The sequence below is a fragment of the Abramis brama genome, assembly GCF_963993115.1.
Source record: "Abramis brama genome assembly, chromosome: 19".
Taxonomy (NCBI): Eukaryota; Metazoa; Chordata; class Actinopteri; order Cypriniformes; family Leuciscidae; genus Abramis; species Abramis brama.
The window spans coordinates 32,117,407-32,183,942 of NC_139981.1; the positions used below are offsets into that span (position 1 = coordinate 32,117,407).

Consider the following 66,536-nt stretch of genomic DNA (forward strand, 5'->3'; position numbering starts at 1 on the left):
AAATACAAATAAACTTATGCAAAATAGCAGCCATTAAATAGCATACTTAAAGGGACACCAGGCAAGTCTGAGTGTTTTTTCTCTACGAAGCTCCCCCTAGTGTCTGGTAGTAAATGCTTTCAAAAACGAACTGTTGTCCCTCCCCCCCTCGCCACGAGCAACCCAGCTGAGCAGAGGAACCGGCTATTTCAAAACCAGTTAGGTCTACCGAGGCAAGTAAAGCAATATTTTCTTTCCAACTGATGGCGATTTTTTTATTTTATTTTTTTATTGTGTTGTCATGCATACTATTATTTTTACCGGGAACGAACGATATGAACGAGGCGAACTACTGCTTTGGTGTTTGTTTGTTTTTGGGAGAATGGGCATGAGCATAAATATATATATATATATATATATATATATATATATATATATATATATATATATACACACTGTATATATATATATATATATATATATATATATATATATATATATATATATCGGAGGCTAATATTTGTCTAAAGTTATATTAGTAAGGTCTATAAGTTAATCTGGTAGAATGATGGTTTACCTTTGCTTGTCTAACATCAGAACGTTTTTTCTAGCTCGATCATGATATGTGCAACATGTTTATTGCCTATTATCAGACGCGTTGACTTAGTGACATAAAATAAAAGTTAAGTTACACAAATAAAACCGACAGAGGAACGGCCAAACAACTACAGAAATCAAACGTGTTTGCTAATGACAATGCTAACATCAAAGTTATAGTATCTAGCTTACTAGTAAGCCCGTAACAGACAGCGATCATAATAAAAACCTTTACAGACAATAGCAAACATCCTGAGGTCGCAATTACTTTAAATTTAAATATTAAACAAAGTTTATTCCAAAGATACTTACAAGTGCAACAGCAGGATCAGCATCCGTTTTGCAGGCTTCTGTTTCTCTCAGTTCTCCTCATTCTGAAAAAGCCGGTCCGATATTTACTCGAGTCTGACTTCTTGCTCGGTCAGTCTCCCGTTTCCTCTTTCGTTGGTCCTCCGACAAAGATTTCCTAGCTTTCTGCATCTTTTTTACAGCCTCAGCCATAACTCAATCTATCGTTGCCCTTTGCTTATAGCTAGTCGGTGCTTGAATGGGGGCGTGTACGTGTGCAGTGCCGTCAAGCAATTCGTTACATCGCGAGACCTGATATCACGCGATACTTCCTGACGCCGACTCGCCGGCCCAAAGTTGCAAGTGAGTTTTTTCCGCTCTCGGGCACCAGGGGGGTGCGAAACCACCACCATTCAACCCGAAATAAGTAATATAACCATTCCACTGACTCCAAAGCTGTTCAGTTAAGGTTAAAAAGTGACCTAGAGCACCTTTAATTCTGGTTACAATGTAGTCTATTACTTGTGGTGAACACTATTAAAAATTCATACTGTATGTAAAACTGTGGGAACCTTTTCTGCTATAGCAAAGAATATGGATGGGCGATATGTCCAAAATCTCAATTTTACTTCACAGTAACACTATCATGGTTTCACAATTCTCAATATCAGTTTTGATTTCACAGCATAAAGTGAATTTCAAACTCTTTTGAGTTTTTTGTTTCGTTTTGTTTTGTTGCTGTTGTTGCAGGTAGTCCAATGCTTTTTAAGTAATTTTATGTTTATTTTATGTAAAGTTGTTTCTATAAGTTTATTAAAATTAGAAAGTGTATCTAATTTTTTTTTTTAATGTACAATAAAACTAAAAGCTGAAGATGTTTGTGGAGTATTCATCAGTGTTTGTTTTTCCACTCCAACGTTCCAATAATTCCTGCCCACTAAAAGCTGCACGGATAAATTTGCTTATCCCACAAATAGGCATCTATGTAAACGATTTAGAAAAAGTTCCATCAATTCACACTTTATATCATCGCTATGATAGTGTCATATCACCCTAACGTGCAGTAATGCTTTAAACACATTTGACAAGCTAGTTGATAAAAATCAACTCCCTGTCAAGACTGATCGGCTAACGCTATTTTCCCACTTGTCTGTGCTCTGCTATTCTTTCATGTTAACTGAAGTGAATAATGCACTATTTTAACTTTAATCAACAAGTAGAATTGATCATGACATTCTCACCTTATTCCAAAAGAAATCGCTGATCCATTGCTGAGCTAGTGAATGTCTGAACTAGTTGATGCACAAAATCAATACCCTGATGAAGAGGTTGACTGGCAAAAAAGTATTTTATGTATTTTGAAAATACAAAAATACTCATTTTAAATGCATTTAAATACAAATTACATTTGATTTTTTCCAAAGGCTTTAAAATACAAAATAGTATTTTGTATTTCAAATACGTGTTTTAAATGCATGTATCTGAAATACTGCCCATCCCTGACCCAGATTCCACATATGGTTGATTCTGCTCACTCCCCAAAGATGGCTCATTTATCATAGAGAAAGTGTTGACATATTTAATCTATTCTATAGAAAACAATTGTAGAACCAGTTTGAATATTATAAAAGCCAGACGTGTTTTTAAAGCCTTATTGCCGATGTGACCGTGACTACAAAGGTCAAGATGAGACGTTTGTGCATAGACAGGGATTTTTAAGTAAAGGACAAGTGACGGTGAAAGAATAAGACCATTGAGGTGTCGTGGAAGTTTCTTGCCTCTGAGAAGAGTTGATTGTCCTTGGAGAATGTTACACGTTTGCGTATGAGAGTGTGGGATGACCAGTCTCAGCTTCATTAACATACAGACCCCAGCTGTTACAGCAGGAGCAGCTTCAGCACACTAGAGGTGGTAAACTAACAGGATAAAGGCTTGAGTTTTGGATGTTCAGGGTTTATTCCGACTTAAGGTGTATTATAAAAATTTAAATATTTAAATATGTAAACCAAAAATGTATAAATACTCATAAATAGTATTAGGCTATAACCAGTATTGAGGGTAACATTACAAGTAACGTGAGTAAAGTTATGTAATCAGATTACTTTTTTCAAGTATCTAGTAAAGTAACGCATTACTTTTACGTTTACAACAAAATATAAGTAATGCTATAGTTACTTTGTTTTCACATGTATTGACTGACAGCTCTCTTGTCCACATGTTGAGAGGATCGTGAGTAAGAGTAAGTAAATATAACTTTTTTTGTTATTAAAACACAATCAAGCTCAGCTCAGAAAAAGTAATGCAAAAGTAACGTACCTCATTACTTTCCTTAAAAAGTAACTAAGTAACGCAATTAGTTACTTTTTTAGGGAGTTATGAATATTAAAAATGTAGGACGGGACATGATTTTGTACATGGAGAATTGATTGGATTTTGTGGTTTGCTATTGGTCGAAAGTGTCCCGCCCTTGCACCAGTAAACATGTCATCAGAGAAGAGAAGACATCTTGCAGCAACAAGAGGAGAAGTTATTTTGAGTAGGGATTATGAGGACAAATTAAAAAAAGATGTGCACGTATACATAATTTAATAAAAAATAAAAATAAATGAAAATAAAATAAAATATAATTAATAATAATTCAAGAATTGTCCATTTTGGTGACTAAATACAATCAAATAAATGAAATGGCTTTTATTTTGAAAAGGGTGTTTTTGGGGGGCGACCGAGCGATCTCGCAGTGTGGTCTCCCGCTTCACGCGTGACTGTTGCTGCGGTCAACAGATGAGACACACACACACACACACACGCAAAACACGTCAAGACGCTCCGCTATATCTGTTCTCATCTGTATCTGTTGACATTTGCTTCCTCAGAGCTCGTTTGATATCGGATCATCCAGGCTGAGTCGGGAGACAGAGAGAGAGAGAGAGAGAGAGAGAGAGAGAGAGAGAGAGAGAGCAGTAAAGGAGGAGAAGGAGGAGGCCACTCCTTTGATAAACTGCGGATTAAAAAGCTCTCTTCATGCAGCTGTGTTATATTTACATCCAGCAGATGTGTGTGTGTTCATAAATCACTAGAGCTGTGTGTGTGCGCGTGGATCTTCCTGAACAGCTCGCGTTTATTATTATCCTCGTGTCGGATCTTCAGAGACGAAATAATGTAATGTAACCTGGTAACACGAATGCAGGTAAGACACCGCGTTCCCTTCCTCACTAACACAATGTACCATGAAATTATTTTAAATACCATCCAAATACTTATTAATAATCGTTCAGTGCGTCTACATAACAAAGTATCATGCCATCAGACACATCACTGCACCATCCCAGCCAACACATCCTACGTCCTAACGTTCCCATTAAGTTATTCAAACGTTTTGTCCTGAAAGTTCTCTGAATGTTCGAAACGTTCTGAGTTTTTTGTTGTGCGACCGTTAAAGGAACATTCCATTTGTTCTTTCTGCAAACATTATTGGAACGTTAAGTTACTCCTAAAGGTTCTCTGAACGTTCTAAAAAATTTAAAAATAACATTTGATCAACTGAAACATTTAAGGAAACACGTTTTGCGAACGACGTAGGCTATAAATGATCATGCTAACGTTTAGAGAACATCATTAAAGACCAAATAACATTGAACAAACGTTCTGTTAACGTTACTTAAAGAATGTTTTGCTCATCACTTTTAGCTAAAAGTTCTGAGAACGTTCCTCCACAGTACTGTTGGTAACACTTTATCTCGCAGTGTCCTTGTTACATGTACTTACTATAGTAATAACAGCACACTATACATAATCACAAGCAGCTTAACCTAACCCTATGTACAGTTAGTTTGTTGTTAATTAATATTACTCATTAATATCTCACAAGGATGTGTTCTGCACTACTAAAAATATGGGGGATCTTTGCAATTCTTGTGATTTGGAGTAGTATCTTATACCATGTTAAATGAATATGGTAAAAACATGGTGATGGATACAAATGGTTACATATGAGCCGTTTCCTCCAATGTTTTTGCCACTTTTTGTTTGCATAATAAGCAAAGTACTGTTTAGATCTCTAACTGCATCAAATCCTGTGTAAGACGTTTTCGATGTGTGTAACTGGACCACTAACAGCTGCTTCAAACAGGCATATGGATCTCTTGAAGTTTAGGTGCTCATAGAGTGTCATACATTTATATTTTAGGGTTCAGCGTGTTTTTCCACCTGCCATATACATCCACGCCGAGTGAGTGAGAGCAACACACACACACACACACACACACACACACTTCCCTGGTTACGTGGATCTCAGTGTAACACAGTCCTTCAGAAACACCTGTAGGAACAACACTGATTCATCTCTTGTCTCTAAAGTCTCTATTCATCTCTAAAAGCCGAACCAAACGAAAGCAAGAAATCTAATCTTGTCTATCAAAATGCATTTAAAACACATTTATAAAATAGTTGTTTAGGATCTGTAAATGTATATTGGTAACATTTTACAATATCTTAACTAACATGAACTAACAATGCGCAATACATTAGTTACAGTATTTATTAATCTTTAACGTTAATCCAGCTGTTCATTGTTTGCTCATGTTAGTTCACAGTGCATTAACTAATGCTAACAGGATTTTAATAAAGTATTAGTAAATGTAGAAGTTAACATTAATAAATGCTGCATATGTGCAGTTCATTATTAGTTCATGTTAACTAATGAACCTTATTGTAAAGTGTTACCAATGTATTGTATTGTAGAAATCCAACTAAATGTAAAACAGTACATAACAAAAAGAACATTAATATACAGATGTAGATTTTTAGGTTTTGCGAGTGTGTTTGATGGGAGAGTGTCCCGTGGAGACGAGGTCTGGCGTGAGACTCATGGATGTGGTTATTGTTGTGTCAGGTTAGCTGGTGTATTTAGTTACTCAGGAGAAACGCGGGAGGCCTTGCTAGCGTAACGTAATATGTAAGCGCTAGTGTCGCTGCTATCTTTACAGCATTCAAGACTCGAGACTCCTGCTGTACTAGACACAGCTATTGTGTGTGTCCCAAGTCTCCAACACTGATGAAAAAGATTTTGTGGTGAAGTAAATACTAGAGGAAAAAACAATGTAATTTACATGAAAAAGTTAGTTTAGGTGAAAAAAAAAAAAAACTAAGTAATTTCTATATTCTATATCTATATTGTAGAAAGGAAAAAGTAAATATCAACCTAATAAAATTAAGTAAAATTACTCAACTTTTCTGATACTGGTGTTCCCATCATGCACTGGGCCTTGAATAATTAATGAGGTTGATTATGCACTGTTTTCCAGCTGCTTTACACTGTTTTATCATTGCTTTTGTTGTCAGGATTAGTAACTTGCCCATTTTGTGACATTTGGAGTTCATTTTCTACTCAAAATGACTTTCAAACACAAAACGATCCATCAAATGTTACCATCATTGTGTATTGTCTACCCAGTATTGATGTCTCTGCATTCACATGATGTGTGACTCCTTATATGTAGAATATCTAATGTATTAACAACTTAGTAAAGCATATAATTTAAAACTGTGGTTTAAATCAATGTTATGTTGTTCGAGTTAAGGAAACTTCAACTAAATAGATATTACTCAACATTTGTTAAAATTACTTAGTTTCTTTGTTACTTTCACTTAACTTAGTTAAGTAGAGTTTACTTAATTCCATATGTGAAATTTACTTAAACAATATGCGTGCAAAAACTTGTCAAAGAAAAATTAGGTAAACTTTACTTATTGTTTTTTTCAGTGTACTTGTTATACTATGACCTAAAGTACTGTTTTTGTGAAGAAAAGTACATACTTTTGAGTGTGTCGCAGAAGAGTAGTGCATAATTTGTAAAAAAAAAATAGGATTCATTTCATAAGCAAAGAGGAATTTTATTTATTTATTTTGGTTTTGGGGTGAAATATGACTAGACGTGATTTTGACAAGTTTCATAAGATTCAACAACTATAATCAATGAAAACTGGCTGTTTTCTACAGTACAGGTCAAAAGTTTGGAAACATTACGTTTTTTTATATTTTTGAAAGAAGTCTCTAATGCTGCGTTTATTTGATCAAAAATACAGAAAAAAAACTAATATTGTGAAATATTATTACAACTTAAAATAATAGTTTTCTATTTGAATATACTTTAAAAAATTATTTATTCCTGTGATGCAAAGCTGAATATTCAGCATCATTACTCCAGTCTTCAGTGTCACATGATCCTTTAGAAATCATTCTAATATTCTGATTTATTATGAGTGTTGGAAACAGTTCTGCTGCCTAATATATTTGATGAATAAGAACTGCATTTATTCAAAATAAAAAAATATTTTCTAATAATATAAATCTTCTTTACTATCACTTTTTATCAATTTAACACATCCTTGCTGAATAAAAGTATTGATTTATTTCAAAAAAAGAAAGAAAAAAAATTACTGACCCCAAATTACTGACCAGTAGTGTATATTGTTGTTACAAAAGATTTCTATTTTTAAAACATTTTATTTTTATTTTTATTTTTTTACTTTTTATTCATCAAAGTATCCTAAAAAAGTATCACAGGTTATGAAAAAATATTAAGCAGCAGAACTGTTTCCAACTTTGATAATGAATCATCATATTAGAATGATTTCTGAAGGATCATGTGATAGACTGGAGTAATGATCCTGAAAATTCAGCTTTCCATCACAGAAATAAATGATCATTTAAAGTATAATAAATTGAAAACCAATTATTTTAAATTGTAATAATATATCACAATATTATTTTTTTTCTGTATTTTGGATCAAATAAATGCAGGCTTTATGAGCAGAACAAACTTAATTCAAAAACATTAAAAATAGTAATGTTTCCAAACTTTTGACCTGTACTGTACAGAAAAGTAGAAATTATTGTTGTCACGATACTGGAATTTCTCATTTTGATACGATACCTAGAAGAATATAGATATTCTATATATCATTTTTGATACCATGTGGAAAAAGCTTCGGGATAAACTACTTAAACGCCGCTTAGTTAAATGGATCCTGTCACTGTTAAAACTGCCCTGCTAATCTCAGTTAAATTCCCTCATTTAATTTAATTTCAGTTTTGTCTTCTGTCAATCATCTAGTCTCAGTTAAATTCCCTCATTTAATGTAATTTAATTAAATGAGGGAATTTAATTTCAATTTTGTCTTTATAGCTGAATCAAATTCATTTCCAACCTAATGAACTCATCAATGATTTGAGCTGAATGATGACGCTTGTCTTCTGTAGAGCTGCTTATAGACATCTTTTCATAATTTATTAATTTTGGCTGGTTCAGCCTGAAAAAAAACATTTTTTGGTCACGTTTTGAGAGATTAGAAACAAAATTGACGAGGCAGTTGTCAGATTTCATTGGTGATTTCAAATGTGAACGTGATCTCGTCTCTTCAGAAGACTTTACTGTGGATTACTGTGTGTTACTTTTTATAGCTTAAATATATTGATTACACTTTCAAAGGATGGGCAAAGAATTATGAGATAATATTAAAAATATCTATTTGGAAGTTTTTCCACATGGTATCAAAAATGGTATATAGAATATCTATATTCTTCTCGGCATCGTATCAAAAATGAGAAATTCCCAGTATTGTGACAATAATTTCTACCTTTCTGTAGATTCAAGGCCTGGAAAACAGCCAGTTCTCATTGATTATAGTTGTTAAATCAATGCAGTGTTGATTTGCAACCAAGTTATTTTGGCGGTGAAAGCTCGGCCTTAATGAGAGAATCTTATGAAACCTGTCAAAATCATGTCTAGTCATATTTCACCCCCAAACCAAAAAAAATTTATAAAAAAAAATCCTATTTTTTAGAAATTATTCTCGTGACAATTAAGTACACGTTCCCACAATTTCTGAAATATACCGGTAACACTTTACAATAAAAGGTTCATTAGTCAACATTAATGTATTAACTAACAGGAACTAACCATGAGCAATACATTTGTTACAGGATTTATTAATCTTTGTTAATGTTAGTTAATAAAAGTACAGCTGTTCATTGTTTGTTCATGTTAGTTCACAGTGCATTAACTAATGCTAACAATATTTTAATAAAGTATTAGTAAATGTTGAAATTAACATTAGCAAAGATTAGTTAATGCTGTATAAGTGCAGTTCATTGTTAGACTAGTTCATGCTAGCTAATCTTGTAAATGCCAAGTGTGAACGCAGCCTTAATGCGTGTGATTGTGCCTGATCTGTCACTTGCGCTCCTGACACAGGCTAGCGTTGAGCAGATCCCACAGCAGAAGCTCTAAAGCGAAGCGAACCCCACACTGACCCAGCCATGCTGGAGGAGGACATGGAAGTGGCCATCAAGGTGGTGGTGGTGGGCAACGGAGCGGTCGGCAAGTCCAGCATGATTCAGCGATACTGCAAGGGCATCTTCACCAAGGACTACAAGAAGACCATCGGGGTCGACTTTCTGGAGAGACAGATAATGTAAGCGTGCTTTAGTTTGACGCTTCAGTCGGGTTGCTTTGAAATGCTTTCATGAGTTCTCACACACAGCCTTTGGGTTCTGTGTTTGAACTAGGGCTGTGCAATTCATTGAATTTTGATTTCGATGTTGGCTCCCAACTAGGGCTGTCACTTTACGTTCGAAAATCGATTGCACAGTCGATCCGACCAACCAACACAAGTTTCGAAAATGAAAATAGGGAATCGATTTTATCGGTCTTTTCTCGGATTGCGTCCAACTCGTCACGATACGCCCGCAGCGAACGCGCGTCACACAGCGACTGTTCTGACAAACACACATAACAGCAAATTATACTTCTGCATAATGTGTCTCTATTTACAACAAACATGTGAATTCTTCCGGTATTCAGACAGTCTCGTGCATACAGACACAGATTCAGGCTACGTCTACAATCGCCTATGTAGGCGAAATTCGTTTGACATTTCTAATGGTAAACTCAGCCATGTTGAAGCCTGCAGTGATGTTGTTCATTGATGTTATGGCAGTCCACTCTGCTTTTTATTTATTTATTTATTTTTTTGTAATTTTTTATTTTTCATTTTTCAAGGAGAAATACAGAAAGCAGGCCTTCAATATATTCCTAAATCAAAGACACTTGAAAGTTTATGCAATTACATATATATCAAAACAGCATTAATAATAATAAAAAATAAACATATACATATACTGTACATACATACTCATATACACATAAAAACAATTATCAATACAGAGTGTATTCTCTCAGGCCTGGAAAGAAGTTTTTACAAGTGTCACCAATGCTTTGTTTCCTCCTCTTAACAGTAACTATATACAATAGAACATGGGGAGCTATTACTTACAGAAGATTCCAAAAATTGCCATATTCCAATAGTTAAAAAAAAAATTAAAAAAATTAACCTTTCAAAAGAGGTCTGGGCGTACTGGTTTAATGTAATCAATCCATTTACTCCATATTTGGAGGAAGTCTTCCCTTAATGCTCTTAAGGAGAAAGATCATTTTTCCATCACGTGTATATTATGTGTTATATCAATCCACTCCTTCACCGTGGGTGACTCTGGTTTTAACCATTTTCTGGTAATTACTTTTTTACTAGCTGCTAAGAGAATTGGCAGTCCGCTCTGCTTATTGTTCTTCGAGAGTGTTGCACTCCTGTTTGTCATTGTGCACGAAACTTCACGCCAATAAATCATCAGGAATATTGCTGACTTGTGCGCGTCTCAAGTGCGGCGAGCCCTCTTTACGTTCGTCCTAATGCCTGTTATTTGTCCGTGGATTTGCCTATATTTGGCGTTTAAAATGGAAACGTCTTTAGACATGGAAAATCGATTTTACAGTCGATTCAATGAACACTTATGTCTCAAAAATCAAACAGGATTTCTTCACAAAAAGTGACAGCCCTACTCCCAACGATCACCAAAATAGTACAATCGAGTAAAAACGATTATTTTGTTACAAATTATTTATTATTACTCTTATTTTGTCTTGTGTTCTGAATGACACGTGCACATCCGCCCCTCCCGAAGCTCTCTCACAGTGGGGATTTCCTTAAGACTGCAAGCTCGGCTTCCCCTATAATGTCAAAAAATTAATCGTCAAATATGTACTATTGTGTTAACATTTTATTGACTAAAATGCGTTAGAAAACGTTCATCTCAAAGACGAGTTGGTTCAGAATCAGCTACATATAGCAGGCCGGCTGACTCGATTTCCTTCTCATTCATTCCCGTAGCGTGTCAGTGCATTTCCCTGTTGAAGCCCAGCGTCAGTGACTTCAGTGGAGCTGCTCTGAACAGTTCTTTTCAGCGCTTCGAAACTAGACGGTCATTGGATAAATGCTGCGGACGCTCAGCGTCTCTGGAGTGAATGAGGAGTGGGCTGGCCTGGACTCTGGCTTCTGCGTGATGATTGGAGGGTCTGTCGAAAGGCTGCGTCTCCTTTTGATTGACAGCGATTTCATACAGTGAAGCTGTTCGAGCTGTTCGAGCTGTTCGAGCTGTTCGAGCTCGGTCCCGTCGCGGACTTTACAAACGTAGTCGAAAGACAAACTGCTGCAACCTATTTCTTGGTATTTGCTTGTCGAAATTGCAAGCCAATTTTCATAATACATTTCACACAATTATACATTTATTATATTATTACTTATATTATTATTAGTAATAATTAAAAAATAATTATTAAAATAAATAAAAAAATATTAGTAGTAGTTGTATTATTATACTTTATTATATTATTATGTATACCTTTATTATATTATTACATTTATATAATTATACCTAGCTCTGCTGGCCATTGAGAGGACACTGGTCAAGTCACTGGAAAAGACGGCTAGTTGGTACGACATTTTATTGAAAAGGAACGTAGAATTTACTTATAAATAAATGGATAATTTTTATGATTTAGGCCGAAAATGAGCCTTTGAAAGACCAGCAGCCGCCGCTGATATACAGTGAGAGAGGCAGTCGTGTGCGTTTCATCCGCTGGAATTTAAAAACTCAGCGAGTGAAGGAGAGGAGAAACCTGTAAGTGTCAGGCGGTGTTATATGGCTGGGCTGTTATTATTGTGACATTTTGAGTTTTGTTTTTAACCCCATACTCACACACTATGAAGCTGATTTTGCACCGATGTAAGACTCATCATTCCTTTGTTATGAATAATCTGATCATTTCGTTTGCAGCCATCACATTCTAAATAAGTATTTTTTCATTGTTTCTAATTTCCCAGATGATCCATTAATAGGCATTGTTATATAAATCAGTTTGAGTTAATCCATCTCAAGTGGACCATTGTAGTTTAAGCACATAATAAAATAGGCTTTTCCCCTGAATTCTTCTAGCCGTAGCTTTGCAACCAGTGCAATCTGAAAACCAGTGTTACAGCACATTGTAAAGCTGCACTTTTTTCACACTTTCTCGTTTAAAGCCAGGGCAGAGTAGCAAATTATTTTTTTATAAACACGTTTTGTTATACTGGTTGAAACTCTCTTCACATCCTGAGGAGTCAATTATATAAGTGGTCTAAATATTGAAAAATGTAATTGAAAAGTCAGGATAGGGCTGCACGATGTTGGTAAAAACTGACATTGCGATATTTAGTTTTTCTGCAATCTTTATTGCGATATGAAAAAAAAATTCACCAGATTACTTGAAAAGCTCTATTTGGAAAGAATGAATCATTCAGGGATTCTGTAGGGGAGAGAATCTGTGTAGAAAATAATAAACAAAACAAATTACAAACATATGTAAATACAATAGAACAAAGATGCAAATTAAATAAACTATTCGGGTACGTAATCCGGGTACGTGATTGAGTAATCAACTGTAAAATAACACTGCATAGTCTTCACTGTATAATTTAAATATAATTAATCTTTGTTACAGCTACAAAAGTGAGTTACTCTTTGTATTTTGTTGTTTGATTAACATTAATGACGAATATTAGCAGCAGGAATATTAGGCTACTGTCACTTTAAGAGCGAATGCACGGATCCAATATAATGATACGCATCCATTTTCTTTCTCAGTTGTTTGTTCACGTAAGCCATAAGCGGCGGTTTACGAGGATGTTCCCCATTTTAGCAGATTTATGTGTCCTATGTACTTTTGTCTCACAGTTTGAGTTTGGTAACACTTTAGTTTAGGGTACAATTCTCACTATTAACTAGTTGTTTATAAGCTTGCATATTACTAGGATATTGGCTGTTTATTAGTTACTCATAAAGCACATATTAATGCCTTATTCTGCATGATCATATTCTACATCCCTTAATCCACCCAATACATAAACTTAACAACTACCTTATTAACTATTAATAAGCAGTCATTAGGAGTTTACTGAGGCAAAAGTCATAGTTAATAGTGAGAATTGGACACTAATCTAATCTAATCTAAAGTGTGACTGAGTTTATATCTCGTAATTCTGATTTTTTGCAGAATTATATTTCATATACATATTTAATATATGTATTAAATACACATGAAATATATATATATATATATATGTATATGTATATGTATATGTATATATATGTATGTATATGTGTATAGCAAATGATAAAAACCTGAATCCATGGCAATTCCAGCCTTTTATAGGCGGATTCCCCCTGGAATTTCCCTGGGGATTCTCTTGCCTCAGTTCAGCAGGCTTCGCACTGATTGGTTCGTGCAGTTCCCACTGACCAGCCAATAGCGTGCGAGTAAGCCTCGGCACTGAATGGCTGTGCAGTAGCACTGTGTTATTTTATAAAGGCTTCAGTATTTCGGATTTAAAGCGGTTTACCGCTATACCGCGGGAATTTCTTGCTTTTCTACCGCGGTAAGAAAAAATCCATACCGTCCCATCCCTACCGTTGAGCTTATATCTCGCAATTCTGACTGTTTTCTCGCAGTTCTGATTTTAGACTGTATCTCCTAATTCTTCAGACTTAATATTTCACAATTGCAAGTTTATGTCTTGTAATTCTGACTATAAAAAAAAAACACAAAACATTTTTTTTTTCTTTAAATTCCGTGGTGGAAACAAGCGTCCATTATAATCACTCAAAAGAAATGAAGAAAATCAAAAATGATCAAGCAACCTTTACATTTTTTTTAACCCCAGTTATTGTGATATTGAATTTTCATGCTGAGATATATTTTGCCAGTACTGTCCATCTGTGTTTCATATGCATATAGTATATACTACAGTATGTTCAGTATTCCACTCATACGTACTGTAAACACCTCTCACACAGCCTAAAGTGGGTCACATAAGCAGAAATAAATGCCAGTAATCATGGCTCACGCTTGACCCGAGAGAGATGATTTAACACTTCTGGACAAGCACGTTTCCTGTTTCCATTTAAATATGGGAAATGACAAATAACACGCGGTGATGCTCAGGCAAACCCTTGGGAAAAGAAGATCCTCTTGCCTTTGTTCGCAGTGACGACACAAAGGTGTAGTTCCTGGATCTCAGGCTCTTTCCAGCTATTATAATGTGAGATGTGACATCGGCAGGGAACGCCAGAGAAAATCTGTGTGGTTTACTGGCTGTACACGTAAAACGAAATGAGGAACAAATGAGGTGTCAGTGGCTTCGTCGGTTTCAAAGCTTAGTCAACCTGAGAGCGAAAGCAGGGACCAGTTGCATAAACATAGCCACTAACTTAAAGGGTTATTTCACCCAAAATTTCTGTCAGTAATTACTCTCCCTCATGTTGTTCCAACCCCGTAAGACTTTCGTTCATCTTCAGAACACAAATGAAGATATTTCTGATTAAATCTGAGAGCTGTCTCACTCCTCCATAGGCTTCTCTGTTATTGAAACTTGCCGGCCCAGAAAGTTAGTAAAGTAGTCTAAACGTAGGCTCACTATTGGCCAGCATCACACACATGACCAGCGTCGGCCAATAGTGAGCCTCCGTTCTGACGTACAACCCAGAAGCGCTGCGCTGTTACACTACGTGAACTCACTCAGAGACACACAGAAGAAAATGAAGAGTTGAATAAAGTCGGTATTTTGGGGTTTTTTTGCACACAAAAAGTATTCTCATCGCTTGATAAACTTAAGGTTGAGTCACTGTAGACACTTGGACTATTTTAAACATTGTCTTTACTAACTTTCTGGGCCGGCAAGTTTCAATAACAGAGAAGCCTATGGAGGAGTGAGCCAGCTCTCAGATTTAATCAGAAATATCTTCATTTGTGTTCTGAAGATGAACGAAAGTCTGACGGGGTTGAACAACATGAGGGAGAGTGATTACTGACAGAGTTTTCATTTTTGGGTGAAATAACCCTTTTAAAGGGTTATTTCACCCAAAATTGAAAATGATCCCATGATTTACTCACCCTTAAGTCATTCTAGCTGTATATGACTTACTTCTTTTAGCCAAACACTATCAGAGTTATATTAAAAAGAAGCCAGTGATTATGGGTTATAAAGTTATAAATATGGATATGTTTCTCACAAAACGCATCGTTTCGCTTCAGAAGGCCTAATAATAATAATAATAATAATAATAATAATGGATTACTTATTTAATTAATTTATATATGCGCTTTTTTGGGCTTCAAAAACTCAGGTACCATTCACTCCCATTATAAAGACAGGATATTGTTTAATATAACTCTGATTGTGTTTGGCTGAAAGAAGAAAATCATATACAGCTAGAATGGCTTGAACAAACCCTTTAAGATAAGTCTTAAGAATTAGTCTGACCAACAAGCAGTTCATTAGGGCTAATCAGTCTCACTTCATGGATTCAAATTAGACCAATCTTTCTTTTTATGTAACTGACTTAAAGTTATGACTAGTCTAAGCAGTTTATGACCCAATTATTTGATGTAACTGTTGCGTTTTAAAGACTTGTTCAACAGTCTATTGCACTCTTAAAAATAAAGGTTCTTTTATTGACAATGAAGAGTCTTTAACATCTATAGAACCTTTCCATTCCACAAAGGTTCTTAATACTGGAAAAAAGCTTCTTTATATTTAGGGGTGTAACGATACCCTCAGGTCACGATTCGATACATATCACGATATTGAACTCACAATACGATATTATTGCGATTCTCGAAGACATATGTGACCCTGGATCACAAAACCAGTCACATGTCGCACAGGTATATCTGTGGCAATAGCCACTGAGTGGGTCAAAATTATAGATTTTTCTTTTATGCCAAAAATCATTAGGATATTAAGTAAAGATCATGTTCCATGAAGATATTTAGTAAATTTGCTACCGTAAATATATAAAACATTTATTTTTGTGAGTGAATGCAGCACAATCGTGAACATAAATGCACAACTTTAAAGGAGATTTTCTCAATGTTTCGATTTCTTTGCACCCTCAGATTCCAGATTTACAATAGTTGTATCTTGACCAAATATTGTCTATTGCCTATTCAGTTTTCAGAGGATGTATACATCTCAAAAAAAAAAAAAAAAAAAAGACCCATGTGACTGGTTTTGTGGTGACAATGATAACAAAAAATGTACTGTTGATAAAAATGCTAAATTTAATATTACATTGTGTGTGTAAATGGCTTGGACTCGGTGCTGAAACCCAAAGCACAGGACAATAGAGACGCCAGAATAAACATATTCATGACTCTGAAGCTGAAAACAGAATTATTTTAGATGAATATGCTTGCACTGTTTCACTGACTAGATATAATTAAAATAATGTAGGACACTTTTTACTGGTAACATCAGATATTTGGCATTATCAGGACCCACAAATATTCCCCCATTGCATTATTATACATTATATTAAACATATATAGTAGTTTAATGTAGTACTGACACTAAAACTCTAAAAACGTAAAAAAAATTCTCACACACTACAGTAATTTTTATTTTGGGTGAATTATACACAATACATAGTCACTATCCTCGATACATATTATTGCATTTTTGTATTTCGATATATTGTTACACCTCTATTTATATTAGAACAAAATGGTTATTTTCTAATAACTGTTCACTGAAAGGTTCTTTTGGGAGTTTTTCTATGGCATCGCTGTGAAAACCCTTTTTAAACCCTATTTTTAAGAGTGTAGCTGTTAGACCTGTGCATGTATGCATTTTGAGGTTGTTTGCATGTGTTCCAGAGTGAACGACGAGGACGTGAGATTGATGTTGTGGGACACGGCAGGACAGGAGGAGTTTGACGCCATCACCAAGGCCTATTACAGAGGTGCGAGTGTGTTCACATGCTGTGTGTGTGTGTGTGTGTGTGTGTGTGTGTGTATGTGTGTGTGTGTGTGTGAGACGTGTAGGGCTGCACGATAGTGAAGAAAAATGCGATATGCGATAACTCATTAAATAATGCGATATGCGATACAATAATGCTTAAAGTGTGTAAAATAAATTTAAATTATCTTTCTAATATATTTATATAAATATATTTTTGTGACTAGAAAACATCCCTACAGCTTCTGACAGTGAACATCAGTGTTTTACTGTAAGAAGTGTTATTTTAACATCAGTGTAAACCACAGGGTTTAGGGTTCAGGTTATCCTACATTAGAGTTATTTAACAACAGAAACTGAATAATCAAATGTAGAAATAAAACACTGCTTAGTTTTCACTGTATGAATTAAATATATACTGATTCTTATTAAAGCTACAGAAGTTATTCAGCCGAGAGCAGCGAGTGATTTTCTCTTTGTCTTTTCTTCATGACCCCAGTTATTGCAAGCCGTTGCGATATGCATATCGCGATATATACATTTGTGATATTTGGATATATTGTGCAGCCCTAATGACGTGTGATCGGTCCCGCAGGAGCTCAGGCGTGTGTGCTGGTGTTCTCCACCACCGACAGAGACTCGTTCGAGGCCATCGGCAGCTGGAGGGAGAAGGTGGAGATGGAGGTGGGCGACATTCCCACGGTCCTGGTGCAGAACAAGATCGATCTGCTGGACGACACGGTGATCAAGAAGTAAGAGTCAGTGATGCTCTGTAAAGGTGCACTGTGTCATTTTTAGCGGCATCTAGTGGTGAGGTTGTGAATTGCACCCAACGGAAGTTATGGTGGCCGGCAGGAAGTGATGTCGTTGTCTGAGACAGCAGAGAGTAGCCAGTTAAAGGGGTGGTGGATTATGATTTCACTTTTCTAACTTTAGTTAGTGTGTAATGTTGCTGTTTGAGCATAAACAACATCTGCAAAGTTACGACGCTCAAAGTTCAAAGCAAAGGGAGATATTTTTTAAAGAAATCGCTTTTTAAGGACTACAACAAACGGCTGATAGAGACTACACAACATTCATCCCGGGTTAGTGACATCATTAACCCTAAAATTTACATAAACCCCGCCCCCGGAACACGATTTATAGATTATCATGAGATTCATGACAGAATATGCTAATCAATGAGCTTTTGTTCACCAATTTCTGCTCATATGTTAAATATATAGTATGGGATGTTTAGTCAAAAATAAAGTAGGTATATTGAATTATCAACTAAGATGTTATTATAGTGTTTGTTCCAATATTCAAACTAATGAATCCTTAACTTTGAAATACGTATGATAAAATGTATGCTTTTTACAAAGAAAGATTACACTTGAAATATTGTTAAAATTGTAATTGTTGTTGTAATTGTAACCTTAAAAAAAAAAAAGAGTGGCTGGTTAAAAAATATAAGTGGCTGGTAAAATTGGGCATCCACCAGCCACTGTGGGAAAAGTTAATTTCCCACCCTGATCATGACAGAATAATGCTAATCAATGACTAGAAGATAACTACACATAAGCTACATAAATTCATCAACTAACCATTCTGTTGTCTACATGTTGTCACTTCTTGAGTCTCTCCATCTTTGTCTGACTCCAGTTTGAAAATAAAAGGCAAAATTTTCAGTGCATGTCAGTGTGAGGTAAAAGGACACAAGCTCTTGAAGCTCCGCCCCCTGTGCTGGGAGCAGCAGCTCATTTGCATTTAAAGGAACACACACAAAACGAGGAGTTTTTGCTCACCCTCAAAAAATGACAATTTTAACATGCTATATAAAAATATCTGTGGGGTATTTTGAGCTAAAACTTCACAAACACACTCTGGGGACATCAGAGACTTATTTTACATCTTGTGAAAAGGGCATTATACCACCCCTTTAACAATGAGGTTTTTTTTTCAAAGATAAATTAAGAAATTATGTTTACTTAATTATTCAGTAAAATGATGTTATTGCGAATATTATTTGTTACTTGTTCATCACTGTGTCAGTGTTTTATTCGTTTTAGCTCGCTTCTCTGCACGAAGAACAACATAGTGACGAAACGCGTTTGTCCGTTCAGGGCCACCGTAGAAACATGTCGATGTAAGGGGACCCGCGGTGTGTGTAGATAGAAATGCTCATTCTAAGATAATAAAAACATAACGGTTCATTAAGTAAGATCTTTATACACCACTGAAAACATAGTTATGGATATGATATTGCATTTCTGTCAACAGATCCTCCTAAATATTACACAGTGCACCTTTAATGCTCTGGTACTCTTCACGTGGCGGTCAAAAATTACAGAATTTTTTGTTAATTTCAATGAAAGGAATGTACTATATTTAATTTAGATTTTATGTTTTTTTATTTAATATTTTGTATTTTTAGGGGATTTTATGGTTTTACATTATATTTACGCAGTATTTATAATCCATTTATTCACGTTTTGAGCATAGACCTGAAAATTAAATTTCCAACTTAAATTGTCATAAATCTTGAATGTTTTAAAGCACAGACTTAAGTTTGATCTCTGTTTAAAGTCGACACTTGGCAAATTATTTTGTAAAAAGTTACAGAACTTAAAAAATAGTTACAGAATTTTGTTTATTGTTATGAAAAATACTATTTCATTTTTTTTATATGAAATCTATATTTTCAAAAACACGTCTTACTCTAAAACTGCAAGAAAATCAAAGCCATTAATCTAAATAAGTTGTGTTCCAAATTTGAGCTTGATATACCGCAGTACCAAACGCTTCCACTAGAGGAAATTCGTCTCCCATTCATTTCCAATCCGCTCATTTTAGACCGTGAACAATTATACAAGTGTGACTATTTTTTTCAGGACCATTTAAACTTTTCGAATCATGTCCAGGATATTTTTGTGTGTTCACACAGCAAGTGCCAAAACCTTTACCAAGTTTCGTACCATTCCGATGAAGAAAAATAAAATAAATAAATAAAAATGACCGAAGAGCACCAGAGGCTTTCTCTAGCTTTCCAGGGATTGATGTGTGTGTGTGTGTGTGTGTGTGTGTGTGTTGTTGCTTCAGTGAAGAGGCCGAAGGTCTTGCTAAGAGGCTGAAGCTGAGATTCTATCGCACATCAGTGAAGGAAGATCTCAACGTCAATGAAGGTGAGTGACGAAGCTTTTCCGCTCACAAAACTGATTATGCTTTATTATTTATTATAAAATAACACAATTTATTTGTTGTAGTTTTTAAGTATCTAGCTGACAAATATCTGCATCGACTCAAGCAACAGTCAGCGGAGGAGAGCGAGGTTGTTCACACATCCAGCAATAAAATAGGTAAGACTGAACTTTTGTGTGACATTACTTTACATACGGTACTGTTCAAATTTAGCATTCTCAATTTAAAAAGATTTTTTTTTTTAAAAGAAATTCATAATTTTATTAATTTATGAAATGTTTCTTTTTCAAATAAATGTTGTTCTTTTGAACTTTCTATTCATCAAAGAATCCTGAAAACAAAGTATCCCGGTTTCCACAGAGATATGAAGCAGAAGCACAACTGTTTTCAACACTGATAATAATCATAAATGTTTCTTGAGCATCAAATCATCATATATTAGAATGATTTCAGAAGGATCATGTGACACTGAAGACTGGAGTAACATAGAAAACACTTATTTTTAATTGTAATAATATTTCACAATAATACTGTTTGTACAGAATTTTTCATCAAATAAATACATCCTTGGTGAGCAGAAGATATATATATATATATAATATACAGTACTGGTCAAAAGTTTTAGATCGGTAAGCTTTTTTATATTTTTAAAAGAAGTCTCTTCTGCTCACCAAGGCTGCATTTATTTGATACAAAAAAAAAAAAACAGTAATATTGTGAAATATTATGACAATTTAAAATGACTGTTTTCTATTTTAATATATTTTAAAATGTAATTTATTCCTCAGATGAAAGCTGAATTTTCAGCATCATTACTCCAGTCTTCAGTGTCACATGATCCTTCAGAAATCACTCTAATATGATGATTTGATGCTCAAGAAACATTCATTATTAATATCAATGTTGAAAACAGTTGTGTACCATTTTTTTTTTTCAAAATTCTTTGATGAATAGAAAGTTCAAAAGAACAGCATTTATTTAAAATAGAATATTTTCTAACATTATAAATGTCTTTACTGTAACTTTTGATCAGTTTAACTCATCCTTGATGAATAAAAGTATTGATTTATTTTATTTCTTTCCCCCAAAAATAAAATTAAAATTCTTACTGACCCCAAACTTTTGAAGGGTAGTGTTTAATGTTACAAAAGCTTTAGATTTCAGATAAATGCTGTTCTTTTGATCTTTCTATTCGTCATAGCATCATGAAATAAAAATGTAAAAAAATGTTTTCAACATAATGATAATAATCATAAATGTTTCTTGAGCATCAAATCATCATATTATACTGATTTCTGAAGGATCATGTGACACTGAAGACTGGAGTAATGATGCTGAAAATTCAGCTTTGATCACAGGAATAAATTACACTTTACTGTATATTCACAAAGAAAACAGCTGATTTACATTGTAATAATATTTCACAATATTACTTTTTGTTTGTATTTTTAATCAAACAAATTCAGCCTTGGTGAGCAGAAGAGACTTCTTTTAAAAACATTAAAAATCTTACCAATCTAAACCTTTTGACCAGTAGTGTATATATATATATATATATATATAATTATACAGGGTGGGCCATTTATATGGATACACCGTAATAACATGGGAATGGTTGGTGATATTAAAGTCCTGTTTGTGGCACATTAGTATATGTGAGGGGGCAAACTCCTCAAGATGGGTGGTGTGTACTAATATATACTAATGTGCCACAAACAGGACTTTAATATCACCAACCATTCCCATGTTATTACGGTGTATCCATATAAATGGCCCACCCTGTATATTTATTTATTTATTTATTTTATGACTAGGGTCAAAACTAACCAACTAAACCTTGACACCTACTTTCATTAATATAGGTTTTATTTTATTATGATTATTTTGTGCATATTTAAACAACAGTGCCTTGCTCTTCTTTTTCCCAGGTGTTTTTAACACTTCCGGCGGCACTCATCCGAACCAGAACACCAGCGACCTGAACGGCCGTGATGTCATCAACCTGCGACCAAACAAGCAGCGGACGAAGAAAACGAAAAACCCGTTCGGCGGCTGCAGACTCCTGTAGAGCGGCTCGTGATTGGCTGCAGGACAGAAACCCATCGTGTTCTGTGTTTCATACGTCACGGACTCCTGTGGATGAGTGTGAGCCTTCTTCACACACTCGTTTTTACATCACATGCTGAACTTCTGCGCCAGTAGCAGCATCAATCAGAATCACAGAGGAAATATGACACACAATGTGCTCTACTGGCGCAGAAGTGACTCGAGCGTGTCCTAAAAGTCAAACCCTCAGTAAATATGAGGTCTGTTAAGATATTTTTGTACGCGTATTAAAATCTTTCGGACACCGCCCCGTCCTCTCGTTTTAACAATGATTGTGGCTCAAAATTGAAATGAAAAGCGAATCTATTTTCTCACAGATGTGCATTATTTGACGTGGTACACACACATCAGGGTAATATTCAGATGTTCTCTAATGAGATTAATTACAAAAGAAACACACCATTTGTGCATTTGGACTGTTCATCGTTTGTGCAATATGTGCGTATGGATGGAGATGCATCGTTTGCAATCTTCCCTTAAAGTAATGTTCATTTGTTTCTTATATGAACAGTGTCATGAAGTTCAACCCATATGTTCTTATAGGTATTTTTTTATGAAAAATGTAGTAAAAGTAACGACTTACTTAAATCCATGACATTTAACAGTGCCAAAATGTTTCTACTTGTACGAAATGTAAATAGCGTTAGTAAACGGTTGAACGAGTCAGATTTATAGATATTATTTCAAATGAAATCAACATCCTTGATATGCATCAATATGCTCTTCTGAGACTCTGTCATAATCTAACTCAATACCAAATGCAAGAGATGGAATTATATAAACATATTCTTTAGGAATTATTATTATTATTATTCATTTGCTGACAGCTGGCAATGCTTCAGATATTAAAGCATCCGACATCACACACTTACTGCTAGGGCTGGGCGATATACCTACTAAAAATATATATTGATATTATTATTATTTTGCCTCTATGGAGATATTCCACATTCATCTTAATATATATGCATTTACTTTGAAGTGGCATAAAACAGTTTTTCTGTTCAATCAGTCGTTTTGACCAAAAAGCCATTCATGCATCAGAATGTGCACGGTAATGTTCACGGTAAAGTAAAGTGCACGGTAACGTTCACGGTAAAGTAAAGTGCACGGTAACGTTCACGGTAAAGTAAAGTGCACGGTAACAAGTGCACGGTAACGTTCACGGTAAAGTAAAGTGCACGGTAACAAGTGCACGGTAATGTTCACGGTAAAGTAAAGTGCACGGTAACGTTCACGGTAAAGTAAAGTGCACGGTAACAAGTGCACGGTAACGTTCACGGTAAAGTAAAGTGCACGGTAACGTTCACAGTAAAGTAAAGTGCACGGTAACGTTCACCGTAAAGTAAAGTGCACGGTAATGTTCACGGTAAAGTAAAGTGCACGGTAATGTTCACGGTAAAGTAAAGTGCACGGTAACGTTCACGGTAAAGTAAAGTGCACGGTAACAAGTGCACGGTAACGTTCACGGTAAAGTAAAGTGCACGGTAACGTTCACAGTAAAGTAAAGTGCACGGTAATGTTCACGGTAAAGTAAAGTGCACGGTAATGTTCACGGTAAAGTGCACGGTAACATTCACATTTAGTTTTACCGAGATACCCAGTACTTGTATTGCAAAAGTATTGCTTTTGTTTTCAATTTTACGGTTTATATATCTCATTAAAATAACTTGTGAAATATATAAAGGTTTACCTTGAGCTCAGTGACCTCTTTAATGAGCCGCTTTAAGCTTGACGTCGACGAGTCGTGATCTTGCAGGATAAGAAATCTCTGCCGTTCACTTTTACTCCGTTTCCATCAGTTAAAGGCGTACCCGAGAGTGCTCCACTACATGTGTGTGATCACACCGTCTGGATGCTGACATTGATCGGGTGAATGCACATTTTAAACAGCTTATTGTACACATGCGTTTTTGCATATAATATCTTAGTAACTAAAACCCACAGCTTCACTATTAGAGAGACTCTGCCAGACAGAATTAATCATTCTCTCACTCATGCATTCATATTAATGTAATCTTTACTGTGCTACTACATCTGTATCTGATTTAGATCGAGCAGAAAGAGAAATATAACGACCCAAAATAATCTGTAATGCAGTAGCAATATTACACTAACCCTAACCCTAACTAACTCTAACTCTAACCCTAACTAACCCTAACCCTAACTAACTCTAACCCTAACTAACTCTAACTCTAACCCTAACTAACCCTAACCCTAACTAACTCTAACCCTAACCCTGATTACAAAACAGTCAACGTCCAGATGCCATCGCTGAGCGAGTCTCAGCTCGAGGCTCAGGCTAATTCGTTCATTAATGACGTCATCAGCAACTAGTCAACGACGACTTTAATCACATAAACGTCGACTTAAAAAAATGCGCAGTCGTTCAACCACACACACTAATGGTGTTCTTGCAGCTGAACTGTAAATGACACTGATCATTCATTATATCGCCCAGCCCTTCTCACGCATGATATCGCTTATTCTTGAGACTGCCGTCTGTCATTTACCGGAATCCATATTCTTCGTTATTAAAGTAAATGCACATATTTTAAGTGAGTTTCTGTCAACATCCTCTCCCAGAACCACGAGATTTACAATAATCGTATAAAACTCGCTTTAAAGTTCCTAGAATACGGTTATCCAGATTAGCACTGACTCCTCGTGTTTAATCCTGGGCTAAACTGCACTGATACAGTATTCAGGCTTTATATATGTACAGGAGACCATTCCAGAAGTTTATTATGTTTCATGTTAAGTGAAACTATAATTCATATTTCTAGAGGATCCATGACTAAAACTAGCCTCCCAAAGCCTTAATAACCACTAAAGCCATTCACACGCACAAGAGTGAGAAGAAGCGTTTAGTGCACAAGTGTTGAATGGATGTTAATGAATATTATGTGCTAAATGTTTTACTTAATTTGGGTCCGTCAATCAAGCCAACATTCCCGCTCTGAGTTACGCTTTAAACGTGAGTGAATCACAGGATCAATCCCTGATGGATTGAACGCACATGGATCAGTTTTCCGCAGGATTCCTCCTCTGTTCCCTTGTTCCATGTGGCTTAACATTTGATTGATTGTATTTATTCATGAAACGCATGTCTTGCATTTATGTCTGAATGTGGAAACATGGTACTCGGCCTTCATGTTTACAGCTGATCATTACTGACGTTCATATGACGACACTACAGTGGACTAAAGGCACTTTATTTCTCTGATGTAATTTCTGATCATGTTATTAATAGGTCATCTTAAATATTCAATATTGTTTTTTTTCTAATATGAAAACTGCTTTGGAAATAATGTTTTCTCTCCTGTTTTAGTCTTCTTTACACTGATGTATTCATGACTTTCCAGTCGATGTTAAGAGTATGCCAGCACCCATCATCACTCCTGCAGTTTCAGTGCTAGTTTTCACAGTGTGATCTAAAGCTCAGTTGGGATCATTCCCGGACTGATCCCGGGCTTTATCCGCTGTGCCACACGACTCCACACTTGATCCTTCGCTCCGTTCTGTTTCTGGGTTGTTGGGTGGTTGTTAAAAATGGACAAAATAAAGAATCTATTGTAGTCCTTGGACTTCATTGTACTTTTTTGTGTCTGTGAGAACCTTATATGTGCATGATTACACAACAATGTTGTGAATATTTAACTATATACAGTGAGGAAAATAAGTATTTGAACACCCTGCTATTTTGCAAGTTCTCCCACTTGGAAATCATGGAGGGGTCTGAAATTGTCATCGTAGGTGCATGTCCACTGTGAGAGACATAATCTAAAAAAAAAAATCCAGAAATCACAATATATGATTTTTTAACTATTTATTTGTATGATACAGCTGCAAATAAGTATTTGAACACCTGTCTATCAGCTAGAATTCTGACCCTCAAAGACCTGTTAGTCTGCCTTTAAAATGTCCACCTCCACTCCATTTATTATCCTAAATTAGATGCACCTGTTTGAGGTCGTTAGCTGCATAAAGACACCTGTCCACCCCATACAATCAGTAAGAATCCAACTACTAACATGGCCAAGACCAAAGAGCTGTCCAAAGACACTAGAGACAAAATTGTACACCTCCACAAGGCTGGAAAGGGCTACGGGGAAATTGCCAAGCAGCTTGGTGAAAAAAGGTCCACTGTTGGAGCAATCATTAGAAAATGGAAGAAGCTAAACATGACTGTCAATCTCCCTCGGACTGGGGCTCCATGCAAGATCTCACCTCGTGGGGTCTCAATGATCCTAAGAAAGGTGAGAAATCAGCCCAGAACTACACGGGAGGAGCTGGTCAATGACCTGAAAAGAGCTGGGACCACCGTTTCCAAGGTTACTGTTGGTAATACACTAAGACGTCATGGTTTGAAATCATGCATGGCACGGAAGGTTCCCCTGCTTAAACCAGCACATGTCAAGGCCCGTCTTAAGTTTGCCAATGACCATTTGGATGATCCAGAGGAGTCATGGGAGAAAGTCATGTGGTCAGATGAGACCAAAATAGAACTTTTTGGTCATAATTCCACTAAACGTGTTTGGAGGAAGAAGAATGATGAGTACCATCCCAAGAACACCATCCCTACTGTGAAGCATGGGGGTGGTAGCATCATGCTTTGGGGGTGTTTTTCTGCACACGGGACAGGGCGACTGCACTGTATTAAGGAGAGGATGACCGGGGCCATGTATTGCGAGATTTTGGGGAACAACCTCCTTCCCTCAGTTAGAGCATTGAAGATGGGTCGAGGCTGGGTCTTCCAACATGACAATGACCCGAAGCACACAGCCAGGATAACCAAGGAGTGGCTCTGTAAGAAGCATATCAAGGTTCTGGCGTGGCCTAGCCAGTCTCCAGACCTAAACCCAATAGAGAATCTTTGGAGGGAGCTCAAACTCCGTGTTTCTCAGCGACAGCCCAGAAACCTGACTGATCTAGAGAAGATCTGTGTGGAGGAGTGGGCCAAAATCCCTCCTGCAGTGTGTGCAAACCTGGTGAAAAACTACAGGAAACGTTTGACCTCTGTAATTGCAAACAAAGGCTACTGTACCAAATATTAACATTGATTTTCTCAGGTGTTCAAATACTTATTTGCAGCTGTATCATACAAATAAATAGTTAAAAAATCATACATTGTGATTTCTGGATTTTTTTTAATAGATTATATCTCTCACAGTGGACATGCACCTACGATGACAATTTCAGACCCCTCCATGATTTCTAAGTGGGAGAACTTGCAAAATAGCAGGGTGTTAGAGTTAGAGTTACAGTAAAGACATTTATAATGTTATAAAAGTTTTCTATTTTAAACAAATGCTGTTCTTTAAAAAAAGTATGGTTTCCACAAAAAGCATCACAAGTTTCAATATTGATAATAATAATATTTTTTTCCTGAGCATCAAATCCTCATATTATCCTGATTTCTGAAGGATCATGTGACACTGAAGACTGGAGTAATGATGCTTTGATCACAGGAATAACTTACACTTTACTATATATTCACATAGAAAACCGTTATTTTAAATCATACTAATACTTCACATTATTTCTGTGTTTGCTGTGTTTTTGATCACATAAATGGAGTCTTGGTGAGCAGAAGAGACTTCTTCAAAAACAACAAAAATCCCCAAACTTTTGAACACTAGTGTAACTTTGGATATTTCTGATTGTAAACTCTGTTTGCTTGATTTGCTACACTGATCGGCAGCTGTGAACAGCCTATTCAGATGAATAAACCATGTTTTATTTGAGTTATTAAAGTTTTATTGATATGAACATGGGTATTTTATCATAAATCTGTTGCAGCCTTGTGCTGTGTCTTAAACTTTTAACTGTATCGCAAGGCATTAATAAACAAATAAAAGAATATTGTTTTAGTAAATTGTTAATTGGCTGAGAATTTTAGAATTGTGATTTCTTACACAAATCATGGAAATAGTGTAGTTATGAGTGGATTTAAATATTTACTGTAATCAGACAGAAACTGCTGTTTGTGAATCTAATTCACTGATCTATATCCTCCTGGGACCCAAGAATAGACTTTTGTCCACTGTAGTGGACATTATATTTTAGTGAATTTCTCTGACATCATACATGTCACATGACACAACCTGGGTGTCCTGTAAAGAGCACATTCAGGACTTTCCAGAGATATGAAATGTTTGGAGGTTTCACCATGAAAACAACTTTTCCTTGGTCTTTAAAAATGTCTGACATTAATTTAGTGATCAAATGTATCATTCTTATGGAAATATGATAATATATTGTAATTATAATTTAAATTGGACTACTTTTCAAATTGTATTTCATAAAACAACATCTCAGGAAAATGTTAAGGGGTTTCAAATAAAAAAAATATTTTCTGTTACAGAACAGGGCGTTGATTTCAAACGTGTGCACTGTAGAGGACACCAGGACTTAAATCATGTTTATCAGGCATTTTGTGAGACAACAAGTGAATATGGAAATAAATTATACATCAATATTCCTATGAAATATTAGATATTATTATTAAAATGTTGCCAATTATTACTCCAATTATTACACTTCTTTTTTCATTAAATGTTGCTCCAAGAACACATTAAGGTGCAAATTAGATACAGTTTATAGATACATTGCATTGAATGGGAATATTAATTTATGGACATTTTACCCACATATTGCATAAAGTAAAATGGTGTATCAATTCATTCCGTTATTTCTTTCATAACATAGTTGAGAATCATCTTAATACAAATTTTGGTTGAAAAAATCCTGAAACCCCCAAATTTATTGGTGATTGAAAAAAAAATCCCATTGTTTTGCCTATACATATAATTTCATGTCATTTTATTTTTTAAACAACTTAGTCCTGGCGTCCACTACAGAGGACATAGCATAACGTATGAATAAAATATTATTTTTCAAAAATGTTTTTTTACCATTTGTTTATTGTGCTCTAAACAGTGTGATGACATGGAAAAAAACTAAATTCAAAAAACTTATTTTTTCTGGGTCCCAGGAGGATAAAATGTCATTCTACATAGATCAGTGATCTAATCTCTTATCCACACATTTCCTACGTCCCATGAGGCATTGCGTCAAAAGTGGGCGCGACTTCCGGTTCGAAGTAAACAAGCGGGAGTTGACACTCATTCAATCATTAGTTGACCGTCATTCAAGATTTAGCGATCCAAACTTAATGATGTGGGAACACAACCTCAACGAAATTAAAAGGGGTGATATAACAGTACCTTTACCATCCGCGGTAGATGGTTGGGAGGATTGTTTAAAAAAGAAACAACTGAAAATGTCATTGCAATGCATTGGTCAAAAGGTGTGAACCATGGTTAAATCTGTTAAAAGATTATTATTTTACATTTTTTAGGGTTGTTTAAACGATGTACTAAAAACGGAAACGTTTTTCCTTCGCTTTGTCCTTGTACAGAAGACAATGCTGTCAAAACAATCCCAGTTCACAGTCAAATCTGTGTATTCTGCTGTCAGGCCAGTAGATGGCGACGAAACACTAAGCGCGTGAACACATAATGTGCATGTGATAACAGTATCGTTTTCAAAAAGCTGCACTTTAAAACCCGTTTTCAAAAGTTCGCGTTTTCATGCCCCCTAAACACCGTTGTTGTGTAAACGAATGTCAGAAAGTTTCCCATTTTAAGTTGAAAGTTTCCCATTTTAAGTTGAAAATGCTGTCGTGACTCGTGTAGGCTAAACGCTCCCTGATAGCCATTAAAAAGCGATTACAAATCTAAAATCAAGAAGCATCTCAGGCAGTTTGACTCTAGCTGTAATGTTTCCTCCAGCTGTACACACACACACACACACTGCACTGCGCTGGAGAGAATCAAACCTGACGCTCAAATGTGAGATTCCAGCGAGCCGAACGTTCTAATTAGAATGTAGAGAACGAGCAGGAACACCACGTGCAGCTGCGCTAAACACACACACACACACGCGCGCGCGCGCCAGAGAAATAGCTAATATTCATGAGGCTTTCGATGGAATGTTACAACTGAATCACTTCTGAACACTGACTGAATTCACATTGATTCTTATTAATTAATAAACCAAAAACATAAGGAAAAAACTGTCAGGGGTCAATATCAAACATATAATTTAGTATAACTAATTATGTGTATAACAAAGGGTTTATGAAGGTAAATGCATAGAAGTGAAAAATAAATAAATATGCATGTGACCAAGAGGTCAACAGTGGTAAATAATGTAATGACACCTTTACATATCCGTGTGTGTGTGTGTGTGTGTGTGTGTGTGAGCTCTATAGAGAGCAAAAGTCGGGTTCCGGAAGTAAAATCTCCATTCATTTTCTCCATAACTGATTTTTAACGATCACTTATCATCACAGTTATGATGGTGTTAATTGACGGTATGTGCTCTTGTTAAAGCCATCGGCCTGTATTATTTCAACTTATTTTTTAAACAACCGTGTTTTTAACAGCTGAATTTGTGGTTAAAAAAACTACATTACCCATGATGCTGTACAGAAAATTCCACCAATCAGTCGCAGCGATCAAAGAGTGTTCAACTTTCCACACTTTGTTATCATCTGGGTATTTTAGAATTTCAGAATCAAAGCAGCAATACTACGAATACTACTACACTACGACAACTTGCACTATTGACAGATGTGACTGACCAACGGTTAAATAGAGGTTTAATTAAAGGGGTTAATGTGACTAATAATCAACATTTAACATGATAAAAAAAGATATATTTATGTAATGTTATCCGTGTTATATTATATCTGCAACAACAATGTGAATTTATAAAGACCCGTTTGGCCATCTACTTAATGCGTCGTTATTGGAACGCACCTGAAGATTATTGGAACGTATCCGTTATTTGAACGCATTCATTATTGAAACGCACCTGAACGCTTTTTTAAATGCAATGGGAAAAATGAATGGGAAAAATATTTGGAACGCATCCATTATTGGGACGCATATATTATTGGGACGGACGGTGTGGAACGTATCCATTATTGGAACGCATATATTATTGGGACGGACGGTGTGGAATCGTATATCCATTACGTATCCATTATTGGAACACACCTAAACACCTTCTTTTTTTTTACACAATGGGAAACGCACCTGAACACTTTTTTTTCTTTTTTTTTTACCTATGGGGAAAATGAATGGGAAAAATAGTTGGAACATATCCATTATTGGAACACATCTATTATTGGGACGTATCCATTATTGGAACACATCTATTATTGGGACGTATCCATTATTGGAACACATCTATTATTGGGACGTATCCATTATTGGAACGCACCTGAACACTTTTTTTTCTTTTTTTTTTCCTATGGGGAAAATGAATGGGAAAAATAGTTGGAACACATCCATTATTGGAACACATCCATTATTGGAACACATCTATTATTGGGACATATCCATTATTGGAACACATACATTATTGGAACGCACCTGAACGCCTTTTTTTAACACAATGGGAAACATTTACGCACCTGAACACTTTTTTCCCCAGTTTTTTTCTTTTTTTTTCCTATGGGGAAAATGAATGGGAAAAATAGTTGGAACATATCCATTATTGGAACACATCTATTATTGGGACATATCCATTATTGGAACGCACCTGAACACTTTTTTTTCTTTTTTTTTTACCTATGGGGAAAATGAATGGGGAAAATAGTTCCGGAACAAGACCATTGAAAAAAGTGGGCAGGCACTAATGCACTTTATTTGCCGTTGGCAAGTCTAGAATGATCAACTGTCTGGTTATCCATAACTTTGATGGTTTTCTCGGCATTGTCCACGTTCCTGATGAGGGTCTCGAGACGCCTCTTGATCTTCTTCTGGTCCTCCAGAGCGCAGCTGATCACGACGGTCTGAAACTTCTGGTCCACCGGCACGGGTGGAGCGTCCGTCACACACGCGGCGTGAAGAGCCTGAAGCCTTCTTCTAGACGCCTCCATGTCCTCCAGCAGTTTTCCAGCGATCTCATCAATCATGGCTATGGCCTTCTTCAAGGCCTCCTCCTGCTGGCCACTCCTGATGGTGTCCACAGACACATGCACTGTTAACGCCCTGCCCATGAGTCTGCTGGCGGTCAGAGAGAGCTCTTCCCGTTCCCCTGAAACACACGGTCAAATGAGCTTCGATACGTCATCCATTAGAAGCCGCTGAAGCACTCTAGCACTTTACCGTCACAGATGTTCCTCATCTCCTGGCTGTTCTGTATGGACTGGATCATCTCGATCAAGCTCTCTCTCTCCTGCTCCATAGCAGTGGCTTCCTCGCGGAAAGCCTCCACCCTGAGACACACACACACACAACTCTCTCAATTACCAAACACAAACTGAAAAACATGCACATATAAACATCATTCCTGGGATTCGGTGGCTTTATGTTCCCAAGTAAATCAAGATCTATGGGATTTACTGAGGAACATAAAACATATTACTAACCCTAACCCTTAAAATGTTGAACCATTTCAATTTTAAAGCTGTCTTTGTCATAAATAACACAATTTGACCTCTAAGCATATTGAAGTTGATTAAAAAAAAATAATTGTAAATAATTGAGACATTTTACGGCATTTTGAACCACCATTATGTAGCATCCCATTTTCATGATAAATACAACACTTACTATACGTGTTTTTGCCCCAAATGTTCACATTGTTGTGTATATCAGTCATGATTCTCTCTAATGCATAGAGTTTTTTCAGTTATTACATTATTTTAACAATTATAATAAAGGTTTTAAGCGTGTCCCACGAGTTATTGTCCACTCTCTTATTTTTGACTCCTGGTGAAAGTTGGAAAAGCTAAATGACATTATATAATAAAGCAGTCATCACTGCAAGTGTGTGAGATCCTCGATTATCTGAACTATTTTGACAAATATTATGTCAGATTTCATTGTGGTTAACCTCACCACTTCCACTCTGTTAACATTTAACCAATAGACATTTTTAAAATTACAATTTAAAAACCATGATATTGTTTCTGTGATAAATCTTCTATGTTAGCTTGTTTTTGCTCAGACAGTGGCTGACTTTAGGTCAGAATGTACACCCTGTTAAATCCGTTTATGTTTAAGAGTTGTTTAAGTTGAAGAGGTAGTGTATTTAATGTTATTTGGTAATGTTTAACATATTGTTTCCTATCAAAATCCAATTCAAACAAAAGTAATATTGTAACTGGGTGTGTGAGAAACAGAAAATCATCCATCCACCCATTTGTTTTATACCACTTGTCCACCCTGTTACTATTTTGTCCAATCTATCACTTTATCCACCCTGTTGAGCAGTTTTTTAAACAATAATTTCATAAAAATACAAATAATTCAGTGACAGAGAAAATGTATTGGAGTATAAATAATGTATGTTAAAAAGTGAACAAGAAAATCATTTTAGGCATTTGTATCTGAAAAGGAAAAAAATCTGATATGCTTTTAAAGGGACAAAAGGACATGAGTTTTTTAAGAAAATGTACAGTGCCCATAAATCAGAATCAGTGTTCATTTGTCCCTCACAGAGTAGACATTTCTGATCAACAATTTCATTGATTTTGTTTAATAAATGGTTAGATTTATTTACCTGAGCTTGACCAAAATATATATATATTTTTATGTTTTATATCACTATATCATGATTACGCAATTCATAAACAATTTTTATTTAAGGTTTTTGAACTCAATACAACATCACTGATAGAAAAAAAAATATATGTTTGTTGAATCTAATTCTTATAAATCTGCAGCCCTTGACAACAGTCACACTTTAGATGTGTCAATTGACATGCAGGTATTTTAAAATAGCTATAAGTAACGTTACAATGTGAAAACATGAGTGCATTGTCAAATATGTATTTAAATGTTAGCACATACTAGTAAAGACATTTAATTGAAAGTTGGGATCTTATAGTTTACAGACGGACTCGATATTGTTTTGAAACAGAAATGTTTGTACGATAAAAGTTGCATTTGCAATGTTGTTACAACACTGTTGTTTGAGAAAATCCTTGTGGATCATTTTAGATCTCGTCTGAAACGATCCCAAAAGTCAATATCCACTAATCTCACCTCATTTCAATTTGATCCAGATTTTCCAGTAAGCGTCCGGACCGGTCCGCCATTGACATGGTTCGGGTGAACTTGCCTTTATCGTTCATTTTAGCGTTAATTTTAGCTTGTGCCATATCTGCTGCTCGTCGCGTTACTGAATGTTTAACGGGTGCAGTGACCTATAGGACATATATATATACCAGAGGAACACACCCGACCCGAGCAATATAGCGATGTCCGGTCAGCGAGTGAATCGTTCACTTAGACGGATTCAGTAGAGTCGATTCGCACAGCGTTTGCAAATCACTGTGCAACTGTAAAGTGACATTTAACAGTCTTTTCTCGAGCAGGTAAAACATTACTCTGGCACAAAACATGTAAATTAGAGAGTAACAGCGCCGAAATGTAACACTTTTGCAGAAGACAAAGTGGCGCTCCTTAATTTCTATAAATTAAAAGTAATGCAGGACATCTTTAAATAACGCTTAAACAGCAGTAAAATACAAAATACAACATTTTAAACATCAACTCAAATGAAATGACTCGCGCGGAAAACGTTTTTTGATGATTCAAAAGAGTCGCTTCATTAAATTCGAAACCGTTTGTTGGAATCGCCCAAAAGAATCGATTCTCTGAACTGAATCAACTCCTCAGCGCTGTCGACCACCTTCTAGCTGTTTCCAGCGCTCTTGAGTAACATCTCCAAACATGGGCTGGAAATGCCCTTGGTAATTCACTCCTTCAGACAAGAGTGTAGGAGTTCAACTCTGAGATTTCAGAGGAGGGTGGGATCCGTTTTAGGGTCAAGGGTCAAGATGACATCAGAGAAAAGATAATAACCAGAACACAATGAGATATTGCTCAGGCAGGAACAGGCAAACGCCATTTTAATTACTTTCCTTTATTTGAACTTAAAAGAAAAACAGAAAGAAATGAAATACATAATGGCTACAGTGCATGGACGACATGGGAAAACAAATCCGTTTCTCTCTCCTTATCAAAACTCCTGTAAGCTTCTTTTCAACGCTTCTTCCATCTCTGCAAAATGAGAAAATGGAGAGAAAAAAATCAGTTATATTGTTTTTGTATATTGTTGCAATCTATCGATCAAATTGTACGCAGATTTATAATTCATCCAGCCAGTGATTACTCATACTAACATGATGACAGATGCAGTGACACAATGTTCAACATCTGTGTGGTTACACCCAAACCCAGCACTATATATGTGCTCCCGAGACCCTCCTAAAATCCCATCTATTACTGTAAATATCACAGAGTTCCAGAAAAATGAAACATACCCACAATGATAATACTCTTCATGCATGCAAAGCTGGGCAAAATAAACATCTGATTAATGCATGAACAGTGAACTCTCAACACTACAGAAATACAGTACCGCCTCCACACGGTTCACAAACAGCGCATCTTTAGTACCAGAAAGATGCGTCAAGACTCATGATCATCATGATGACCCACCAATATCCAGCTCTTTTGATTTCATGGCCTCTTCCGCACTCAAGGCCATAGCCAGTTTCATGTCATGATCAAATGTATCTAAGGAGAAATAAACATTGGTCATGTGTTCCATGTAACAGTACTAAGATCAAATGAACATTGCAAATCTAAAATGAAATATTAATATTCTCTGAAAAACCAGAGAAGAGAAAGGTGAAGACCTTCATCTTCAAAATCCTGCGAAACGACCACTTCTTTTTTAACATCAAGAGCACTTGAGGTAACGGCATTCTTCACATCTTCAAACTCCTCCACTGAAAAACAACAACAAAAACAAACACTTTATTTTACTGTGATTGCACATAACAGTTCTTCATGAGGAAGCGTTCTTTTACAAATCATGAAACACAGTCAAATTTGTCCAGACTGGTAAAACTGATCTATAACTCAATACTGTGCTGCAGGGATGATGTATTTTTGTAGCTCAAAACCCAGAAACTTCCGGCTCCATCATCCTGAAGTCAATGGATTTATGGGGTGTTTGCCTGAAATAAGGTCTGTGGTGAACACAAGCTCAAGATATTATCATAATTATGACCCTGGATCACAAAACCAGTCACATGTCGCACGGGTATATTTGTGGATATAGCCAACAATACACTGTATGGGTCAAAATTATCTATTTTTCTTTTATGCCAAAAATCATTAGGATATTAAGTAAAGATCATGTTCCATTAAGATATTTTGTAAATTTCCTACCGTAAAGATATAAAATATTTTAGTGAGTGAATGCAGCACAAATCGCGAACAGAAATGGACAATTTTAAAGGAGATTTTCTCAACGTTTTGATTTTTTTGCATCCTCTGATTCCAGATGTTCAAATATTGTCCTATCCTAACAAACTATTCATCAGTGGAAAGCTTATTTATTCAGCTTTCAGATGATGTATAAATCTCAATTTCAAAAAAATGGACCCATGTGACTGGTTTTGTGGTCCAGGGTCACATATAAAATACATCAGTAATGGCTAACAAGTGAAGATGAACTCATCACTCACTCGCTTTCACAGCTTTGTTGTGTTCATAATCACACTTTTGCACACTATTCCAACTAAATTTTCAGGAAAATTGTTTTTTTTTTAAAAGGCTGAAAGAGCTTAGTAATGGTGATGTTGAAGTCATGTGACAGCAAGTGTTGTTCGTTTACTAAACTTAAGCCTAAGTTTAGTTTTTTCTTCTACATTCAAAAGTTGTGTTTGTGAAGATTATCACGAAGAGAAAACGTGCAAGGATCATAAGCTTTTGTTGTATTTTCTGCAATAATCCAAAAGCCAATGGAAAATCCAATTGAGTTTTTGTCGAGGGAGTCAGGGTGATGCGAACCTACGGGTTGGCCTAAAAAATGTCATCACTACAGCGCTCTATTGGCTTAGCTCACTTCAGAATTACAATTTCCTGATGATTTACTCTCCCCACGTCATCTAAGATGTTCATGTCTTTCTTTCTTCAGTCGAAAAGAAATGAAGGTTTTTGAGGAAAACATTCCAGGATTTTTCTCCATATAGTTGTTGAATGGGTTGAAGGTAGGCATGTGCCGGTATCACATTTTCATGCTGCGATTAATTGCGTGATCTTTTATCACGGTATACGGTATTATCACGATATTTTAATTGCACATGAGAAACAGATGGATTGGGGGGGGGATGTAAAAATAAAATAAAACTTGCATCACAAGGTGTAATTGTGATTGTCAAAACATTTGGTAACTAAACTGAATTTTATTAAGTTTAGTGAAAACGTTACAATGATTACATGATACATACAATGACTGGTAGGCTACTGTTTGCATTGCTTAACACAAATTTAACGATTTCAATTCAATACTTGGGATTTGATTTAAATCTTGATTCAATATTGACTAATTTTGGATAAATATTAGGAAGGCTACAGATAGCCCACGTTATTTTTTTTCTCATGAAAAAAAAAAATCTCACATAATGCTATACCATATAGAGCCATATCAGCTGGTATTATTAAAGGTTACAAATAACTAATTAAATCAAATATAATGTGGTTTTCATTATAATAACAATTATGTAATGACACAAGTAAAAATATAATAAATATGTAAAAAAGTGCAGTGCACATATTCCGCAAAATACTCCTCTTTATCTATTTGTTTTAGTCATCTAACATGCTGCTGGTCATTAAATGGTTTAAATGTAACGTTCTGTGACACAATTGTTCTGTTTCATATCAAAAGTAACCTGCTCTGTCTTGATTGACGGTCTTCGTGTCCTCTTTGCTCCGCGATTTTTCTCTGCGTGAGAAAACGGATGTGTGGCGTGAGCGTGTGAAGAGTCTCGCGCTGAATGCGTCGAGTTGGCAGCTCTGCTTTTAGAAGCGGGATGGATCCGGATAGATCGGCGGCGGCCATAGACTGTAGGCGGCGGCGTTCCTCCTTCCACCATGCTGCTTCTCCATGTGAGGACTGTTTACATTAGACTAGAAGTGCGCACCGGCCGCATGCTTATACACGTGGCGATTGTTTACATCAGAGTGCACACGTGTTTCGCGCAGCATATACGCAGTGTTTGTTTAAGCGGTTGATGGAAAATAAGCTATAATGCGCGTTCTAAAAATCTAAATTCAGATCTATTATTTTTCACGGTATTTTGAAGTGCCCGCGATAACAATATCGTGCATATTCATCACCGCGATTTATCGCATTACCGAATACCGCACATGTCTAGTTGAAGGTCCAAATGTGAGTTTCAGTGCAGGTTCAAAGTCTCGACACGATCCAGCCGAGGAATAAGAGTCTTATCTAGACAAACCAGCGGACATTTTATAAAATAAAAAAAAAGAGTAATATTTATATACTTTAACCACAAATGCTCGACTTGAACATCCACGACTTCACGCATTACGTAATCAGGTTGAAAGGTCACGCGGTAACCTGACGTGGCCAGAAAAGTGTCCCATTTTCTCCTCCAACTTCAAAATCGTCAAGCAACATTGTTTTCCGTTTTATTAAAAAAAACAAAAAAAAAACATACATGCCGTTTGACTTAGTCTTTGCAGGTTCACTTTGTAAACACTGGGTCGGTACTTCCGCCTACATCACGCTTGACCTTTCAACGTGATTACGTAATGCGTGAAGTCGTGGACGTGCAAGACGAACATTTGTGGTTAAAAACTATATATTTTGTTATAAATAGACTGATGGTTTGTCTAGATAAGACTCTTATTCCTCTGCTGGGATCGTGTCGAGACTTTGAAGCTGCACTGAAACTCACATTTGGACCTTCAACCCGTTGGACCCCATTGAAGACACTATATGGAGAAAAATCCTGGAATGTTTTCCTCAAAAACCTTAATTTCTTTTCAACTGAAGAAAGAAAGACATGAACATCTTAGATGACGTGGGGGAGAGTAAATCATCAGGAAATTTTAATTCTGAAGTGAGCTAATCCTTTAAGCCAGTAACTCGATACTCCATAAATCTCACCATTACTCAGAGGGAAGATCTCCTCAGCGTTTATAACACTGCCGGCGGAGGCGGGCTTATCGTCTGTGGCGTTGGGTCGGGAACAAGCGCAAGGCTCTGACTGGCAGTGCTGCTCATGGTAGTGTGAATGGAAACTGGGCACATCTTTGTGGCTCTGTGAGCAAGCGGTGCACAGAACATCAAACCGCTTCTCGCTGCCCTGGCTCTTGTGTTGCAGGAGGATGTGAGTCTTCATCTCTGCGTAGGCCGGCGTGTTTTTGTCACACTGGCGGCAGCAGTATCTGCATTTATTTTCGACGGCCAACTGCTTCATGCACTTTGTGAAAATCTCTTTCCTTTCCTCTTTGCTTTTCTCAGAGCCCATGCAAGGACAAAGTTGGGAAGGACTCGTACCCGCTGTGGGACTCTCAACAGCGTTGGCCTGCGGGTTATTCCCAGCGGTTTCCAAGCGGTAGTAATCGTGGCTGTGCAGGCTGTCGTAGTGCTCCTGAAACTCGCTCTCGGTGTCATACAGCATGCTTTCGCAGAGTCCACAGAAGTAGCGGAGGACGATGTCACCGCCGTGTTCGTTGGCGCAATGGCGTCGCAAAGTGGACTCTTTAAAAAACTTCTGCGGACAGTGGCCACAAGCGAACCGTTGGAAACTATGGCTGCTCAAATCCCCGCAGTGTGTTCGCACCGACGCCTCAGAGTCGAAGAGATCCTCGCACATTCGACAGAGCCAAGACTCGACTTTCGGAGGAGAGACGCGAGAGGAACTTGCTGGCCTGAGGATTTTGGTTTCCGCACTTGTCGACGGTTTGGGGGACATGCTAGACGAGACACGGTCGTCTAACGCGTCTTCTCTTTCTTGGTAATAGTTGTGTCCTCTATGGCTCACACCAATATGAGCCATGATGTCTTCCATCCTTGGCATTTCCACTTTGCACTTTCTGCAGTGGAAAAGAAAGTTGGATAAGTGAGCGCCACCGTGGAACCGGCTCATATGCAAGCGCGCTATAGACGACTCTCCCATTAACTTTCCACACACGGCGCATTTGTGGAAGATCTGATTTGCCGCTTGGATGTGTTTTCTTGCAGTTTCCTCCTCTGTGAAGCGCAGACCGCATTCACAGAACCAGGCGAGCTGTAACCGTTTTCCCGGTTTGGCTTGGGAATCTAAGCTAGCCGGCCTTTTTCGCTTGGCTAAAGGCCCATTTGAATCGTTTTCTGTGGCTCCGCATGCCGTGCCCTTCTGAGCGTTCCTGATTTCGCAGTAGTTGCTGTAGTAAAGAAGGGCTCTGGTCATGTTGCCGACTCTCTCCACCTCGTGTTTCATGAGCTCTTTGTGCTCCTCCATCTGAGCCACGCTAAGAAAAGGTTTGAGGCATGAGGAGCATTGACCCATCACCGCCATCTTCCTCATGATGTCAGCCACGCTTTGATCGGCAGTGGCAATAGCGCAGCCATGTCTGCATTGCACACTGGGAAACAAAACAAGAAGCATAGAGCTGTTAGTGCACAACAAAACCTGGATCTCAATGATGCAAAGGTGCACTTAAAGGATTAGTTCACTTCAGAGTTAAAATTTCCTGATGATTTACTCTCACCCACGTCATCCAAGGTGTTCATGTCTGTCTTTCTTCAGTCAAGAAGAAATTAAGGTTTTTGAGGAAAGCATTCCAGGATTTTTCTCCATATAGTGACTTCAATGGGGTCCAACGGGTTGAAGGTCCAAATGTGAGTTTCAGTGCAGCTTCAAAGTCTAGAAGAGTCTTATCTAGACAAACCATTGCTCATTTTCTAAAAAAAATTAACATTTATATACTTTTTAAACACAAATGCTCATCTTGCACGTCCACGACTTCACGCATTACGTAACCACGTTGAAAGGTCATGCGTCACGACGTAGGCGGAAAATGTAGTGTAGGGAGAAAAACTCCATCTCATTTTCTCCTTCAAATTCAAAATCGCCCCCGACATCGATGTTTTACCTTTTATTTTTTTGTAAATGGCATTTGACTTCGTCTTTGCACGTTTGCTTTGTAAACACTAGGTCGGTACTTTCGCCTACGTCAAGCCAGACCTTTCAACGTGATTACATAATGCGTGAAGTCGTGGACGTGCAAGACGAGCATTTGTGGTTAAAAGGTATATAAATGTTACAAAATTTTAGAAAATGAGCAATGGTTTGTCTAGATAAGACTCTTATTCCTCGGCTGGATCGTGTCGAGACTTTGAAGCTGCACTGAAACTCACATTTGGACCTTCAACCCGTTCAACAACAATATGGAGAAAAATCCTGGAATGTTTTCCTCAAAAACCTAAATTTCTTTTCAACTGAAGAAAGAAAGACATGAACATCCTGGATGACGAGAGTAAATCATCAGGAAATTTTAATTCTGAAGTGAACTAATCCTTTAAGCACAATTAACAACGGGATATACAGTATTCTTCATAGTCTGCTCTGCTGGATACGGTTTGTTTTGTAATGGAATAGGTCATCTGGAAAATATGCATTTAATTTTGCATAGTAAAATGTGCATAGTGTGCACAGTATGGATCCTACAGAAACTGTAAAAGTAGTATGCTAGGAAAAAGTCCTGATTTATTCATTCAATTTATATTCTTGACTCTACCATTAAGTTTGTCCTGAATAGACTTCTCAGTCTCTTTTTCACTTGAATTTGTTTTTCATTACTTTTTTGACACTGACGTTGATATTCCCCCTTAAATTCTGAGATGAAATGCATTGCAAGAAAGACACATCCAGCGTCTCAATGTCCATACTATCCACCCTAAACAGTGTGTGAGATTAAAATAAGTGTGTCCCAATTAAAGCGTAGTATGTTGAAGAGAGTATGCCAGAAGTCCCTGGATGGTCTAGTATTTCCGGTAGCCTTTCCAAGAGTGGATCCGTGCACACTATAACAGCTAACAGCTTTTTGACCTTGGATGCATGTAAACCTATTGTAGGAGAATAAAATAGCATAACATGGCACTTTCAATCCAAGAAAACACCAATATAAACTCACTTGAAGTGTGCTCTGGCCTCCATGTGCGAGGTGAGCACCTTAGAGCAGACTGTGCACTTGACGTTGAAGCTGATATCCTTACATAGAGCGATTAAACGGTTCTTGGCGTACCGAGGAACTGGCACGGGCACGGCTGACGGTTTTGCTTCTGGAAGACAAAAACATGAAATGCAAAATGTTCAAAATAAATTAATTAAAACTTGATCAGAAAGCTGAATGCTGATATTTCTGAACAAACAGGAACTGATCAAAGATACAGGACAAAAATGTCAAGATTTATTTTTTTAGCTGTGTCTAGTCCAGTTTATTGTTTACAGTCCTGGAAAGATCATGATGCATGTGCAGTTTTGACTTGATTGTTGAAGAGCACACACACCACAGAGAAAGATGGACTGAGTGAAGTGGTTTTTTGCAGACATGTGCTGAAGGCATTCGTCCCTGATGTTGAAGAGGAGGTAACAGGCAGGACATGCAAAGCACACGATCAGCTGAAAGGTCTGGGAACGGCTGTGGCCATTAGCGTCAGAGGAGGACACCTACAGATGACATCAAGCACAAGAGACACAGCAGACTTTATGCCACTTCTTCCTCATCATTTCCACTATTAAGACAACTAGATGTACCACATGGCGGTACAAAATATGACCGCCGCTCAGGCCTGCACTGGCTTTCCACAAAAACAAATGACGTGGAGCAATTTGGCTGTATTGCGTGTTTATGTATATACCTAAAAAAAGTAGTAGTATGTGCATGTCTGTCTGTGTGTGTGTGTGTGTGTATGTGTGTGTGTTTGTGTATGTGTGTGTATGTGTGTGTGTTTGTGTATGTGTGTGTCTGTGTGTGTGTGTGTCTGTGCGTGTATGTATGCGTGCGTACATGTGTGTGCGCGTGTGTGTGTCTGTGCATGTGGATTTGTATGTGTGTGTATGGGTGTGTGTCTGTGCGTGTGGATGTCAGTGTGTGTGCATGCTTGCGTTTGTTTGTATTCCTGCATGTGTGTGTGTGACAGTTAGGGTTGCCAACTTCAGAAAAGGAAAATGCGGGACAATCGTGGTTATTTATAGGAAAATGAGGGACACTCAAAATATTTGTACTGTATCACACAGTGTACGTCATTTCAGTGTCTGCAGTTAAGTTTGTTTTTAAAAGGTTATCAGTCATAAACACATTTGTATTGCTTAACCTATTTATGTATTTCATTCTAAAAATAATTTTAATGTCATACATGAAAAAAGTCACATTACAAACAAACCATAGTTCAAAATAACAGCATTTATCTAAAATAGAAAGCTTTTTTAACATTATACACTAGGCTTACAGTTCAAAAGTTTGGGGTTAGTAAGATTATTTTTTGGGGAAAAAAATAAAGAAAGTAATTGCCTACTTTTATTCAGCAAGGATGCATTACATTAATCAAAAGTGACAGTTAAGATAATGTTACAAAAGCTTTCTATGTACTTTCTAAAAGCTTTAAAACATTAATAATAATCAGAAATGTTTTTTGAGCATATTATTCCCTCAGGTAGATTACATGTTTTCTTGCGTGGCTGGATGTTAGACTCATGAACAATAATCACGTTGTTTGCATTCGCCAAAATTGATTAGCCGAAATCAAAACGTGGACAGTGAGAATTACCGTTAGCGCGAGACGAGTCCGGCTTGAAGCGGAAGCGACCAGACGGCAGAGGATGTTCGCAAATCAAACAATGATTTGTCTCAAAACAGTGATTAAAAAAAGCTGTGATTGGATGATGACAGGTGTCGGTGATCATTCTCAAGTGTCGTGGTCAGCACTGCTGCTGTTGCTGTTGTATCAGTCAGTGGTTTATCAGCTTGTCAAAAAACGGGACACGGGAGGTCACGCAAGGGACAAATAAATTAGGCCCAAAATGCGGGACGTCCCGCCTAATTCGGGACAGTTGGCAACCTTAGTGACAGTATCATCCTAAACCAGCAACCCTTCGCTCAACACCACCATCTACAGGCCGATGAGTGTACAGTCACTAAATGTGCACATAAATGAATTTATTTTATACCCCCCCATGGATGAAATTCTACGAAACTTAGCATACCCCCAGAGGATGTCAAGTTAATCATACACATGAAATATGGTGCAGTTCTGAACATCTCAACTGAAGATAGGGGCGATTAAAGCAGAATAATATTGCATTTTCATTTTTTATGGGAGGGGCGCAAATCACAAATGAGTGATTATGGGCTAGGTTGATGTGGGCCCTTAAGAGCAACATACCATAAAAAATGTCTTCATCCTCGGTGCCACGGTTCAGGTAGTTATTTAGGAAAAACTGCATTTTTTGGGTTTGGGGGGGCCCAGCGCGGGGGGGGAGTGGCCCCCGGGGACCAAACGAAATTTTTCCGTAAAAGTCTAGTGGGGCTACATGCCCACCAAATTTCATGTTCCCCGGTGTTTCGGTGTCCCTGGTATCGTTGACGAAAAATTCAGTAGATGACGAAAAAAAAAAAAAAAAAAAAACTTTGACAATCCCTATATGACCGCTTTCGCAGCTACGCTAGCGGCGGTCATAATTAAGTAAAAATATTAAACAGGTAATATTGCACAACACATTTGTGACCCTGGACCTCAAAACCAGTCACATGGGTCAATATTTTGAAATTGAGATTTATGCATCATATGAAAGCTGAATAAATAAGCTTTTTTGTTAGGATAGGACAATATTTGGTCGAGATTCAACTATTTGAAAATCTGGAATCTGAGGGTGCAAAAAAATCTAAACATTGAGAAAATCTCCTTTAAAGTTGTCCATTTATGTTGGCGATTGTGCTGCATTCACTCACAAAATTAAATGTTTTATATATTTACGGTAGGAAATTTATAAAATATCTTCATGGAACATGATCTTTACTTAATATCCTAATGATTTTTGGCATAAAAGAAAAATCGATAATTTTGACCCATACAATGTATTGTTGGCTATTGCCACAAATATACCCGTGCGACATGTGACTGGTTTTGTGAACTAGGGTCACATTTGTCCATCATTTCTGTTCTTAGCGATTTTTATTTTATTTTTTTGCGGCTATGCATTTTTTGATTTTCTCAAGCATGGAAACAACAGCTGGCCCATTTAATTGTACGGGCCAAAGAGGGTGGAAAATGTAATGCTCATCTCACGTGCACAAACACAGCTTTAAACTCTAAACTCTAAACTCAACGTTCACTGTTTAAATCATGGGTGATATTTAACTTGTAGTGCTAACATGATACAAACAAAAGTCGCCATGAAATCAATTTTTTATGGAATATTGCAGTATTTACTATAAATGATTTATCCGTGCACATCATTTTGTTAAATTCATGTGCTTCGTAATCTTGAATTAAAATATCTTCCCCTCCCTCTTGCAGCATCTCTTCTCATCTATGATCATGAGGGCGGGGCAACCTGTCACTCACATGAGATACACCAATAGCAAACCACAACCATCCAATCAATTCCCCATGGACAAAATCAAGCCCCGCCCAGATTTTTTTTCTCATTCAAAAAAAAAGTTTATCACTCGGATATACGTCACAATAGGGAAGAAAAGACTAGCAAAACTTCCCTTTCATGCCAACTTTAACGGTACACTACGTAACTTTTTTGTTCAAAAAAGCAGCGTGTCTGGTGTGGGAGGTTAGGTGTTAGTTGAGTGTGTGTGTGCGCGTGTCAGAGGTTAGCTGTCACAACGAGAGAGAAAGGATGACATTAAGCTGCTAAATCTCCAACCTTGTTTTAAACAAGCGCTAAACAGAGGAGAAAAGAGGAGTCTGCTGGAGAAAAGAACGAGGCAGAGCTCGTGATAAAACAAGAATCAACATCGGCTCGGCTTCTCAGAGATGGCAAGATGATTGAAATGTTGTATGATTGCATTTTTATTACTCAACAGGAGAGTAAGGGATTTTACTGCGCAGATAAACGGCCATATGAAGCTCTCTAACAGAGTTCACTGTAAAGCATTATCTATTGTGAAGATCATTTCAATATGGTTGTTGATAATTAAATTATCCATACAGAATGTCAGTTTTCAGAAATCACACAGAGCAAAATGAAACGGTTATGATGTCATCACTGAATAAATGGCGTTAACAATGTTTAAAAAAAGAACACTATTAAACATATTTAGTTTAAGTTAGAGCCCGACCTATATATCGGCGGGCCGATATTATCGGCCGATATAAGGCATTTTCCTAACTATCGGTATCGGCATTTATAATGGCCGATAAATTAATATTTAAAAAAATGCAGCGATGCAGTGATTTATGTAAGGATGGCGCTGGCGCTGCTAATAAAGCACCTAAAAGCTGTCACAAAGAACTGGCAAAAGTGGCAAAAAAATAACGGCCGCGTCCGGTGTAGACACAGTGTTAAAGCTCATTCTGCTACGTTACAACATCAAGGAATATTCCAATAATTTATGTAATTATAACACTTTATATAGTGCCATTTTGCATTAAGAGTAGCCAGATGGACATGCGAGACGCGACATGTTCAGAATTAATACACTTTTAGTAAACTACAGAACAGCGCGAGCGGGAAGCGGCGCACCTCACGCGGGCAGAGAACGCGTCCGAGAATGGACACTGCATTAGTGATATAAAACGCACACACACAGGTCTGTTAAATTAAGCAATACTTTTAAGGTAGTCTAATATTTTTCTGACTAACAAAATTACTGACACAGTAAAGGGTAGATTTAAATAAAGAAAAACGAAATTTAAATAAAGAAATTAAACGAAATTTAAATAAAGAAAAACTAAATTTAAATAAAGAAAAACGAAATTTAAAAAAAAAAATTAAACGAAATTTAAATAAAGAAAAACGAAATTTAAATAAAGAAAAACGAAATTTAAATAAAGAAAAAACGAAATTTAAATAAAGAAAAACTAAATTTAAATAAAGAAAAAACGAAATTTAAATAAAGAAATTAAACGAAATTTAAATAAAGAAAAACGAAATTTAAATAAAGAAAAACGAAATTTAAATAAAGAAAAACGAAATTAAGTTAAATTAAAAACGAGATTAATTTAGATTGATAATAACGGGTAAAAAGGCTAATACATTTTGTTTCTATTATTCTATTTTCCACAATGTCAAAGCAACACAGCTTAATCCAAAACACAAGCTCAGACATGCACTTCGTCCATACAAACTCCGCTGTTCTGCGCTCTAGCCAGAGAACACTCCAGTTGCTGGAACACTTGCGCGTCGGTTCTATTTCTAGCTTGCATGCGTTTTCTGCGTGGCTCGAGCCGCGCCTGAGAGACGCGTGTCACACGCAGGCAGTGTGCAAACTCCAACCTGTTAACATGGGAGCCGAAATAAAAATGGCCATGCCACGCAGTCAGTGTGTCGCCGGCCTTATTCAAGCGCGAATGAGAACCGTTTCGCGGGGGATCCCAGATGTGAAAAAAAACCTAATATTCGAATGTCAAATTTTCAAATCGAATACCAACCCACCGAACGAATATTCTAATATTCGGGTCCAGCCCTATAGCCTACTTTCACGTTTAATACATTTTGCTTACTACTTATTTAAAATAGTATAAAACTACTGTACATATGTAATTATAAACGTTTTCATTATGATATTATTAATTTTACTTTACTAAAAAGATCTGAGTTCTTCCTCCACTGGTAGATATTAGAGAAATTAAGATAAAAATAGAAGATAAGGTTTTGTCAGTGACACTTTTGATATATTTATTGATACAAGTTATGTTTTAAATAACGTGACTAAATTAAAAGACAAAGTCGTTAGTGAAGATTATGCAACAGTATTTAGAATATAATATAATATAAAATGCAATGCAAACTAGTTTGGTTACAGCTCAAATTCTCATTCTATCATTCACCCTGCCTCCATTACATATCTTTGTCACACAAGTGTTTGATCACCACATTTGAGTGATCATTGCAAACCATTTATGTATTTATTCTGTTTATACTGTGTATTCTATATACAGTACCCATCAAAAGTTTGTACACACCAATTGGAAAGTGTGTCCAAACTTACTGTACTATAATACACATAAATAATATTGCTACTGTATTATAATATACACATAAATAATATCGGCCGATATATCGGTATCTGGCTTTTTTTTTATCGGTATCGGCATCGGCGCCCAAAAATCCATATCGGTCGGGCTCTAGTTTAAGTAGATGTGAAGACTAAAATTTTACTGTTTAATGTTATTTATTAGTATTTTCTTTATTCATTTTCATAATAATTTCATAATGTATTTTGTGAAGTCAGAGTATGTTGTACATGTGTGCAGAGAGCTGGGAGAGATATATGTGGAAGTTGTAAGTCGCTCAGTGGTGTATATAAGCTCAATCCTTACTGTACCACCTCAGAGAAAAATAGAGGCATGACGGGGTGAGAGGATAGAGAAATGGGGAACACAGAAATCTGGAATGAAGACTACCTCTCATATAGCCTGTTTCTCTCTGTCTGATACATGTATAAAATAATAAATAGAGATCTCTTGGCAAAATATCTGGTGTAGCTTCGGTGATTCAACAATAATGGGGGAAAGCATGATTTTCAAATCTACAGATGCATTAAAATTAAATGACCACTTTAACATCAATAAAATCAAGAAAGCTGAAAATATTAATGAAAATGAAAACCTTCGACTCCAGGTGTTCCGTCCACGACTCTTTAGAGCTGAAGTGGCGTCCACAGGCCACACATGCGTAGACAGAAGACGGGCTGCCTTTCAGGGTGATCGTGGGGTCACAGGGTGAATGATCAAAGCTGCCAACAAAAGTATCAATTAACATTTATGCATTTCACAGACACTTTTATCCAAAGCGACTTCCACTGCATTTCAAGTAGGGATGTTAACCGATGACCGTTTGACCGATGACCGTTTGACCGATGGTTGACCGTATCAACGTTAACCGATCAAAGTTGTCGGTAGTCGGTAAAAAAAAAAAAAGTGATCTCTAAATTAGGCTATTATAGACAGTGGACTAAACGCTACTACAGTTCGCCATCTCATTCCAAGATCTTTTTGTGTGAAGTGAACAAATACCTCACACTCAATTTTTCATAACTCGCCTGTTTGTACTTAATAAACCAATAAAAACATTTGGCGCGAGGTCACAGCGTTTGGGTTTGCGAAAAGAAAAGGCTACAGGCTAAAACACTCGAGGTTAGAGCCAGGGCAGACGGCAGGATGAAGAAAAGTAGTGTGTAGGACCATTTCACCAAAAAGAATGACACAGATGTAAGTTGCAACTTGTGTGATACAGTGCTTAAATACAGTAGTAGCACATCATCTATGATGTATCACCTGAAAACGCGACACCTGATGATCATCATCTTTCTTTATTATTGTTAGCACTAGGCTAGTGCTACCTCAAACTAAAGCGGCGTCTCTTCGGAGCTGTCATTTTCTTAAATGAGCCGCGGCAATGTTTCAAATGAGCTTCTAACGCTAGACAAACGCCTTTATTTTCAACGCGATCACCTTGTACCCAAACCATTTCGAAACTAAGGAGCCATTTCTCCTCCGATTACATACAAGCTCCTCGGCGCCGCGTTTGCGGGACTCATGTTTCGCGCTGTAGGGGATTTAAAAAAAGTGACGTGAGTGCAAGGGCGGCAGAGAGATGCGACAGAGATGCGAAATTGTAGGCGCGGCTCGAAATGGCTGTTATTTCAAATAGCATAGCATATTTTAAACTAATCGGTTAACCGGTTTCAACCGGCTAATGAGGCTCGGTGGTCGGTCAATAAATTTTTTAGTTTTTGCCATCCCTAATTTCAAGATACACATTTTACATTCTTATCCGTTCTTGCTTTCCCTGGGAATCGAACCCATGACCTTGGCCATGACTGTTTGAGCTACAGGAAAGCTGGGTGAAAGTTGTAAATGTGCATTTTTTTTTAATTCAACTGTAAATATAAGAAATCTGAGTAACCGTTTCAGATGCCCCTCCAGCAAAGGCACGTTGTCGTAGACTCTGCCGCAGTTGATGACCGGGCAGGTTTGAGGAGAAACCCTCGCTGGACCAGGAGCCGATCTGCGTCTCCACAGGGAGCAGGAGTTAATGCTGCCGGGCTGTAATCCTGAGCAACACGGACAACATGAGCACCAGAACCAAACACACACACACTCGTATCAGTTGGAGTTACAGAACATTACAGACCTGGCATTTTTAGCCATATGTCCACACAGCGCTTGGCATTATCCCTGTCATTATTGCTCCGGCTGACCGCCAGCTCGTGTCGTCCATGTGCTTGCTGTGAAATTATCTTCTCCTGCAGAACAAATCACAAAACACTTGTAAGAATGTCGTTCGTGGTCTGGGTTCCAGAGGTACTTTTCCCAGATTCACAAAAAGAGTTACAAGCCATAAAACAAATAGATGTATCATTTTACTGTATATTACAAACTTTAATTTGAGGCAAAGTAGTATTTGAAAATGATACAAACGATGTTTTGTTAAACATTTCACCCTTTTCAACCTGGTTTTGATATATATGTATCATTCATAAGTCACTTATTAGAAATCACTCAGAACAGAATTTAAAGGTTTTAATGGCATTACTGAATAAGTGCATTAAAAAGTTTTAAAAAAGATCACCGTTAAACATATTTAAATCACACATGGCTACACGTTAACCTCGAACATTGAAAATTCAGGGAGAAAAGATTACACAATCCTCTTAAATTAAATATTTTTCACAATTCACTGTCTTCACAGGCATTAAATATAATTATTCAAAGCTTGCTTTCTAAGTAACAAACCAAACCTGCTCTAAGAAGAATCACAACATTATAAACTGATTTAAAGTTGATGAAAATGAATTCCTCCCATGAAGCATTGCAAATGAAATATAAATATTTATTAAATTGTATATTAAAATGTTTAAATTTCACTGCATTCTTTTCTAAAGAACTTAGTGTTTTATACTTTAACACATTTAATAAATAAAAACTTATACCTGTTGATAAATACAAACAATATACCTATAGATTATTATTAAAAAAACAATTTATATGTTAATATGCAAATAAGTACTTTGAGAAAGTAAGACAGTTGTGGCTTCTACAAGCATATATGCTCCCTCAATCTCAAGTGATAGTATCCACAACAACTGCATTTTTTGGAAAGAGAAGAGGCAAACCTTGAAGGCTTTGCACTTGTCAGCCCTCTCCTGTTTCTCCACAGCAACCTGTCGAGCCAGTCGGTCCAGCGTGGACACGGCGTGAGCGCGCTGGCGGTCCACCTGATCCTCAATCTGAGCACGACACACACAAACACACTTCTTTAAAAGAAGTACAGTCTAACCAAACATTATTCAGACACCAGAAATCATGTTTGATATTGTTTTACTAGTGTGTGCAGGACACTATAGTTCATTTATGTGAGTGAGGAGAGCAGAATAAAGTAAACTGTGACATATTATACCCAATAATTCTTCATACAGTGACTACCAGTGACATTTATAACAATTTGGGAGCAAAAATGATTCAGACACTTTGAGCTGATCATGTTTTGCTGAAGTGTTTTTTCTTTAATTGCTAATGCTCTTTTTACACACAGACTGAACAAAATGAAGCATTGCTTGGTGATTGGTTGAGCTAAACTGGTATTATCTAATTGTGTAGTTAAATTTAACAGCTGACAGATATTCAACATAATTCATGTGTGAGACAGTCTAACAGAAGGACGGACAAAACCAGTCAAATATCAACTGAGTTCTGGTCAAATTTTATTAACATTTTCTAAACTATAGCGAATAAACTGTGATAATGTGAGAAATGTTGAAGGTGTCTGAATACATTTTGGTTTGACTGTAAATTCAACGAGGATGCATAACACAGTAAATACATTATTTTAATAAATTCTATTTCAAATAAATACTGTTCTTTGGAACTTCCCATTCATCAAAGTATCAAAATGTTCACTGTTTTCACTGATAATAATCTGAAATTAGCATATTAGAATGATAGATAATAGAATTTTTCATAATTCTTCATAATAGAAATAGAAGGATCACGTAACTCTGAAGACTGGAGTAATCTATGTTTTCCTAGACTTAGTTTACATTTGCAGGGTCTGCTTCATCGGAATTATCCGCGACACACACACACACACACACAAAATGGATTCAGCACAGGTTTAAAGCCGGATGCCCTTCCTGACACACACACAGACAGACAGACACACACATAATGGATTCAGCACAGGTTTGATGCCGGATGCCCTTCCTGACACACACACACACACACACAAAATGGATTCAGCACAGGTTTGACGCCGGATGCCCTTCCTGACACACACACACAAAAAATGGATTCAGCACAGGTTTGATGCTGGATGCCCTTCCTGACACACACACACACACACTCCTATGGCCAATTTGGCATGTCCAATCCACCTAACCTGCATGTCTTTGGTGTCTTTAGTGTGGGAGAAACCGGAGCACCTGGAGGAAAGCCACGCTGACACGGGGAGAACATGCAAACTCCACACAGAGAGGCTCGAGTCGAACCCCCCCGAGCCACCGTCCCGCCCCTGAAGACTGCAGTAATGATGCTGCAAATTCAGCTTTGATCACAGGAATAAATTACATTTTACAATATAAAAAAACAGCCATTTAAACAGTCATTTATTACAGTTTTTGGAAGGCTTTTGTCTTACAGACACATTAAAATGTACAAATTCACGTTATTTCATATTTACATGCAATGCAGGGATTCCCCAACTTTTTTATCAGCTGAAAATCTTTGACCTAATATATTTATTTAAAGTACGCCCTGAGATTTTAAAGTCTGACGTCACAAACTACCTTGTAACCAATCAGACCAACGTGTGATCGTCAACCAGTGGATCTCTGAGCTGAGTGAGTGAGTGGAGGCGGGCTCATTTGCATATTCATAGAACCGTGCATACTAAATGAGGCAAGGGTGTCGAGTTACTTTCAAGATATTTTAAGGCATGAGGAAATTGTTTCAAGGAAAAAACGTTTAAATATGTCATTTTGGTGATCAAATATGAGTTAAGGGATACAATTGACAACAGGGGGACTTAAGTAATTAAGTTAGGTCATTAATAAAATTAAGTCCATGATAATAATAAAAAATAAAATTAAGTTCACTGTTCTCTGATGTCGATTAATGGTCACATGACATGATGCAGGTAAACAAATACATTTTTTTTAATCTTTTTATTAAGCGTTTTATTTTTGTTTTTAATTTTAAAATGACTTATTTTCATTTAAAATGTTCATGATTTAATTACTTAAAAGCTTTTCATTAAACTCACGAAACCCTGACGTAACGTAATATTTAATGCACTTCATTTTTTTTAATAACAAAAAACTAAAATTTTCTTTCCCTTTGTATTTTTTTCAATATGGTACGAGATCTTGTGTAGTACCGCAATTAAGTGCACTGTTATTATGTTTAATACTTTTTGTTGCTGTGTTATCTGCTAAGCACTGTATTTGGTCTCTGCAACTATTATAATACACTGCACATACGTGTGGGATGCCTTATACCAGTGACAAATTACTTGTATGTTTTGCATACTTGGCCAATAAAGTTAACTCAGATTGATTCAGATGTCACTTAGTATCTCAGAATCAGTAACCAACTACAATTTAACTACAAAAAAAAGAACCATGAACAGGATTGGTCAGGCCTGATTTACTCTGCCTCATGTCATTTCAAACCTCACATGATTTTTTTACATATGTTGAGGGCGGGGCAACCTGTCACTCACATGAGATCCACCAATAGCAAACCACAACCCATCCAACCAATTCCCCACAGACAAAATCAAGCCCCGCCCACATTTGTTCTTGTTCCAAAAGCCATTTCACTCAGATTTACTGTACGTCACAATATAGAGAATATACAGACGAAAAGATGATCACAACTTCCATTTCAAGCCAGCTTTAAAGTCCCCATGAAACCAAAAGTGACTTTTTTTAGCTTTTAGTATGAATATGTTAGTCTTACTGTTATCTATCAGCTAGTGTGCTCCAAAACAATGACAAAATTCGCATTTTTGAAGATATAAGCGTTCAAACCTTACAGTCTCTCACTTCCGCCAATATGGATCAATGATTCAATGACATCACTCTACACTCCAATCAAATGCTCTCTAGAATTCGAAGCTCCGCCCCCTACATTATAAACAGAAGCTGAAATCAGTCACTTCTTCACATATTTACTATTTTCTACATGGTGAATATCACATAGTGCACTATATAGGGGATAGGGAACGATTCAGACAGTGTAAATACGCTTTCCATTGGCGCAAATGAAGTCTGGGTTGACGTTAGTGTCACGTGAACCTCCGCAGCTTCGGCCCAGAGACACGACACAGAGCGGATCATATGAGCGAGTCGCAGAACAGAAAGCGTATCAGACCCGTTTGAGTTCTGCACAGAATGCTGTATTATAAAGAGATATGGAGGAGATTAGGAAGAAACTGTGGCTTTAATGAACTCAACAGCTCTGAGCTGTGATATAACTAAACGCTATTGGCTGTTTAAAGAAAGGGGAGGGGCTGTTTGATATGCCCCGCCCTGTCTTCCTGTTTCAGTGGAAATAACATCAACATACTGAATAATGCTGTGCGTTTTAAGGCAGTTCAGTGGGCCTTTAAGTTACAAAAGCACCACAACACTACAATACAAATCAGAAAATAATGACTTAAATCTCAGCCTGTTCCTCACACAAAGCTATCGTAGGACTTCAGAAGACTGGCTGTATGAAACATGATGGAAAAGAGCAGCCTGGACATTCTGCCAAATGTGTTTTTTGTGTTGTGGAACAACATGGTGGTGCTCAAATGATGAACAACTTTTCTACAGCTTTAACTCTTATATTCTAGACGGTGTGTGAAGAAACTCACGGTGTCTGCGGCTGAGACGCCTCCTTCATCCTCTCCGTCACTCAGCAGATCTATGCACTCCAGCACTGGTCTCAGAGGGCCCTCCTGAAACACACGCTTAAATCAGGGTGCTTTTACCATACACACTCAAGTGAAAAGACCCAGATCCACACAACTGTCCTAATAACTCAAATTAGAAATCAAGGCCGTGACACTTACAGACACGAACTCCACATCATCCTCCACATCTTCAGCGACTGTAGAGGCAGACATCACATCTGTGCTCGATGGAGCATTACATCAATCACTGCGAAACAAAACACAGCCATATAAAATGCCTTTTCAGTGCTGCATGCAAACATTATTGCGTACGTCTTAATGTTGTAACTGGCACTGGATTTATTTACGTCGTTAAAAGTGTATATAGTGTTGGAAAACGAGTTCTCAATCCTGCAAACAGCTTGCATGAATCTCAACTACTCGTCGACAGGAGAATGGGAGAAAGTCTCACCAAACATTAAGTTCTGCAGCGATAATACTTACTAACAATTCACTGTAAAGACAAAATTACCGTTTCTAATGCGGGCTCTTCTCAAAGTTAGCAAAACATTAGCAAAACATTGAGCAGAGCAGTTAGAAAACGTGCGTCATGACGTCACAGGAAGAAACGTCGTCGAAATAAAAGTCATCCAACGTCCATGTGAACGCGTGTTATTGTTTATATTTTAATAATAATAAAAAAATGTAACATTGAAACTATTGTGTCAATTTTTTCCAAGTTCCTCTGTGGTGAAAATCAACGTTTTAATATTGTTTATGTCGATGTGGTGTTTTTAATGTGCTTTAAGAGAAACCATGTGTAAATTCATAAGTCGACACCATTGCTGAGTATTTGCTCCTTAAAACTGCAGTGAACCAAAGACAGTCTCAAAAACACGCTTTGAAATCGCTGGTGTTTCTGACGTCACAAACTACCTTGTTGTAACCAATCAGATCAACGTGTGATTGTCAACCAGTGGATCTCTGAGCTGAGTGAGTGAGTGGAGGCGGGGCTCATTTGCATATTCATAGAACGCCATATACTAAATGAGGCAAGGGTGTCGAGTTACATTCAAGATATTTTAAGGCATGGGAATCCGGGGGCCCCAACAGACACCCAGAAGGCTATATAAATCATAACATCCGGTAGGTCTATTAGTTTGATATAATTTTTGTTTCAGGATATCACCATTAAAATTGTAACATATTTACATCTGTGCGAATGCGCGGCCCCTTTTTTGGCCCCCAATAAAGTTTTTTATTTATGAAGTTATTATTTATTATTGTATTTCATACTGAGAAAAAAAAAACATTGAAAGATTACATTAAATAAAGATTTGACAGTTTATTTACAAATGTAGAAAAAAAGGTTGAGTGTTTTTATAAAGAGACAGCAAAATAAGTAGTCGAGTCTCCTTTATTCATATAGCCTATTTATTCCTATACAGATTGTTTCAAAGCAGCTTTACAGGGATAAACAGGAAAATGATGATTCAGTGATGCAAACATAGTTCAGTTATGCTGTTAAATGGCTCTAAAATGACAATATTGTCATTGTTCAGCTGATTCAGTTCAGTTCAATAACTGTGTAAAGATCATTAAATATGAAATGAGTTATAAAGCATCTCTGCAGAAAACAGTGATGTCATCGTTCAGCTCAGTTCTCATCCAATGGTGTCAGTGCAGCAAATCAATAATATTGCTGATTATGTTACAAAGGTAAAGGGGTGTATAGTTGGTGTCAGACCCCTGGAATTGCTTAAAGGGATAGTTCGCCCAAAAATGATATTTAAGCCATGATTTACTCACCCTCAAGCCGTTCGAGATGCATATGTCAATCTTTTTTCAGACGAACACATTTTCAGTTATTTTAGAAAATGTCTTAGATCTTTCAGTGGTTATGATGTGAAGCAATGGGGTCCAGCTGATTCACGTTCGAAAATGTACATGCATCCTTCTCAAAAATAATCCATCCGGCTCCAGGGGGATAAACGAAGGCCTTCTGAGGGTAATCTGTGCGGTTTTGTCGTAAAAATATACATATTTAAAACTTTATAAACTAAAATAACTGGCTTCCGGTGGCGGTCGGTGCGCGTTCACAGAGATGGAAAGCGTTGTGACGTAGAACGAACGTTGAGTTTTGTTTTGCTCTGCTCTCTGGCTGCGCTGTCACGTTCGTTCTACGTCACGACGCTTCCTACGCTACGTCATACGTCATACGCCAGCATCCATCTCTGTGAACGCGCACCGACCGCCACCGGAAGCCAGTTATTTTAGTTTATAAAGTTTTAATATTTTTACGACAAAACCGCACGGATTACCCTCAGATGGCCTTCGTTTATCCCCCTGGAGCCGGATGGATTATTTTTGAGAAGGATGCATGTACATTTTCGGACGTGAATCAGCTGGACCCCATTGCTTCACATTATAACCACTGAAAGATCTAAGACATTTTCTAAAATAACTGAAAATGTGTTCGTCTGAAAAAAGATTGACATATGCATCTCGAACGGCTTGAGGGTGAGTAAATCATGGCTTAAATATCATTTTTGGGCGAACTATCCCTTTAAGAGCCACAAATCACTGAGTGCAAATCACTGCCACCTATTGGCATGTTCCTTTAATGTGCGCTGCCATTAAATCTGATTCTGATGGCTTTGATAAATCACCTGTCTGCTGAAGAGCAAGTCACTAGAAATAAAAATAGTTCAAGATAAGTCCTGGTAATGAACGTGTTAATTAAGTCCACATGCAGCTTCATGAAGCTGAATGAAGGAATTCACCACAAAGACAATTTATAACATACTCTTTATTGAAATTTTACATTTTAGACATTGCAAACATCAACATATCCGAACATCAAGAAAATAAGGAAAAATAAATTAATAAATAAATAAATACATATATACATGCATAAACACTAAATGGCTAATGTTTGTCAAATAAAGGTTCCAAAAGTTTTTTGTTGTTTTTGTTTTTTACAGTGAAGAACCATTTTGGGTTCCTCAAAGAACCTTTCAGTCAACAGTTCTTAAAGGGATCATGACATGGCAAATCAAATTTGCTTGATCTTTTGACATATAAGAGGTCTTTGTACCATTAAAAAATCCTGCAAGTTTCAGAGTTTAAAACATCCTCCTCATTATAAACAAAGCATTTATTTAATCAAGCTCTAAACGACTCGGTCATTTGGACATATGAGTGTTTGTGACGTCACACAAGCAAATACATTTGCATATGTCCGCCTCCAGAACAAGACATCGACCAATAGTTATACATCATCACAGCGCATAGCCCACGGGTGTTCAGATTTGCCTAAACTCTTATGCTCATTCACTATTCCCTACATTACTCCACTAATATAGTCCACTTGAAGGAGTGAATGAAAACAAGAGAGTGAATTCAGACACTGAGTGCACCAGAAGGTCTGCCGCTTTTGCATAGTTTGTACTTGCTGTTTAATAATTAATCGAAAAATAGCAAACTTGAAGCTCCTGTAATGAAAGATTTATCCTGAACTCCTGGAAACTTGCATGTATAAACCTTAATTAAACAATTCAATAATCAATTCATAAGGATTTTATACCTATATAATATTATGCTGGACCAACACGGTTTTGGAAAATGGATGGATGGATGATGATGATCGATTCAGATGTGGCGCCATCTTATGGTCAGACGTTGGAATGCATTCAGTGTGCGACTCACAGTGCATTATGGGTAATTTCTAGCTGTTGAGCGCACATCAGTTGTACACTCGTTATTGAGGTGTATTGTGAGATTGAATGAGTGCACTCGGTAACCCGTCCACTATGTTTCGGACACCACTACAAACGGCTGTCCCCTCAAAACAGTGCCATATTTAAGGAGGCGATTTCAGACACAGACATACTCACATGCAACAGCGAGTGGGAGATGATGGCCCTGTCCCAAATGGCACACTTCATATGCACTTTCGGTCTTGTGGACTTACAATGGCTGCTGTATGCACGTGTCGGTTGAGTCCATGAGACAGTAAGGGTCATTCACAGTAAAGGTCTCAGAAGGGCGGCTGCGAGCGCCCGCTCTACGGTCAATGTGCGGCCTCGTGCACACTTTTGCTGAGCCCGCACTGATCAAACAGTCAAAGCAACTATACGTCACGAAAGTGCGGACTTGTAGGAAGACCACGAGTGCTTAGGGTGCCATTTGGGACAGGGCCACTGTTTCCTGCAATGACTTTAGCCAATCACAGCAATGGCCTTCACTGACAAGCCTTAAAGGAGCCGCGCATTAAAACGGATCATTTCAGACAGAGGGTCAGAATTTTCTGCATATATATATATATATATATATATATATATATATATATATATATATATATATATATATATATATATATGTAACGTCACGCCAGCAGAGGGAGCCCTCTCCCGAGTACTGACTGTGTGCCACTCCCTCTGCTTCACTGGTTACTTCCTGTTTGAGAGACATTTAAGCATGGCCTGGCCAACAGGCCATCGCAAAGTATTGCCAGTTTTCCTGCCTTACTGAGCGTTCTCTTATCATTGTCTTGTGTATATCGGTTATGACCTTTGCCTGCTTTGTTCTGTTTTTGCCTCTTGGATTATCCCTTTGCTCTGTTGTTTGGATTGGACTGCCACATTGTGTATTACCTCTGCCTGCCTCAGGTTTCTGCTATCTGCCTGCCGATTCTGTCTTGTTTGCTGTGGATTTTAATAAACAACTGCATATGGATTCTACCTCGGCTTCTGCCTCGTCACATAATGTTTCGCCCACGATGAATCCAGCAGAAGTTGCTAATCTACAGACAGTGTTTGCTTATCAAAGTGACATCCTCAAGGGATACCAAGACCAGCTGGGCAAACTACAAGCTACTAATGAATACCTCACGCAGTATCTCCATTCGCTACCACCTCCTATGCCTAAAAAGGTAAGCTTTGCGTTACCCAATAAATTTGATGGTTCAGCAGAGCAATGCAAGGGGTTTCTCCGGCAAGTAGAAATCTATTTCAAACACCAAAATGATGATTTTGAATCTGATGAGAAGAAATGTGCTTTTCTAATGTCTCTGTTAACTGGTAAAGCGATTGATTGGGCTGCAGCGGTCTGGGAGACTGACAGTATGATTCAAAGATCTTATGCATACTTCATTCAACAAATCAGAGATGTGTTTGAATACCCAGCGGGAGGCATGGATGTTTCAACACAACTTTTGCAATTGAGTCAAGGCCGCCGATCAGCCGCTGATTATGCCATAGAGTTCAGAACGATCGCCGCTCAAAGTGGTTGGAATGATGTTGCACTCAAAGCCGTGTTTCAACGAAGTTTGAATGTTGAGTTACAAGCAGAACTCGTGTGCAAGGGAGAAAACCAAATCATTTTCAGAGTATGTGACCCTCGCGATCAAGATTGATAACCTCATGCGTAATAGCCCTGCTAAGTCCAAGTCACCATCACAGAGAATCACTCCGACTAATCAAACTTTCCAAATACTCAATTCAGTCCTACCTACTGCACCATCCAGCCCTGAACCAATGCAGTTAGGAGTTACCAAACTATCTATGGTAAATGGTAAAATGGTAAATGGACTGCATTTATATAGCGCTTTCACAGACCTATGGCCACCAAAGCGCTTTACATTGCCTCACATTCACCCACTCATTCATACACCGACCGCGGTGTCAGCCATGCAAGGCGCCATCCAGCTCGTCGGGAGCAGCTGGGGTTAGGTGTCTTGCTCATGGACACCTCGACACTTGGTCAAGTGGAACCGGGGATTGAACCACCAACCTTTCGGTTTGTAGACAACCTACATGAACCACTGAGCCACTGCCGCCCCTATGGAGGAGAGATCACGACAGCTGATACACAAGTTGTGTTTTTACTGTGGAGAGGCAGGCCACGTTAATGCCGTGTGTCCACTAAAAGCCCGGAAAACAACCAACATTACTAGCCGGGTGAGTGTTGACAATTTTTCTCTCTTTACCACTAAATTCCTCACTATCAGTGTCAAGATTACCACTGAAGATGACTATATTGATTCCACAGCGTTGATTAACTCCGGATCTGCATTGAATTTTAATCCATCAAGACATCATCAAGAAATTCAACCTCCCCACACAACCCTGTGATCCACCACTCAAAGTTAATGCTGTTAACAACAAGCCCATTGGAGATGGCATCAAACAACAAACTCTACCCATGCAACTTCAAGTAGGACTATTTCATGTGGAAACCATCTCATTCTACGTGATTGATTCCCCATGAAATCATCCTAGGATACCCGTGGCTATCGGTTCACGATCCAGTCATCTCTTGGCATCATGGTGAGGTTACACAATGGTCACAATTCTGCCATACACACTGTTTAAGCACCATAGTTACCAAGCCATGTTTATCCACAAGTATTGAAAGTCCTGATTCTAAATCAGTCACCATCCCATCATGCTATCAAGAATTTCAAGAAGTCTTCAGCAAGACCAATGCTACTATTCTTCCACCTCATCGTTCCTGGGATTGTGCTATTGATCTCCTGCCCAATGCGATGCCTCCCAAAAGTAAGGTCTATCCCCTATCACTTCCAGAAACTCAGGCCATGGAGGAATACATTGAAGAAGCTCTCAGTTCTGGTTTCATTCGTCCATCTACTTCTCCAGCGGCTGCAGGCTTCTTTTTCGTGGAAAAGAAGGATGGAGGACTTCGGCCTTGCATTGACTACAGAGGTTTGAACAATGTCACCGTTAAATTCAGGTATCCTTTACCATTAGTACCTTCTGCCCTAGAACAGCTCCGAGAGGCAACAATTTACACCAAGTTAGACCTCAGGAGCGCCTACAACCTCATCAGAATCAAAGAAGGGGATGAATGGAAAACAGCATTTCTGACCACTAGAGGGCACTATGAATACCAGGTCATGCCATAAAGGCTAGCCAATGCACCGGCAGTCTTCCAGTCGTTCATCAATGAGATCTTCAGAGACATCCTGAACAAGTACGTTGTTGCATACATTGACGATATTCTCATTTACTCCAAGTCTGAAAGTGAACATAAGGACCATGTCAAGACTGTGCTATTCAGGCTACTAGAGAATCAACTTTATGTAAAAGCTGAGAAGTGTGAATTCCATGTCAAGCGAACCTCATTCCTGGGATATAACATCAGCCATCAAGGTGTAGAGATGGACAATTCGAAGATTACAGCAGTCACTGAATGGCCCCAACCAACCACAGTAAAGGAACTTCAACGATTCTTAGGATTTGCCAACTTCTATCGACGCTTTATCCGTAATTATAGCATTACAACTGCTCCACTGACTTCCCTGCTGAAAGGTAATCCTTCAAAATTAAAATGGAATGAAAATGCCATGCAAGCCTTCACTAAACTCAAGAACAGTTTCACGACAGCACCCATCCTCAAACATCCAGATCCCAACCTGCCGTTTGTAGTAGAAGTTGACGCTTCAGACAATGGAATTGGTGCAGTGCTCTCTCAACGCCATGGACAGCCAGGCAAGCTCTATCCTTGTGCATATTTTTCAAGAAAACTCACTGATGCAGAACGCAACTATGATGTCGGCAACAAGGAACTTCTATCTATGAAAGCCGCAATAGAAGAATGGAGACACTGGCTGGAGGGTTCCATTCACCCATTCCAGATTATCACAGACCATAAGAATCTTGAGTACTTCAAGAGTGTCAAGAGACTAAATCCTCGACAAGCACGCTGGTCACTTTTCTTCACAAGATTCCAATTTACCGTAACTTACAGACCTGGCAGTAAAAACAGCAAGGCTGATGCCCTATCCAGGCGACATGATCATCCCCAAGCAGAACCCACGCCAGAATTCATTCTGCCACCGTCAGTAATCATAGCACCTGTTACATGGGATTTGATTGAGGAAATTCAAAGAGAACAACAGAATGAACCAACTCCACCAGGTTGTCCCCCCAACAAGCACTATGTTCCTGTAAATCTTCGTCCAAGAGTCATGCAATGGGTCCATACATCACTCTGCTCAGGTCATCCAGGTATCTCAAGAACTCTTTATCTCACACAAAATTCATTCTGGTGGCCATCAATGATTAAAAATGTGACTAACTATGTCAAGTCCTGCTCGATCTGTGCTCAGTCTAAAACACCCAAACAATTGCCCTCTGGTTTGTTGCAGCCTTTGCCCATTACTCAACAACCTTGGTCACACCTTTCAATTGACTTTGTCACCGATCTACCTCCATCAACTGAATTCACAACAGTCCTAGTTATCATTGACCGCTTCTCAAAATCCTGCCGTCTAATACCTATGAAGTGCCTCCCCACTGCCATGGAAACTGCTCAAGCACTGTTCCAACATGTTTTCAGAGTTTATGGCATACCCGAAGATATTGTTTCAGATAGAGGAACACAATTCACATCACAAGTATGGAAAGCCTTCTGCAGACAGCTGGACATCAATGTCAGCTTAACCTCAGGATATCATCCTAAGTCCAACGGTCAAGTGGAAAGATTGAATCAAGAGATTGGCAGGTCATACTGTGGTCATGAACAGCATCGCTGGGCAGAGTTTCTACCATGGGCAGAGTATGCGCAGAACTCTTTAAGACATTCATCCACTGGTATCACCCCATTTCAATGTGTGCTTGGATACCAACCCCCTATGTTCCCGTGGTCAGGAGAACCATCTATGGTGCCTGCAGTCGATGACTGGATTTGTCGTAGTGAGAGGGTGTGGAACACTGCTCGTGTATGTCTGCAAAGGGCTGTCAGGAACCAAGAGATCCAGGCCAATAGACGACGTCACCCACATCCTCCCTACCAACCTGGACAAAGGGTCTGGCTCTCCACACGGGACCTCAAATTGCGGCTACCAAGCAAGAAACTAAGCCCAAGGTATGTAGGCCCATTTAAAATAATAAGACAGATAAATGAGGTCACATACCAGTTGGAGCTTCCCACTAATTATCGTGTCTCTCCCTCCTTCCATGTTTCACTCCTTACACCGGTCCACCCGGGTTCTCACCCCAACATTGAGAACCTGGAGCCACCTCCACCGCTGGACATCCTTGTCGAGCGCCAGGAGTCGCTCCTAGGGTGGGGGATTCTGTAATGTCACGCCAGCAGAGGGAGCCCTCTCCCGAGTATTGACTGTGTGCCACTCCCTCTGCTTCACTGGTTACTTCCTGTTTGAGAGACATTTAAGCATGGCCTGGCCAACAGGCCATCGCGAAGTATTGCCAGTTTTCCTGCCTTACTGAGCGTTCTCTTATCATTGTCTTGTGTATATCGGTTATGACCTTTGCCTGCTTTGTTCTGTTTTTGCCTCTTGGATTATCCCTTTGCTCTGTTGTTTGGATTGGACTGCCACATTGTGTATTACCTCTGCCTGCCTCAAGTTTCTGCTATCTGCCTGCTGATTCTGTCTTGTTTGCTATGGATTTTAATAAACAACTGCATATGGATTCTACCTCGGCTTCTGCCTCGTCACTATATATATATATATATATATATATATCACATATATATATATATCACATACCAGTTGGAGCTTCCCACTAATTATCGTGTCTCTCCCTCCTTCCATGTTTCACTCCTTACATATGTATATGTAAGGAGTGAAACATGTGTGTATATATATATATATATATATATATATATATATATATATATATATATATATATATATATATACACATACATACATACATATACTGTTGCCACAATTGTAACTGTATTAAGAAGTGGTTTTATAGAGAAAGGTACCGTAAGTTGTTGTTAAACAAGTTATTAAGAAAGTGTTATATACTGTAAAACACTTGTAAAAATAATCTTTGTAACCATATATTGAGAGAATGGTTTATGAAGAGAAACACTGCACACTGAATGTTGTAAGCATTTATTAAGCATATGGCAGAGTAGAGAAAAATTTAAAATGTATTAGAGCTTTGCCAAAGAAAGAAGAAAAATGCAATTATTACCTTCTATGTGTTGCGGACGAGACACAGAAGATACAGCGATGAAGAAAAGGTCCAGGAGAAGGAGGACGAAGAGGCAAAGGCTTTAAATAACCAGGTCCTAGGGGGCTTCCAGGAGGGGAGTACCAATGAACAAGTTTTAGGGAGTTTCCAGGAGGAGATTTCTGAAGATGTCAAAAAGTTGATGGACTTTAAAAAGAGCTGGGATGTCCAGTCAGAGGTTGATTCACCAAGGACGACCTCTCCGGTGTTGGATGCCTTGCCATTGCGCCTCATGAAGTTAAAAGCTTGTAAATTATTTGGTTTTGATTTACTTTTATTTTTATTTTTATTTTATATATTAGTACCTTTTATGTAAACTAGTTAATCTGTATTTAATAAAAAAATATAAATAATTGAAATTAAGAAGCTCGCCTGACATAAGTCTCTGTTTTACAAAAGATTGAGCTGAACTGACCACGGAGAAGTCTTCTGTGATCTAAATATTGTAAGTATGGAAATTCAAATGCTTATTATTTAGGACAGATCTGACTTACTTTACCTAACCTGAGAATAATTAAAATAAGGTTAAAGGTGTTTAAAATTACGCACCATAAAACAATATATATATATATATATACAGTACCAGTCAAAAGTTTGGAAACACTACTATTTTTAATGCTTTTGAAAGAAGTCTCTTATGCTCATCAAGCCTGCAGTTAAAAAAAAAAAAAAAAAAAAAAAAAACAGTAATATTATGAAATATTATTACAATTTAAAATAATGGTTCTCTTTTTTAATATACTTTAAAATGTAATTTATTTTTGTGATGCAAAGCTGAATTTTCATCAGCAAGTACTCCAGTCTTTGGTGTCTTATGATCCTTCAGAAATCATTCTAATATGCTGATTTATGATCAATGTTGGAAACAGTTGTGCTGCTTAATATTTTTTTATAACCTGAGATACTTTTTTCAGGATTATTTGATGAATAAAAAGTTAAAAAGAACTGTATTTATTTAGAATAGAAATCTTTTGTAACAATATACACTACCGTTCAAAAGTTTGGGAACAATAACTATTTTTTTTTAAAGAAATTAGTACTTTAATTCAACAAGAATGCGTTAAATTGATAAAAGGTGATGGTAACGATTTATATTGTTAGAAATGTTTTTATTTTGAATAAATGCTGTTTTTATGAATAAATGCTGTTAACGTTTTACTCATCAATGAATCCTGAAAAAAGTATTCCAAAAAAATATATTAAACAGCACAACTGTTTCCATCATTGATAATAACTGAGTATCAAAT

General features: G+C 37.4%; 3 protein-coding genes across 9 annotated transcripts; 1 reads left to right on the forward strand and 2 right to left on the reverse strand.

The window, feature by feature from the left end:
* The first annotated feature begins 3,592 nt into the window (after positions 1–3,592).
* rab23 (RAB23, member RAS oncogene family) lies at positions 3,593–25,898 on the forward strand. Of its 2 annotated transcripts, none has more exons than XM_084092484.1 (7): positions 3,593–4,051; positions 9,120–9,339; positions 16,953–17,038; positions 17,630–17,786; positions 20,116–20,198; positions 20,280–20,372; positions 22,143–25,898. In XM_084092484.1, exons 2-7 carry the CDS (start codon positions 9,185–9,187, stop codon positions 22,280–22,282), a joined length of 714 nt encoding a protein of 237 aa, XP_083948610.1. In that variant the 5' UTR covers positions 3,593–4,051; positions 9,120–9,184; the 3' UTR covers positions 22,283–25,898. The 2 variants fall into 2 exon arrangements, with proteins under 2 accessions (XP_083948610.1, XP_083948611.1); XM_084092485.1 differs by having other exon boundaries at positions 3,792–4,051; positions 9,125–9,339.
* A 6,037-nt stretch (positions 25,899–31,935) lies between these two features.
* bag2 (BCL2 associated athanogene 2) lies at positions 31,936–35,105 on the reverse strand. The gene is made up of 3 exons (XM_084092756.1): positions 34,389–35,105; positions 32,505–32,614; positions 31,936–32,433 (listed from the first exon to the last, which is right to left on the reverse strand). The coding sequence occupies exons 1-3, from the start codon at positions 34,502–34,504 to the stop codon at positions 32,039–32,041; spliced, it is 621 nt and encodes a 206-aa protein (XP_083948882.1). The 5' UTR covers positions 34,505–35,105; the 3' UTR covers positions 31,936–32,038.
* A 126-nt stretch (positions 35,106–35,231) lies between these two features.
* On the reverse strand, positions 35,232–55,912 carry znf451 (zinc finger protein 451). Of its 6 annotated transcripts, none has more exons than XM_084092840.1 (14): positions 55,809–55,912; positions 55,457–55,544; positions 55,259–55,342; positions 51,516–51,629; positions 50,534–50,645; positions 50,306–50,453; positions 49,007–49,133; positions 42,730–42,889; positions 42,354–42,501; positions 39,340–40,802; positions 36,050–36,142; positions 35,850–35,927; positions 35,672–35,703; positions 35,232–35,408 (listed from the first exon to the last, which is right to left on the reverse strand). In XM_084092840.1, the coding sequence occupies exons 2-13, from the start codon at positions 55,508–55,510 to the stop codon at positions 35,690–35,692; spliced, it is 2,595 nt and encodes an 864-aa protein (XP_083948966.1). In that variant the 5' UTR covers positions 55,511–55,544; positions 55,809–55,912; the 3' UTR covers positions 35,232–35,408; positions 35,672–35,689. The 6 variants fall into 6 exon arrangements, with proteins under 6 accessions (XP_083948966.1, XP_083948965.1, XP_083948963.1 ...); XM_084092839.1 differs by having other exon boundaries at positions 55,259–55,354; positions 55,809–55,894; XM_084092837.1 differs by lacking the exon at positions 35,672–35,703.
* Positions 55,913–66,536: the final 10,624 nt, after the last annotated feature.

What these genes read in the sequence shown, in the direction of transcription:
- znf451 (XM_084092835.1), bottom strand. Translation starts at nt 55,510, where the DNA reads ATGTCTGCCTCTACAGTCGCTGAAGATGTGGAGGATGATGTGGAGTTC. An exon ending in GCGTCTCAGCCGCAGACACC is followed by an intron (nt 51,630 to 55,258) that starts GTGAGTTTCTTC and finishes TGTCGTGCTCAG; the next exon opens with ATTGAGGATCAGGTGGACCG. An exon ending in CATATGGCTAAAAATGCCAG is followed by an intron (nt 50,454 to 50,533) that starts GTCTGTAATGTT and finishes CGTGTTGCTCAG; the next exon opens with GATTACAGCCCGGCAGCATT.
- rab23 (XM_084092484.1), top strand. Translation starts at nt 9,185, where the DNA reads ATGCTGGAGGAGGACATGGAAGTGGCCATCAAGGTGGTGGTGGTGGGC. An exon ending in TTTCTGGAGAGACAGATAAT is followed by an intron (nt 9,340 to 16,952) that starts GTAAGCGTGCTT and finishes CATGTGTTCCAG; the next exon opens with AGTGAACGACGAGGACGTGA. An exon ending in AGATCTCAACGTCAATGAAG is followed by an intron (nt 20,199 to 20,279) that starts GTGAGTGACGAA and finishes TATTTGTTGTAG; the next exon opens with TTTTTAAGTATCTAGCTGAC.
- bag2 (XM_084092756.1), bottom strand. Translation starts at nt 34,504, where the DNA reads ATGGCACAAGCTAAAATTAACGCTAAAATGAACGATAAAGGCAAGTTC. An exon ending in CTGGATCAAATTGAAATGAG is followed by an intron (nt 32,615 to 34,388) that starts GTGAGATTAGTG and finishes TGTGTGTCTCAG; the next exon opens with GGTGGAGGCTTTCCGCGAGG. An exon ending in GATGAGGAACATCTGTGACG is followed by an intron (nt 32,434 to 32,504) that starts GTAAAGTGCTAG and finishes CGTGTGTTTCAG; the next exon opens with GGGAACGGGAAGAGCTCTCT.